Here is a 72,089-nt window from a genome sequence, read left to right on the forward strand (position 1 = left end):
CTCATCTCATCAAATCTCACAATTCTGAGTGTTATTCAACCATCAACATTTTTAAAATAGGCCTTGTAGTTACAGAATTGTAGTCTCTTTTGTATGGGTTACAATTTTCGAGAAGAGGCCTAAAAAAAGGCCTAGGGTCCAAGAGGCTTTAGAGAATCCGACTCCACTTTCACTAAGCTACGTCATTATGATGCGACGGCGGATGTCACTAACGTTGGTCTGCCATGGAGAAACTACAATGAAGGACTATAAAAAGCACAACTAAAACATTACGCCATGAAATCTAGCAGCATGCATGCTTTATAAAGACCTTCTTCTGTGAGAGGCTGCTGCACTCATGGTGTGAAGGAGAGAACCGGATCTCCTATGTGCCGAGGACACATAACGAGGACCAGAGTGAATGACAAAGTTGGTGGTCGGTGTCGATGGCTGTTCAAAATACTTACGTCAATAAATCCTTTAAGAAACGCTCTGTTGTCCGTCTTATATTTGTATCATATATCGTTATTAATCTGATGTGGGGTCGATTTGAGACCGATAGACCTGTCCGTGCATTCATACAGCCTGTGAGTTAAACATATACTGAGCTCAAACACTGCAGATGACTCTCAGCTGTGGGAAACTGTGATCCACCCAGATTAACTTGTGATTCAACTTCTGTAGGCTATCTCACATCGATCATGATTTATATTAAAGTATTCCTTTAAAATATCTCTTTACAAACTATCACACAACTTGTGTAGCATAATCCAAGTCTCACACAACTTGTGTAGCATAATTCAAGTCTCATTTATGCTCAAGACTTCCAAAACGCATGTATCTTCACTAAAATCTTATTATATTTCCCAACAAATATAGACTGAAGGAGAATATTTAGTTAGATAAAAACTTGTTTTGAATTTTGAAAAAGATTGCATCTATCTTTTTACAATAAATTTTGACTTTTCAACTTTACTAGCTCTGGAGTTATTGGAAAGTCTGAAACAATCGTATGCAGCTGATGAGCGCAATTCCCAGATGCTTTTTGGTCTGGCGCTCAGGCATACTTTCTAACTCAACAGCTAAAGCGAATCAAAATTGGGGCAGGATGTGGGAGATGAAGTGGTGGTGCAAGTGAAGCCTCGGCTATGCTTCCCACATGGACGGTTGCACGGACATGAGTTGACGATGAATATTGACTTTGAAACATTTGGATCTGCTATACTCAATGTAGCCCAAAATCAAAAATTTGTCTCAGAGGGCTTTACAATCTGTAGACATACGACCTCCTCTGTCCCAGGACCCTCAGATCAGTAGAAGAAAAACTCCTCCCTTTAACGGGGTGAAAAAAAGGAAGAAACCTCAGGAGAGCAACAGAGGAGGGATTATGGAGCTAAATCCAGGTCAAAAGTTTTGTTCATTTGGAAAAGAAATTTGAACCTGAAAGTTCAAGTTGTGGTCTTGAACATTGAAAAATACAGCAATGTATTCAAAATAGAGCTGTGAAAAATAACGCGTTAACACGTTATGATTAAATTACAGGATTAATTCGTTATTTTTTTTAACGTATTTAACGTATGCGCAGAATGAGCTTCCAATATACCCACAATTGACCGTTCGCCCCCTTAGTTACTGTTGCCACGTCGACAAAACTCCCAGGACTGTCAACCCAAAAGCATGGCGAGGACGGGGACCAGCGCTATATCTGTCAGTGTCAGTGATACCTTTTGGAGTAATATCGCCGTGATATTCTCCGGATCAAGGCAAAGAGACTGCAATATGCAGTGGAAGGATATATCCAAAACATTAAGATCACGAAGGTGACACAACAATAATCGAAGCAAAAGCATACAGGTCTCAATCAAAACATCTCTAATGCAGTCAGACGTTAGCTGCTATCCAAACAAACACATGTAACAGACTGTCTCATGTTTGTCCTTTCTGGTGTTGAAGATATGTCCCATCAGCGTTGCCGTAGAGAGGGGGCAATTCCCGCCTCTAGGAAAAGGGGCGTAAACGTAAACGGGAAGATGTTATCGTTTCACCGTAGCACTACCAGCCTAAAGTACCATCTCAACGCGACGCATGCGTTGGTCGGTGAGGGGAGTTTAAGTGGAATGCGCCAAACCACCCTCACTGAACAACGTAGTTCCCTCACTAAGTCTGCCTGTGACAAGTTGACTAGCACAGTTGCCAAATGGATTGCAAAAAGCTGTAGACCGATTAATATTGTTGAGGACGAGGGGAAGTTTTGCGAGTGGCAACGGGGGACTCGAGCATCAAAGCACCGCAAAGACGCACAATAATGACAAAAATCGGTAATATGTGATTAATCATGATTAATCCACAGAAACCTGTGATTAATTTGATTAAAATTTTTAATCATTTCACAGCCCTAATTCAAAATAAAAATAAGTTCTTGAGTTCTTATATTTTTCAGTTTCAGATTTTAAATTTTCAGTTTCAAATCTTTTTTTCAGTTCAGACTTTTTACCCTGATCTAGCGTGGGGGGCGTGGTATCAACTGAGAGGGGCGTGTCATCATGAGTGACAGCATAACAAAGAAGGCTGAGGACCATCCTCAACCACATTGCCTTTAGGTAACGTGGGCACCGCAAGAATTATGATTCAACACTTTCTATACACAATATTCACGTGATTGCAAGTAAAACAAATTACGCTAGTGACAAAGTTCTGTTTAGCAAGCTGTTTTAGCCTCTACTTGGCACGAATCACAGTGAATGAGCAATAAACTATGCCGTATTGGGCCGTTCAACTACCACACTTTAATATCTGACGTTTCGCACTTTCACACACCACTGTGAACGCAGCGTAGAATCCTTGCGATGGCGTCTGCGAGAAAGGGCTCAAAATGTGGCAGTGGCAGCAAGTGGAGGCACTTCCTGCTGCAAGCTCAGCTACCGCGGCAAGTGCCACTGTGTGGGAGAAGTGCTGCGGCAGTTTAGCCTTATTTGTCGTTATTTGAAAATATGTAACAATATTAAGGTCCTTGAAGATATGACTGTTGGTAGTTGGAATTGGTTTAGTAAAAAAATTGTAATAGTATGGCTACTCGTTTTTATTAAGCTAAGCTAATGTAGGCTAACATCAGTTGGCACTTGTTGCCATGGCAACTACACCACCAGACTAAACTGGGGTGAATGAACAGCTATGCTAACGGCTATGCTAACGAATTTCATTGCACAATGGATTTATAAATTCAGAAAAATATATTTTCAAAAAGAAACAGAGGAAAACATCTCTCTACCTGTGGTGATAAATAAAACATATGTATGTTTCCTGCATTAGTTTACTGCTGACAGAAGCGCTCACTTCTTTGTGGCCAAGTGGGTCAATGAGCTGCTCTTCAATGTGTCTTTCACTGTTTATCTCTGGGTACAGAAAGTGCATAGTTTAAGGATGTTAGCAGTCGTCAATGTTGTACTCCCTGGAAGTATTCTCGTAGTATTACAACTTTTTTTCTCACATTATTACGACTAACCATGACTTCCAACAGATATATTTGGGAAATGTTTTAAATGTAAAGAAGGTTTTGAACATGTGGAGGTGTACAGGTGCCACCTGCACATTTAAAGAAGTTAAAGACACAAAAGAGGAGAAATTATCATCTGGCTCAAGAATGATGTGTTTTCCTTTACATAAATAAAGATGTTTCCAATGTAAATTGATTAAAAAAAGTGTTTGGCGCTCAACATTTTCTGGCTTACTACCAGTGTTGAAACCAAACCTACGCCCTTAAATTGGTCAAATACAGATACGGTTAAACAAATGTAAAAACATTTTATTCAAAAAGCATATTTCAATTTTTGGGAGTGACACCATTGCATATTAAAGCACATTTATACTGCAGATAATCACTTTTTTAAGTTTCACAAAATTGTACCCCACTGAAGCGTCATTCAGTATAACAATGTGTATTAAAGCAAGTACTTTAATGCAATGCAATATCCAAAACTGATATATATATATATATATGCAAAGTTAGACTGGCAAGAATAAAAAACAATGGAGTTGTATGACCTGATAAATACCTGATATTGTTGCTTTTGTTCTCTCTTCTCATATTTGTTAATGTTCATATGCCAGAACTTTCAAAAGGGAAGTGTCTTCAGTGACCACTGTAATGTTTGATTGAATAAATACAAACCACAATTGTCCAACCCCTCATTTAGACTGCAACTGTATCAAATGTTTTTCACTTGCACGTCTTACACAATAAATATGCTGCGATTATTTGGAGGCAAAATAACATGACAAACAAACATAAAACCTGTTTAACAGTAACTGTCAGTCCATTAGCTGTATTAGCTGTATTAGCCCTGTAAGCTGTTATATCTGTTAGCCAAACACAACGTTGGACTCCCACCCACCGCTAACAGCTAGAGGTCGCTTTACAAACTATTGGTATAGATGGGTAATCATCCCTAATTGTAAAAGCCTTAAATAAATTAATAAGCTAGTAATTAGGGGCATCCCTTTTCAAGCAGCACAATGCCTTGTGAAATATTTCAATATATCGAATTCAGTTTTTACTAAAATGTATGATTTTCTAAACACTGACACAGCATAATTCCAGGCAAAACAGGGCACACGTGCAGATTGAATGCTGTGAATCTATTGTGCATCAGCAGGCTTCAATAATGGCCAGTCCTATCATTGAGCTAAAGGCCGTCCTGACTGCAGAGAACATGTTTCTACACAGGAGGCACAAAGCACATATATACAGCACCCAAAATGCCCCAAACAGCAGATGGTGTCCATCTTAAAATGCTGCTGAAATCCCTGCAGCACATCATTTCAAAAGCAAATGAAGACGATGGAGCCATAGCCAGGAGGCACGTACTGTAGCTTAACTTAGCATTAGGAGTGGAAGCAGGGGGAAACATCTGGCTGTGTAAAGTTTCAAACACCTCTAAAGCTCACTAATTACCAGAGTTGTATCTCATTTGTTTGATCCATAAACAAACAGAAACAAAACTGTTATATGTTAATATAACACACGGGAACACTGCATAACTCGCTTATCTTTATGTGTTCATTAGTGTACTTTAGAAGGTTTCGGTATATTTGAACAGCTAGTCTGCAGAGACAGGCTAAGCTAATCACCTCCTGGCCCAGCTCGGTACTTAATGCGGAGGCATGAGACTGATATTGATCTTGTCATCATATTCTCAGCAAGGAAGCAAATAGACACATTTCCCAAAATGTCCAGCTATTCCTCATGACATGGGTTTGCTTTAAAGGCCCTAAATAAGATCTGGTGTTGCCAATAACCTTCAAAAGTCACATAATTAGTTAAATAAAGTCTATCCAGGTGCAATCTGGACATGCAGGATGTCTACCGACCACCCTGGGCCATCCGCTGTACACATTCATCAGACTTACGGAGAGCGAGGGGCCTGGGTCTTTGAGAAGTGGTGCCTGAGGGAGAGCTACTGTCTCCACGTGGTTTGAATGTCTTTATCATTCATCTGCTTTCAACACAGTTCCTTAAACACCTGTGTGCACATGTCATGTGATGTTGACAGGTTTACAGCATTGCAGTGTTAACCCGCAGTGTAAAGCCGTGCACTAATTGGTGCTTTTGAGTTCATTGGAGGGGGTTTTATGCGAAATGATGCTATTTAGGCATTTTATATAATAATACACAACTAATTCAATTATATGTAATTGTTTTAATATAACAAATGCTGCAGCACTTTATTTAAAAATTGCAATGCTACTATGCCTACGATGTCAATGCGTGCATTTCATCATTATCCATCAATGTGCTTTGGGTCTCATGGCTCATGCTGTATTGTTGGTGTATGATGGCGTGGCAGTGGGTTGCGTGCTGAAAAAGCAAAATATGCTTTGCAGTGACACTGACTTCCTGGCCAAGAAAAGCATGGAAATGGTGGCTAGGACCCAGTCACCTCTGAGACGACACAAACAGGAAGACTGAGGGCTCAGAGCAGGGAATGGGACGCAGTGTTGTAACGGTCAACTGGTTTCGACAGTCAGGTCATTTCCTCGACTAGGCTGGTTTGGTATTTTGGTCACTCACCGTGTGTCCCATGTGGATGGGTGTGGCGAGGTTAATCTAGTAGCATACTGCAATCCTGCTGCCAAGAATGAATGTGTCTCATGGCCTGCCACCCGCATGCTCCGAACAGATCGACCGGTCAGAGCACTAGCGCTCCTTAAAAGTTTGGTCACTCTTACATAAACTTCTCTGAAATCAAACAAAACCCTTTTAGATATATTTTTCTTGTTTTCCACTTTTATTCTAGTTTTTTCAGCTAGCTGACATGTGAGAAAAAGGTATTTCTATTACAGCGTGAATGACAGTGAGGCAAAATGAAGATTAGTGAACCAGAGTTAGCAGCCTGTACCTACAGCCTTTCATTTAAGCTGGTGACTCTCTTTACGGCCACTTATTGTCATCTGCAGTCAAAACATTATTCCACACGACACATCCACAAGCTTCAGACTGTTGCAACAAAACCACAGAAACCTTTGTACGTATGTGCATTTGAAACGTGTCATTATAATTAATTATTCTACAGTTTCTACTGCAAATCAAAAGGTGTGTTGGAGGCAAATGCATTGAAAACAGTTCATATAGTTCCATAAACAATATTGTAGATCAATTCAAACTTCTAAGTCCACTGATTGTCCGTTCCACCCAATCCTCACCCAGTGTCGCCAACCACAACCCCAGTTCATCAACCGCTAGTGGTATTGGGTTGTAGATGATTATTGAATTGATTAAGTGTTTGGCTATTTTTTTCTCTTTTGGTATTACATGATTTAGTTAGTTAGGATTGTGGATTGGTGTGCCAGGAAAGCACTGCCAGTACTCATTTTATCAGTTATCAGCCATTTAAATGGGCGTTATCACTGGTTATCACTGGTTATCAAGGATTTAAGTAATTAAATATAGTGGACTCACAGGATCATCTTTATGAGGTCAATAACTAATTGACAATTCATAAAGGCCAGAAGGACTATAACAGGAGTCTATTTTTACTCCCCCGCTGCTCTCCCTCCCACACTGTTAAAACAAATACACATTTAACTACTTGTTTTAAGAGATATACTCGGCTTGCCAGGTTGGCAAATTTCCCCCTAAATTTCCCCATACCCATCTTTGTGAATGTAGACAATCTTGCAGGTGTCCACGTGTATGCTACAATTTGCACTTCATCTTGAGTTTTTCTGTTTTCAGGAATGAAAATTGAAGAATCGATTTGACACCACCACAGAACACACATTACTACACAGATACATTCCATCTTGAGCTAATTTACATTCAGAATATCTGCTCTTATCTAGCAAATATTAACTGAATAAGCTAGCAAAGTGGATGAATTAGTGAACACCATTATTTACTATCAACTTTAAAAGCCAGTAAAAGGAACACAGTCACTGAGACCAATGACTCAAAGTGAAGCATTTTTAGGCCAAATGACTCATCATGTTTAACTAAAGATCAAAATCAAGTTAATCTCAATCACTTATTTCTGAAATTCAACACCAGAGTAGACATCACTAATAAGCCAAAAAAAAAAAAAACTTGCTGTGAAATTAGCTGTTAGCCTAGCAAGCCTAGATGGCAGACCCCTATCAAAACAACATTTACCCCCAAGGAGGGGGGGACCGCTATGGGACTTATGGAGAAGGTGGTGGCCATGATGGATATGGTTACCAGGAAGACTTCCCTCCCCAGGAAGAGGATGCAGCGAGCGACGTAACCGAAGGACATGATGAAGAGGATCAGACGTACGAGGGAGAATATCAAGGTATCCCGCATCCTGACGAGGTGAAGGCTGCACAAAGAGCTGCACGGTGAGCATATTTGTTCTTGTTGTTCTTGTGTAAATGTACCAAAAAATGTGCAACAGTTTAGCTGCAGATGTGCGAATTCTAAGGAGGTTTTGAATATGTAGTGTATTCACTCTGGAAAAGTAAAAAATACATCAAGACACAGAGACAGCGAGAGGAGGTTTACGACGCTGCTATTGTCTGTGGAGTTCTCACTCCGTAACTTTTAAAGTACCTATAGCAGAACCGATAACGGTATTGGGGTATTTTACTAATTTGGAACCAATTCTCGTTTAGGACTGAGTTGATGAAAGAAGATGAAATGTTCTTTGTAAAAGTAAACATGACGGGGACATTCAAACAATTGTAATATCACTACAGGCTGCACCTGAACTCTTGCAGTGTTTTTTCTGCATTTATAGTACCTCACTGCTCTACTGAGACACCTGCTGGATCCGGGCAAGCCAAGGTGCCCCAGATAAAAGTGCATCTAGTTTTTGGCAATGAAAAAATCAGAGAACAGAGAGAGCATCTGGGAAAGCTCACAATGAGGTGTAGACATGCTGCTTGAACTAGAGAACCCGTCCTGGTCCAATGGTTAGAGTCTCAGTATGTGATTCTTCAGAGCAAACACAACACAGTGATCTTCCTGTTTAAGGGCTTGAAATCACTTGATCTGACTAACATCACCAGAAACCATCTTTCTACTAGAGAAATGTAAAAGTTTAAAAGGAATCTGATCTAGTGTTAATAAACACAGACACATTTTCTTGCCATCTGTATGACTTTTTATTTTCCATCTCTTTCTGTGTCGCAGGGCTAAAGCTCGATCAGCCGGCAGTCCAGTCTCTGAACTAGAAGAGTTATCTGAACAATACGAGGACATCATGGAGGACTGTGGCCATGGGAAGTTCCAGTGGACGCTGTTTATGGTGCTGGGCCTGGCTCTGATGGCTGATGGAGTGGAATGTTTTGTGGTAGCATTTGTTCTTCCATCTGCAGAGAAGGATCTGTGTCTCTCCAACGCAGAGAAAGGAATGTTGGGTAAGGGCTGATTACTGATTTACTGTAGATTACAGAGTGTTTTATATCCGGCACAGCCTTTTCTAGCTTTTCTAGTACTCGGTCCAGGAAACACACCGATCAAAAACATGCGTTTTATATCATCTCATGTGATGCTGCACAGCCAATTCTGATAAGCACCGCAACTCCAGTGAGATTTAGACAAACAGGAGAGACGGGGAGAGAGAGCCAACAGTCGAAGAAGTACGTGAGTCAGAGAAGTTATTTCACATGACGTTCTCCAAAAAGAGAAAAGTGGACAGAGAGACCAGAGACCAGAGTCTTTAACCAAGAATGGACAGACTCTTATATGTTCATTCTCACCACGGACAGTTCATAACCAGTATGTCTCATGTGTTTATAGACCGTGAACATTATTAAAATTGGCAATGTGAAGTGTCACTACGAGACAGCACAAATCTTTTGAGCAAACGTACCCACTCACATGAAGTCACTGATAATAAACAATCTAAGAGCTCAATATGATCAGAAACCTAACACATGAATTCACTGTCCAACAAAGATGTTAACAGAGAGAATAGAGCTGAAACAAGTGGTTTTAATAACCACAGAGAAAGTCCCTGCACACACATTTCTCTATATATAATATCGTGGCTTTTTTGGTTGACATCACTTCACACCTGAATGAACCTGAATTTAAAGCTCAAGGTGAATTCAGTTCAGTTCGTTTTTCTAAAATGAAGTGCTTTCAATACAACTGCTAGGCTAATTCAATATATATGTAACTAAATCATAGCGCAAGTTCAAATTTTTTGTGATGTTCTGAACCTTTGCATGAGGAAATTCTTTCTAATGGACTTCATTGGATAAATTACAACTTAGCACAGTTTAAGCTGCCAAATGCAGGAAGGACAGCTGGTAATAAATCAGCGACTGTGTGAATGTGTTTAAATGAACAGATTTATAATATCACTGCTTCATCTAGAGCAGGGGTCCCCAAACCTTTTCCTGTGTGGGCCACATAACTTTCCCCTTCTCTGATGGGGGCCGGGGTCAGTTTGTAACAGAAAAAGTGTGACGATCGCAGGGGTGCCTAAACGTAAACATTTATTGTTTTCCAGAAAGCCACACATAACCAAATATTAATAACCCTTTCCGGGATCTTCACAGAAAGAAAAGTCAGGAAATAAATAACACTATTTATGAAATAAATAATAACCAAATAACCCTCTCTGGGTTCTTCACAGAAAAAAGTCAGGAAATAAATAACACTATTTGTGAAATAAATAATAACCAAATAACCCTCTCTGGGTTCTTCACAGAAAAAAAGTCCATTGAACATTAACTTTCTGTTGTACCGTGTCAAATTCTTTCGTCTTCTGCTGCAGCTGGGCATATACATTACCCCCGATTTCTTCAATGCGTCTGGTGATTGTACTCGCCGACAGACTCACGGCATTAAAGACATCTTTCTTCTCGGGACACACCTCTTCCGCGACAGCATTCAAACATTTCTTGACAAACTCTCCATCAGTGAAAGGTTTACCGCTGCTTGCTATCAGTTGAGCAACCCGAAAGCTGGCCCGAACGGATGACTGGTTCAGCTGAGCTTGGCGTACAAATGTATTCTGCTGAGCTAACAGTCCACTTTTTAGCTTTGAGAGTTTGTCTGCTCGCATTTGGCCTTGCAAGTTATCATACTTGTCTTTGTGACGGGATTCATAGTGTCGGCGCAGATTGTATTCTTTGAATACCGCCACCGCCTCTTGACAGATGAGACAAACAGCCTTTTCTTTGCATTGAACAAAAAAATAATCGTTTGACCACTGCAGGTTAAATACCCTGCATTCTGAATCGATTTTTCTCTTACCTAACCTTTTCGCCATTATTCCGTTCTATTTGGAAGGGGCTAGTCTAGGATTTGCGTGGCCAGACTGAAACAAAATCATAATGCGTCTCTGGTGTTGTTCAGGGGGCCAGGCCAAATGTGGAGGCGGGCCGTATCCGGCCCGCGGGCCTTAGTTTGGGGACCACTGATCTAGAGCATGATTGATCTAACTATAACTAAATGTGTATAGCGTTAAGTCAATGTGTTGCTTTGATGTATTCTTAAAGAGTAGAGGATACTTTATGGCCTATATGACAATATTTTAAAAATATCTTTTATAAATAAAAAAATATGATCAGGTTTCCTTCCATAATCACCACAGCAAACATAAAAGTAAACTACACACATGTAGTTAGCGCTAGAGGAATCAGTGATATTATGAAGCTTTTCATTTACACATTCACACAGTCCACACACAGTCCACACACACACACACACACAGTCCACACACAGTCCACACACACACAGTCCACACACACACACACACACACACACACACACACAGTCCACACACACACACACACAGTCCACACACACACACACACACTGTCTTGGGGAGTGAATGATTTCCTGAAGCTTCTCAGTAAATCCTCATGGCCCTGCAGTCTAATAAGCTAATGGGCTCTGAGGAGGCAGGAATGAGTCAGTCTCTGCCAACCTGTTAAATACTGACGGTTGGTCAGTGCCATCGCAGTCTGGAACTGATGCTCCGCACTTTCAACTGACTTAAATGTTAACTCGCCCGCATCTCTATCACACGTTTAGAGCAGTGCACGCAGTATCAAAGAGGAAGGGGAGGTGCATCGACATTTTGTCACAAGAGTCACTAGTCAGTCATGTTAACATCAACCAGCTCTTTTCTTAAACCTAACTTCCATTTATTTTGAAAAGACACTATGCAAATGTCACCAGTTGGGGATGAGAATGTGTTGGTTTGTGTGTATCATTGATTTTCCCAATTATTAACATTTTACGTTATATACTCCATGTATGTTCCAATACTGAAATCATGTAAAAGGTAATGCACTTTAGAGAGGGGACCTGTATTAACCTTTAGTGACCAGAAGAAACTATGAGATGTCATACATCACACTAAACTGAATTCCCATCTGGAACTGGGCAGTCCTTCTGTGTGTTTAGCTCTTCCTCTCTACGACCACTCAGCAGCAGACAGGTTGATGGCTGTAGCAGAGAGACAACATCAACTCCTGTCTCACACCTAACCTGGGTTTGGTCCAGAACAGTGTTCTGTTTGAGTCAGCAGAGCAGACGTCGGCAGAGTGGTCGATATCCTCTGTCCTGACCTTGGAAAGAGCTGTACAGCATTTTAGTGCTGTTTCATCTCTCCCCTGTTCCATGGCATCTGCAAACTGGGGTGTAATGTTGCCAGGGCACCAGTTAGGTTTGGGGGGGGATGCAGTGCCTTTCTCAGATAGAACTTCTAAATGGGACAACACAAAGCTTTATGTAAACACTGTCAGGTGGACAAACTACCAAAGCCTAAAGATGGCTCCCTGGACCAAATCATTTTTGGAACAACACACCTAAGTAAGCAAAAGCCAGTTTCATTAGCATGATTTTTACACCCTTAACAGAGCATTAATATAGCAGCAAAGTACAGATATCTTCTCTGTAAAGATTTAGAGGAGTAATGTCTACCTGAGCAGAGGATGCAGTGTGTGTTGTTATCAGAGCTTGTAGTGTTCCATGCAGTGTGTCGAAACTCTGATTAAACACCAAGTTAAACCACAGCCAATGAAGACAGAGTCGTAGTAAGTTTCACTCTTCCCCATTAACATGTTGTGAAAACTGAAAATAAAGACAATACAAATATTCAGTCTGCGTAATAAACATTGCACAGTTGCATGGTTGTAAATATAAATATACAACTGCAATCATTTGCATATCAACAAACAAATCAAATAAATGAACTTACGACATTGCTTCTAGGATGCTTCCAGGTGGAAGCGAGCGGATTACTCTTCTGAGCATGCCGTTCTCTATTGTTTGGCTACAGCTAACAAAGTTACCGAACCGGAAGTACAATAGCCGGACGTGATTCAACCAGAAGTGACCGACCCTGAAGTGATGTCATGAGGTGACCAGAAAAACAACATTACAATAACTATATTTTCGTCTTGAAATAAGTACAAACAAATTATCTTAACGAAGTAGAAAAGCCTTTAAAGGCAACACGCTCCCCGTCTGACCTATGTGAGGTCACTACAAATTAGCAGTCCTTCAACAGTCCTTGGATAGAAGTAGAACAATTTATGTAATTGGTCTAAGAAAAGTCTTGACACTGCCTTGGTCAGTCGTCTTCACCTCGACCTTTCGTACATGTCCATCCTTTCCAGGGAACGTTGCAGCGATACTCGCCATAGGCAGGCAGTTGCGGGCAGTCTGCTTGTCCCTGAGGAGAACTAGATCTCCGACTTAAAGGTTTCTACGTGGCACCGACCACTTCTGTCTATGTTGTAAGGAAGGTAAGTATTCACGGCTCCAGCGAGTCCAGAACTGGTTCGCTAGAGCCTGGACTTGTCTCCATTGCTTTGTGTACAGGTCCATGTCCGAGAAATCTCCAGGTGGAGGTGGAACTCCTGTCTTTTGTGTAAGGAGCATTGCTGGCGAGAGTATGAACAGTTTGTCTGGGTTCGTTGACACAGGTAGGAGTAGTCGTGTATTAATTATGGCTGCAAACCACTTCATGGGTTAGGCGAGTGTTTTGCTGAAGAAACATTGAATTGAGGATTCTTCTGGCGATGCCAATCATGCGCTGCCAAGAGCCTCCCATATGAGAGGCATGTGGCGGGTTAAATACCCAGCTACACCCCTACTCGCTGACGTACTTCTGCACCGTTTTGTCCATCCCAAGCTCCTTGCACGCTCCAATAAAGTTGGTACCATAATCCGATTGGAGCTGTTTCGCAGGACCTCTCAGTGCGAAGAACCTCCAAAGAGCGTTTATGCAGCTGGACGTGTCTAAAGACTTGATTATCTCGACATGTACAGCCCTTGAACTCATACAGCAAAACATGATGGTCATTGCTTACTCTCAACATGTCCTCCTCTGGTGCGTCTGGTTGTGACAGACCAAGGTCCAAATACATCGAGCCCCACATATGTAAAAGGAGGACAAGTTTTGAGATGCTCGGGTGGCAGGTCTGCCAAGCGTTGTTCTTCCAGTTTTCCACGCAGCTTGCGGCAGATTATGCATTTGTGGAGTGCTGAATTGATTAACGTCTTGCCTCCCAAGATCCACAGTCCTGCTGCCCTGATCGCTCCTTCTGTCAGGTGATGACCCAGATGCTTCCCAAGTCTCAAAAGAAATAAGGTGAGAGCTTTTATACAGGTTGTGAGTGCAGAGCAGATAGACAAGTATACAGTGAAAACAAAGAAAGAGATGGTTACAGTGCCAAAACACAGCAGTATTCAGATTGAGTGTCGTGTAGCTGTCCAGCCTTTCAAGCAAGACTTGACCATGCTATTTTCGCCAGACCTGAACCCTGGGTGGCCAGATGGTCTTGAGTTCTACGACACACTAGTCAGAGTCAGGAAAGGTCTCTAACCCAACTGATCATGACATTGTTTTGCTAGGGCGCACTGTAATTGGAACAGTACAAACCATTCTCACAGTGATGCCTGCCCAGACCTTTGAAAAACGTACAACACCAGCGACAGTGAATCACACTAGCACCCAAACTCCCTGTAAAGCTAGTGAACAGTAGGGATGGGTATCGTTTGGGTTTTTTCCGATACCAGTGCTAAAACGATCCTTTTAAAACGATACCGGTGCCTAAACGGTGCCTGAACCGATACTTTTTTTATTGCCAAGTCAAATTTAACAATATATTTAACTGTTTAAAGTATACTATACATATTAGTGCTGGGCAACGATTACAATTTTTAATCGCATGGAATTTTTGCGATTAATCTCATTGTTATGGCAAAGTTCAATAATTAATTCAAAGGTAGTGTATTGTGCACTTTTATTTTAAAAGTACTGCTATATGAACAAAAGTGCAATAACATTTGGTTTGCAAACACTTTAAACAAATAAGGTTCTTTTTAACAGCAGTATTCCCTTTACACAGTAGCAGTTATATCTCTTCACTATCTGTGCTCAGTGTGTGACGTCATGTGAAACGTTCCACTGCTGTGCAACAGGAATACAATGTTTCAGCACGTTTCATCTAAATGTGTGTCGTCTTCATGACAGAGCATGTGAATGCAGCTCTACTGTTCATCAATATAATGCTGTAACTCCGAGGTGATGATGGTTACCCAGCGATCAAAGAATAAAGACACACTTACGCACAATGTAGGTGTATTTTCCCTTTAACTCACGAGATGCAGGTAGCATGTTTTATACTTAATGTGAATTTAATTCATACTTTGTTGGCATCTTATTCTGAAAATCGGATGTTCCTCTGAAGAAACCGGATGTTGTCTCACGTAAAATCTTTCCGCTAACATTCAAAGTCCTTCGCTCGCTCCCGATCTGTGCCGTTTGAATGCGTTTACCGTGAATTTCAGCGTATAGGTCACTAACATGTAAGTGTCTGCTGAGTTGACCACGGAGACCTGAGTGTCTGCTAACTTTACCGCAGCGATGTCCAGTAGTCTCCATTCCTCCACCGCTGCCAGTGAGCAATGAACTTTCAAAATAAAAACAGCCACACTTTTGACCGTTTACCTTTCGGCATTTTCTCTGTTAAAAGGTTGATGGCTAGCTAGCTGCTGTAGCTATACAAACGGTAGCTATCGTTACCTGCTGCCAGGACGGAGTCATCAGAGTAGTGTTAAAAGAAGTATTTCAATCGGCTCAGGCACCGAAAAGAAGCACCGAAATCTGCGTTGCGTTTCGGTCCGGTAGGTATCGGTCGTATAAGTACCGGTTCCATATTGGCACCGGGTTTCGGTACCCAACCCTAGTGAACAGTGGGATCCACCCGTAGACTTAGGTCATCTGGATGAAGTTCAGAGACAGGTAGTGAGACAGATGCTTAGAGAAGAGTGTCATTCCTTTTCAAGATCAGACAATGATATCGGCTGCATTGATAGGTTGCAAATGACCATCTCTTTCAAAGACCCTGAACCAGTCAAATGCACGTACATATCAGTGCCAAGACCACTGTACCAGGAGATGAAGGGTTACCTCCATGACCTAATAGCACAGGGTTGGGTGAGAAAGTCTAATTCTTCATATTCCTCACCTGTCATATGCGTTGGAAAAAAGGATGGCACCCTCCAGTTGTGTATAGACTATAGAGATCTGAACAGGAAGACACATCCCGACCGCCAGCCTATCCCTCATGTCCAAGACATCATGGACAGTTTAGGTGGTAATTCCTGGTTCTCCCTCGTAGACCAGGGAAAAGCTTATCACCAGGCATTTATCTCCGAAGAGAGCAGACCAGTGACAGCTTTTGTTACACCGTGGGGACTTTATGAGTGGATACGCATTCCTTTTGGCCTCATGAACGCCCCTGCTGCCTTCCAACATTGTATGGAGGAAAATTTGGAAGTGCTCCGGGATAACATCTGCATCCCTTATCTAGACGACAACTGGTTTTCAGTAAGACCTTTGAAAGTCATGTGGATGATGTGCGAAAAGTGCTGAAACGCCTCAGGGAGTATGGCATCAAACTCAAACCAAGTAAGTGTGATCTCTTTAAACCGGAGGTCTGTTATTTGGGCAGAATAGTGTCTGCAGAGGGCAGCAAAGTTGAAGCAGTCAGGGCATTGAAAGACATCAGACCACAGAATGTGGGTCAGCTCAGAAAAATGCTCGGTCTACTCACCTACTACAGACAATACATCAAAGACTTCTCCAGGAAAGCGAGCTGTCTGTATGACCTCCTGAAAACAGACCCAAACGAGGTCCCTGACAAAACAACAAAATCAAAAACAAAGAAAGAGAGTCATGTCGTGCCCTCTAACAAGCCAATCACATGGACTGATCAGCACCAACTGGCACTTGAACAACTAATTGTCTGTTTGCTCCACCCACCAGTGTTGGGCTTCCCTGATTTCACTCAGCTATTTGTTGTACAGACAGATGTGTCACACCAAGGCTTGGGAGCAGTACTGTATCAAAAGCAAGATGGCAAGCTGAGATTCATTGCCTATGGCTCCCGCTCAGCAGCTGAGAATAACTATAACTACCATGCAGGCAAGTTAGAATTTCTAGCTTTAAAATGGGCAATGGGCAAATTCCGTGATTATTTGTATAATGCTCCAAACGTCACTGTGTATAGTGATAACAACCCGCTCACATACGTCCTGTCAATTGTAAAACTGAACGCGACCACTTCCAGGTGGGTTGCAGTCCTGCTTTGTCTGCACTGACTGGAGTGTTTTTGAGGCTGCTGCTACAGATCTGGATGAGCTCACTGACACTGTGACATCGTACATCAGTTTTTGTAAGGAAATGTGTGTGCCGACTAAAACCTTCTGCACATATAACAACAATAAACCCTGGTTTACTGCAAAACTCAGGCAGGGCTACAGACGTGGGGACAGGATCGTGTAGATCCAGACCAGAAACACACTGACAAAGGAGATCAAGGTAGCAAAGAGGAACTACACTGAAAAGTTGTAAAACAGGGTTTCAGCCAACGACCCTGCGTCAGTGTGGAGAGGCCTGCAGGTACTCACCAACTACAGGAGACCATCCCCCCCACTGAGGAGAATCACCAACTGGCTGACGACCTGAATGTGTTCTACTGCAGGTTTGATAAGCCCACTTCAACACCCCCCAACTCCCCAACTGCTCTGACATCAAACAAGCACCTACACCCCCTGCCACCTCCTCACCTCTCCCAAACGACCCCCCACCGGCACTGAGGATCTGCGAAGAGGATGTGAGTCGGCTCTTTCACTGACAGAAGATCAGGAAGGCACCAGGCCCAGACGGTGTGTCCCACTCCTGCCTGAAAGTCTGTGCTGACCAGCTGGCCCCCATCTTCACGCAGATCTTCAACCGATCACTGAAGCTGTGTGAAGTCCCCTCCTGCTTCAAGCGCTCCACAATCATCCCAGTCCCCAAGAAATCCTCCATCACAGGATTAAATGACTACAGCCCGTCGCCCTGACGTCTGTGGTCAGGAAATCCTTTGAGAGACTGGTGTTGACCCACCTGAAGGACATTACAAACTCTTCCAGCTCACTGTGCCAGCCTGCACCTGTCAGTGGATCACAAACTTCCTGAAAGACAGGATGCAGCAGGTGAGGCTGGTAAAAATCACATCCAGCACCCGGACTATCAGCACTAGCGCCCTCCAGGGATGTGTGCTCTCCCCACTGCTCTTCTCCCTCTACACCAACGACTGCACCTCAAGAGACCGACAGACGGGAGGATGAACAGCTGGTCCTCTGGTGTGGTCAGAACAACCTGGAGCTGAACAAGCTTAAAACTGTGGCGATGACAGTGGACTTCAGGAGGAGCCCCCCAACACTGTCCCCCCTCACCATACTCAACAGCTCTGTGTCTGCGGTGGAGACCTTCAGGTTTCAGGCATCCACAATCTCCCAGGACCTGAAGTGGGCCCCCAACATCGACACCATCAGGAAAAAGGCCCAGCAGAGGTTTTACTTCCTGCGCCAGCTCAGGAGCTGCTGATTCTGGTTTACTCCACCATCATCCAGTCTGTTCTCTGCTCTTCCATCTCTGTGTGGTTTGGATCGGCCACTAAACAGGACAGGATCAGACTACAACGGATTGTCAGATCTGCAGAGAGGATCATTGGTGCCAGCCTGCCCTCCATCCTGGACTTGTACACCTCCATATTCAGGAAACGGGCAGGAAACATAACTGCAGACCCTTCACACTCTGGACACAAGCTGTTCCAACTCCTCCCCTCTGGTAGGCGCTACAGAGCTCTGTACGCCAAAACCACCAAACACAGGAACAGCTTCTTTCCCCTGGCCGTCACTCTGATGAACACGTAATCAGACATACTGCACTATTACCTCCATTTTGCACTAATACTCAATTCTATTGTCATTGTTGTTGTTCTTTATGTTCATATATATACTTTTGGATATATTTTTATATTTTAGATACTAGTTCATTGTTCATGCTTACCTCTGTTCTACTTTGTTGTCCTTGTTTTGTTTATTTGTATATTGTACAAAAAACGGTGTCAAATTCCTTGTATGCGTACGCATACATCGCCAATAAAGCTGATTCTGATTCCTCATACTGAACCGCTCTGTATACTATGTCCTGTTGTTTGTTGCTGCTGTCCATCAGTGTTTAGGGTTTTCTGTGTTTTGTTTCTGACCTGGCTACACACAAATTCACTGTAAAGGACAACAAAGACACTTTGAACTGTGAACTAGTTCTAATAGTTCCAGTTTTTTTGTTGTGATAACTAAGCTCACGAGATGTCGGCTCGGCTGTGCAAGATTAATGTTATTAACAGCTCGTATTTGGCAGTACAACAGCAGAATACATTTTTATGCTGTGGACTGAATGATATTGAAAGAATCCACAGTAGGTTGGTAGCTTTGAATCCAACCAGAAGAGGAACATGCTCCCTTCATTACCATCAAGTCAATAGCATTTAGTAAGCAGCTGAACACTATCTCTTGACCTAGTTTAGTCACAACTTTACATACATTTCTACTGAACTCTAAAAAAAAAATGTTGTCTTAAGAATGTCATGAACATCGTATTACTTTGTTACTTGCGGTGACTGATGTGTCTATTTCTCTCCATCTGCGCAGGTCTGACCGTCTTTCTGAGCATGATGGTGGGAGCGTTCTTGTGGGGCGGTCTGGCAGACAAAGTTGGGCGTCGGCGCTGTCTGATTGTGGCATTAGCAATAAACTGTTTCTTTGGCTTCCTGTCTTCGTTCGCCCAGGGCTACGGTTTCTTCCTCTTCTTCAGGGTGCTGTCTGGCGTTGGGTAACTTTCACAAAAACACACACTCTTCCTTTTAGTTAGGTGATAAAGTTAGGCCCTATAACAGTGAACGTCTGTCCCTGAGTGACTGACTGAGTGAAGAAGTTACACCGTTGGTCAGTCGAGTGTTGGTCGTTGCTCTTTCATAATGAATAGGTGTGACAGTGTTTCTGTTCTGCTCTATATTAACCTGAACTTCAGACTGATATCTCTCATTCACTCTGTTTGATAAGTATATCCTGTTTCTCCAATTTGTTGCCATATTATGCTGTTAAATGGTAAATGGACTGTACTTTTCTAGTTCTTTTCTAGTCTTCTGACCACTCAAAGCGCTTTAACAGTACATGTCATCATTCACACATTCACACCCATTCAAACACTGATGACAGGGGCTACCATGCAAGGTGCCACCGGTCAGTGGTGTATAGTAACGAAGTAGAAATACTTCGTTACTGTACTTAAGTTGTTTTTTTGGATATCTGTACTTTACTTTACTATTTATATTTCTGTTGACTTTTACTTTTACTTCACTACATTTTGCAAAGAAAACTGATACTTTGACAACGATACATTTCCCCTGAAACCTTCGTTACTCGCTACAAAATAAAATCTATCTTTAGAAAAAAAATGAATCATGAGACCAACGTCGGGGACTGTGGTGGAACACAGACTGCAAGCAAGCAGGTTTGGTGAATCAGTGGACCTAGCTTGCAAGTTAAATCATTGGTTAATCACGTTAATGCGCAACTGCAAACAAGTGCTCTCAAAGCCGCGGTCTCTTGATTCCCAGTAATGTCCAGGATGCTAGCTAGCGAGCGACTACATGAGTAGAATTCCACTCTACGATGACTGATTTCATGATGGAAGCAGAAATGGAAGCACCTGCTGCTCCCGCAACAAACGACGGTGGTGACGAAGACCAACACCCGTGGCCATATTTGCGAGAAATGTTTTCTTATGTTGGAGTGAAAGATTCTTCGTACCGGATGAAGTGCCTCTTATGCTTACCCGAAGCTACTGAAATATTGGCATTCAAAAACTCTCCATCCAACCACAGGAAACACATTGGGGTAAATTAAGATGAATCCCATGAGCCGCAACGTGTTTAGTTGCGGCCATGTTTAGTTATCATAATTATCATAAACCTGTTAAGATATCTAGCAGTGTTTCGCACAGAGTATATCTTTGGCGGGGGGGGAGACAGGTGTCAGATCTTCTAATGTAGCTATACATGGTGTATGTTAGGCTAACGTTCGCTATCGTAAATCAAATGAGACAATTAGTGTAGTAGACAGATCGCTAGCGAGTTAGTGAGCTGAGGAAGTGTTGACAGTTGTGATGTTGTTGATTTGAGTCATCATAGCTATATCATTGCAGCACTAGTTGGCTAACGTTAGCTAGCCATCACACCATATGATTGACAGGATCCGCGAGAGCGCCGCATTACGATTTGTAATACTTTAGTATTGATCATGTTTTGATATTTGAGTCATTTTGTGGATGATCAGATCGAGTTATGATGGTAGCAGTCGACCAATTGCAGATTCAGCTTGAGCAAAACCTTTGCCTGTTGTGTTCAAATCAGGCCCATAGTTCATAGTAGATGCAAAAGTATACTTATGTACAATATATGATGTTCAACATTGTTGCTCCTGGATGGATCACAGCCAACCCAATTATTTTCAACACAACTCCTTGTCCTTGGTCATGGTGGCCACAGCACTTAAAAGAATAAACTTCATAATTCTCAAAATTCTGACCCTTTGCTTTTTTATTAACAGCATGTACTTTTACTTTCAATACTTAAGTACATTTAATATCAGAAAACTACTTTTGATACTTAAGTACAGTAAATATCAGATACTTTAAGACTTTTACTCAAGTAGTATTTTAATAGGTGACTTTCACTTTTACTGGAGTCGTTTTCCAGTAAGGTATCTTTACTTTTACTCAAGTATGGCTTTTGGGTACTTTATACACCACTGCCACCGGTCCATCAGGACTTTAACTAACATTCATACAACATTCCCAAACATACACAAAATACAGTTTGGAGAAATGAACACACATCAAACCACAGTCAAACACTTTAGATGAGGGATCCAAGTGTTGACAATAGCAAAGCAATGCAAATGTACATTATGCATATTAATTATGCTAATTTCGGTTTTTTATTTGAGACATTTTGAAAATACAATAATTGATATAATTATTGATGTTCAATTCAATTGTATTCATGTAGCCCACTATCACAATCACAAATTTGACCCAAGGGAGCTTTACGTCTGTAGAGTATAAGCCCCCTTCAAAGGGGAGAAAACGGAAGAAGATAAGTTTTGACCCGGTCTTGTAAACACATGTTATCATGAACTGTGTGTACCATAAGAAAAATAATCCATCTATATAATATAACACAATGTCATTTTACTCACTCAAAACACAATTATACACAAAGTAATATATTAACTACCAAGTTCTAGTACAATACCACGTATTTTTTAGCGAGCTACGCACTCTGAATGTAGATATCACAAAAAAAGAGACCGTCATGGCCGAACGATAGCTTAGCAAGCAAGAGAATTCCACCCTGAATCCGCAGATATCTTTCATATTTCTCTCTTTCAAACCGTTCAAACGTTACACCGTGGAACACACACAAGCACAACCAAACCACAGAGCAAAACATTTGAAACGCATCGTACCTTGAGCTGGTTTGCTGGGCGAAAAACTCTGTAAATCCACTTAAATCCTTTTGCTACATATGCGCCAGTCCCTCTCGTTCGTTTGAGAGTAAAATAGAGATAATCCAGGCATTTATGCATAGATAGTCCTTTTACTTTTCAGCAAATCATTTCGACGCTCGGTCTGTTGCGCAACTCTTTTGGAGTTTAAGTGGCTAAAAAGTCTGTCAATCACCTGACTGACCTGACTTACGTATCACATGTGCAAATCGACCAATCATAGGCTTTGAAAACTGCCAATACACACACAGGGAGCGACAAAAAAATCAGATAAAACACATAAATCAGGCCCCTGAGAGGTCAAAAACTGCTGTATTAGATAGATCGAACCCTATTATTAAATATATAGTTATATAGTATATAAAATTAGAATAGAACAGCTGGAAACCTGGTTCCAAAATTCGGGAAATTCTGAATTTTGGCTTGACCTGACATGAACTCTCTGTACTCCAACCTCTATCAACTTGGCCTGCTTCACTTTCACAAAAGGACTGCTGACATGTTGTGCTATGATTGTGTAGAGTTTTAGGCTTACTGCTGCATTATTTCAAAGACAAAAGTGCTTTTTTTTCCAGGCGAACCTGAACATTTTCAATTTGAGCTGTGAGTTATATTCATTTAGCATTTACCAGTAACATATACACTGATATGTACACATATTACCAAACTATCACAAGTGTTAGTGTTATTATTAGATGGAAATTATTCAAATAGACCTTGTAGTTAGAGAGATAAGCCCCTTTAAGTATGGGTATGACATTTTCGAGAAGAGGCCTCAAAATAGGCTTAGAGGTTAAAAGGTTAAAATAGACTCATCTAATTATCCTAAAGTATCCATCCCATCTTTTCCACCTGAAACATTTGTAGACTGTCTCCTAAACAGAGTGTAGCCTTCTGTCCAGACCCCGCTGAGCCAGCACCATACTGTAGACAGGGTTTTAGAAACACCAACGACACAGGTTCAGACATTCCAAAACAAAACGGTTTGGTATGAACCTGCAGAATGTTGTTGTGTGCTATGGATGTATGGGTCCTGGAGTTCCTTTTCACTGTCATTAGGAGCCACCAATGTGTAACATTCATTCACAGCATTCTTTGTATTCAGCTGCTCTTTCAAAGCCTTTAGAAGTACCGTAGGATGTTTTCAGCCATCAATACAGTTTTTTAATATAGAGAACATACATTAAATCAAGCTTCATACAGTCCATATGCAGAGTCTGGTTTGTGTTTCATTGCAGTAACAGCAGAGTTACTGTCGTCCACAGGGAGCCACACTGGCTCAGAAATGAGGTCACACACTGAGCACAGCACAGTGAATGTGATGCACAACCACTCACAGTTTGCACCGCAACACTCCTTTGCTCATCAGTAGATATCATTTGTCATGCATACCCGCTCTGCTGCATATAACGCATGCTTATTAATGTGTGTGCTTGGCATGTAGTACAACCAAAATTCACACACAAAAAGTACCTTGTACCTCCAAGAGAAGCAAAGCCTTGGTTCATTCACTTATTACATAAATGACCTCACAGGCAGGTTCTGGTCCTGTTTGATAAGCTGACAAGCAGAGACAGATTGGGACAACTAATTCAATTAAATTTATTTGTATAGCCCAAAATCACAAATTTGCCTCAGAGGGTTTTACAATCTGTACAGCATACGACATCCTCTGTGCCAGGACCCTCACATCAGAAGTGTCTTAAGTGTGTTTGTTAGTTTCATTAAATGGATGCCATGGCAAAAGGACTATTCCTTAGTCAAACAATACAAGAAGGGCCAGAAACATAGCAGAGCGGGTATACTTAGAAAATGAAAAAGCATATATTGCATATTGTTTTATGGCTCGGTGGAAAGTGAATTCACCTCACAGGACAGCTTTAGTGCCCCTGAAATATACTTTATCTTAAACTTTCGTGTACTTATTCCTCCATATCATCATAATTATTATTATTATTATTATTATTATTATTATTATTATCATATTCCTTTAAATGAATATTTGTAATGATAACTCTCTTTGTCCTTCATTATCTTCTCATTATCCCTCTCTACTCTCAGTATTGGTGGCACAGTGCCCATCGTGTACTCGTACTTCTCTGAGTTTCTTCAGATGGACAAGAGAGGAGAGCACCTGTCCTGGTTGTGTATGTTCTGGATGATCGGTGGGATCTATGCTTCGTTCACTGCCTGGGGAATCATACCCAGATACGGTAAGAGCCCAAAAGAGGTCAGTTAAGATAGAGTACTGTACAGCATTCCTGCAATGCTGCTTGTGGGGAAAGTGGGTCATTGCAACATCCAATAATAATGCTGGGGTAGAACCCTGTGTGGAGTCACTTTATCTACAGACAGGAATGAAGGAGATTTCTATAATTGAAATATTGACTTTTGATAAAGATGAGAATTTTTAAACTAAGAAAGATTATATATAAATATGTTAAAAATATATAATTATTCACATACAATCACAATCAATGTCACTGTTTACCAAGCCTAAAAGTCTTGGTAAGCTCTCAATATAGCACAGCATGTTTTGTGTTTCCTGCCACTGAGGAATACGTGTCACTCATGTAAGACGCTGTTTTCTCACTATCCAAAGACAAACTCTTCATACAAGGAACCGGATCCCTTGCAAAACGTATTGAAAGTTCACTGTCTTAATATTTTCAGGAAGCAAACATGGTAGCTAGAACAATTTATCCACCTGGAGAATGAATTTGACACAATGCAGTCCACCTGTTACTGGCAAGCGGAAGAGCTGAAGAGCTGAATGCCTCCTCACAAAAACAGACTATGCAGACCAAACTGAAGAAATACAAACAGCTGAATTCACTAAGTGATATCCTATAATAGTGTCCCACACTGTATGCTCAACCTATGGAGTCGTCCAGAGCCTCTGATTTAAAGTGTCAGGTACCATTTAGGTAGGGTTCTCTAAGGCCGGGCTCAGCCTTAGAGATAGGGTAAGGAGCTCGGACATCAGGAGGGAACTTGGAGTCGAGCCGTTACTCCTTCGCGTTGAAAGGAGTCAGCTGAGGTGGTTCGGGCATCTGATTATGATGCCTCCTGGGCGCCTCCCACTGGAGGTTTTCCGGGCACGTCCAACTGGGAGGAGACCCCGGGGAAGACCCAGAACACGCTGGAGGGATTATATCTCCCAGCTGGCCTGGGAACGCCTCGGGATCCCCCAGTATGAGTTGGAAAATGTTGCGGGCGAGAGGGAAGTCTGGGTCAGCCTGCTCGGCCTGCTGCCACCGCGACCCGACCCCGGATAAGCAGAAGACAATGGATGGATGGATGGATATATACCATTTGCTTATTTAGTTTGGTTCTAGTAAATAAAGAAAGAAAAAGGAATAGAGAATAGGGATGTGTTCTCCAATCTCATAAAAAAACATATTGTCCGTATGCTATAACCAATTCAGCTTTGCCTTTAATGGCTTCTGGCGCAACGCAGATGGCAGTGCGTCTTGTTCAAGGCTTTGGAGGCATTCCAAATGCACTTTTGGTATTTTCGTGGCTAGGCTTGCCTGGCACACCTGGGGCGCACTTGGACACAGGGTGGGATCAGAAAGAATATATTACAGAAGATCAGACATTCAACACTTTCATGCCTTTAAATACAGAGCTCTCTCCACCATGACACGCTGACAGTTTGGGAATTTTGTTAGATTTGTGATGTTAATAAAAATTATATTTTTTTGTCTGTGATCACATGTCTGTTGGCTGAAAAAGTAGAATGACTGTGTAAAAAAAGCAAAGCATAGATAAAAGGGTTTGTGTCAGAGAGCTTTATGTATAAAATACTCTGGAAAACAAGTGCACTGACAGAAATATGATAGTTCAAATTAATAAAAGCACCTTATTAGTTACGGTAAACGATCCCTGTGTGTGTTTGTTTGTTGTACAGGTTGGGGGTTCAGCATGGGCACAGAGTTCCAGTTCCACAGCTGGCGGGTGTTTGTCCTGGTTGCGGCTCTTCCTGCTATCGGCTCTCTGGTTGGACTCACCTTCATGCCTGAGAGTCCCCGCTTCCTCCTGGAGGTGAGACTGCACACATGTTTATAGTGGACATCTACTCCAACACTGATGCAAAGAAGGACTAGCAGTTCACTGTTCAAATGTTTCTGAGGGCTTCATTAAACCTGAACCATTGAAACTAAATAATGTAAATGCAAATTAAAGTGCGTGTGATTTAAACCCGGAACACATGACCCCTATGATGGTGAACAAATCAACAAAGTAGCCGATTCAACATTATACTTGATGAGAGTGCTTTAATCTTTGGGGCCTTGCATATACTTGAAATGCATTAACCCCAGGTTCACTGCTCACTGCTTCTAACTGATGTTGGTTTGAGAGTGGAGTCCTGCACAATCTGTACAGGACTCTTCGAGGAAAATCCAAAGTCTTTATGGTGACGACATTGCAATTTAGTTACTAGATTATTTTTACATTGCTGCGTGCATGCTTGTATGCGTGTGTTTGTGTGTGTGTTGACCAGAATGCCAAGCATGATGAGGCGTGGATGATCCTGAAACAGGTCCATGACACTAACTGGAGGGCCAAAGGACAGCCAGAAAAAGTCTTTACTGTGAGTACATGTCACTATCCAATATGCATGTAACAGTTCAAATATATTATTCAGATATGAATGGATGTATATGTGACCCGGTGATACTCAACGCACAAGACCCAGAATAAACTGGAACTACAGACTGCTATACTGAAAATATAGATTGTATTACAATGCATGCCATAAAAGACTTGTCTCCACTCAACAAGGGGGGTTCAATAAAAAAGGCCTAAATGCAGATCATAATAAAGGAGGGTTGGAGTAAATACATAAATCAAAACAAATGAAAAATAAAAAAACAACATGGGCTAAACTGCACCATCAGGGAGGTCAGTGGAGCGTTATGCGTAAATAGTCGAATAATAGAAATGATCACAAAATATGTAGGCAAATTATGAATAAACCACTGCACAAAAACCAAAATCAAATGAAATGTACGTACTCACAGCATGCTAAGGTGACTCAAACCACACATTAAGACATAAGATACTAATGCAAGATGCCAACTGTACCACTCGGTCCCCCCTTCAGCACAGCACAAAGCCCCACAAGACAATATACAGAAAATGGCCCATTCAATGGATTTGTTAAAGGCAAGTCTCATTTGTGGGTCCATGTATCAGAGTCATAGATTTCTTTCTTTCACTGGGATGTGAGTGAAACAGAAGGGTTCGGAATTCAATTGTGAACCAATTCTCATACTGATGTTAAAATAATGTATTAGTGTTTTATTCAGGAGAAGCTGTTTAGACAAAGATCAAATGTTCTTTTAGAAATGTCCCTCTCTTTTCAGGTGACTCACATCAAGACGCCTAAGACAGCAGAGGATGAGTTTATTGAGATCCAGAGTGCTACAGGAACGGCTGTACAACGATGGGCTGTACGCTCACTAACACTCAGTAAACTGGTATGTAGTAACACACCCAATACAAGAAGGGATTGGAGCTGGAAACATGTTGGCTCAGTGAGTGAGACGGAGGCTCAGAGGAGGGTGGATGTGGATTTGTTTTTGTACCTTTTCCCTCCAGAATCACTTTAGTACTGGTCCAGTTTCTGTTCACACTGACGTTTTACAAACCAACCAAGAGAAGTAAACATTAAGTTATACAGACTGACAGCTAACTCATTGACTGAACAGGTTTGGCAATTGTCATTATTAAGACTCACATCGAGAAATCAAATTCTGTGACTGATGGAAGTCTATGTAGCACTTTAATGCTTCTGTGTATATTTAGCATATAGCCAGTAGCACTTATTGTAGTTCTATTTTGTCCCAGGTGATGAAGAACGTGGCATCACTCCTGTCTGCCGAACTGAGGTTTGCTACACTCTTCATGGCCATCATCTGGTTCTGCATGGCTTTCAGGTCAGTTCATGATGTCATGTGTTACATCATCATTCAGGTTGATAAGGAACAGCAGAGTGACATGGATCAAGAGTTAGCCAGCCATGTTGCACTTACAGTCTTACAGTCTTACAGTCTTACAGTTGTCACAGCTCGGCTCAGAGACTGAAACAAACCAGGGACACAAACGAGCTGACTGCTAAGAAAAGCATTTTTATTTTCACACAAACATAAATGAAACAATACAAAGGGTAGGTATCAGTTGTCAGTCCTGAGATGCGGTATGGGTGTGTGTAGCAGTAAATGGCGATAACAGAAAAATCAACCCAAAAGAACAGTGTAAATGCAGTCTTAAGGTCCACAAGGACGCCCCAAAGAGCAAGGCCATATTGAATGATGAAGCAGAGGAGCAGTCTTTCTCATGGGATAGATAGGCTGCAGTCTTTCTGTCTTGGTTGCACTTCTTTTATGCACCTTTCACTGACCCAGTCTTCTCTCTATCACAGTTACTATGGTCTGTCCGTTTGGTTCCCTGACATGATCAAACACCTTCAGTATAAGGAGTACGAGTCCAGAGTCAAGGTAACTAAGCAACACGGATCATTTTGTCCTGCTTTTGTGACAGCAAGACATTTTGAATGTATTCATGGTTTGGTTTTAAATACCTCTGCAGAAAACTAATTCATGTTTTTTTTGTCTCTGTTTAGGTGTTCCATAAAGAGCGAGTGGAGAACTTCCATTTTAACTTTTCTTTAGAGAACCAGATTCATGAAGAAGGAGAATACATCCACGACAAGTAAGTCTTGCTGTATTACCTCCTGGACACAAAGCAAACCGAGATTCACTCCAGGTTTGAGGTTTATACTTTTTTGACTGATCAGTGTGAAGACGTGTTTGGACAGTCATAGCCATATCTTTTGAGACAGCTACTTTCCATTTACTGCTTGCAAACCTCCCCCTAGTCAACATTAGAGTTATTATTATGTCAATCAATCATTTCATTCTCAGTTATGTTGTTATCAGAAACTGTGCTTTGCATGCTGACTTTTGTTGTATGTGTTGTATGTGATGCCCTGGAGCCCATAAAGCAATATGCTAATAGACAGAACAAAAACATTGAATTACATCGTGAAGACAGTATTTTTAGATACTATAAACAAGAGAGTTGTCTTTTGTGTACATCCATATAGGTGAAGTTAGTAAAGATACACCAACCAATTTTGTTACAGCACCCACAAATCCCATAATTTCCTGTAGCTAAATGTTTGCGAACTCAGTAGTGCGTGAAAGTGTATGCAGCAGTGACAGGACAGAATGTTGCTTAAAATATGTTCTTGAATGAACTAAAATACATCAACCCGTGAAAAAGGTCACAATAACTCGAGTACCAAACAGGTAACTTCAGGGTTAACTCTGAGTTTTCAGTCCAATGACGGTACATCGCCATGGTAACTAATGCTGAACACCTAACTTAATCTAGAGCAGGTTATGTTGAAGATAAGACATCGACTTGAATAAAAGCCGCGCCTACTGACCAATCAAAACTCGGTATGAGGATCGTAGATTAATATTACACAAATAATATTAATAAGTCATAATCCAGACTAAAAGTAAGAGTTTAGCTGGCAATAGATCGCAGACTGGGTGAATGTGTAAATTAACAGATTTATAATATCACTGTCTCAACTAGAGCACCACAGATCTGACTATAACTACATGTGTGTGTGTATTGGTCAATTCACTAACAAGGACCACGCACATAACTGTATGAGTTTCGAGAGGTTTATTGCATAACGGAATGATTGTTGGATGAGGAAGCAGAAGAGGTAGAGGGTTGCAGGGATGAAGGGATGCGGGGTAGGGGTAAAGGGATGAAGGGATGTAGGGTAGAGGTAGAGGGATGTAGGGTAGGGGTAGAGGGATGAAGGGATGTAGGGTAGAGGGATGAAGAGATGTCGGGTAGGGATCAAGGTAGAGGGATGAAAAGAAGTAGGTTAGGGATAGAGGTAGAGGGGTGAAGGGACGTGGCGGGGGACCATTGGTGTCCGGCGGCTGGAGGGAACGGAGACTGTTGGATGGGGGGCCGTCTCTTGGGAAGCTCTGGAGGTGCAGAGTCCCCAAAGATACCTTCATGGAGACAGATGCCGGTGAGCATTTCTGATATCGTTCAGGTTGAAGCGGATGTAGGAGAGGTATGCGGAGGAAGACCAGCGACCAATGATCTTAATTATGTGGTCTGGAATTCCTTGACTCGAGGCGGCTGAGGCGGCGCTGGCGCGGAATGAATGACCTGAGTAAAATTAGAGGGTAGAGGGATGAAGGGGAGTAGTGTAGAGGGATGATGGGATGCGGGGTAGGGATGAAGAGATGAAGGGATGTGGGGTAGGGGTTGAGGTAGAGGGATGTAGGGTAGGGGTCGAGGAAGAGGGATGAAGGGGTGTAGGGTAGAGGGATGAAGGGATGTAGGGTAGGGATGCAGAGATGAAGGGATGTAAGGAAGAAGAAATGAGGAGGGTTTGTAGAAAGGAGGTTAGGTGATCGATGGGGGACCGTTGGTGTCCGGTGCCTGGCAAGAACAGGGGGAACGGAGATGTTGGATGGGGGCTATCTCTTCGGAAGCTCTGGCGGTGCAGAGTCCCCAAAGATAGCTCCATAAGACAGATGCCGATGGCGTTTCTGGTGTCGTTCGGTAGGAACAAACTTATGAGCGGTACGCGGGGGAAGACCAACGACCAAGTATCTTGAGGACGTCATCGAAAGTCCATGGCTTGAAGCAGTGGAGGCGGCACCGAGTAAACTCGGGGGGTATTCTGGATCGAGCTAAGATATGGCGAAAGTGGTGGTGAGCCCGAGACCGCAACAGGGGATCTTGCCGGGGAGTTCGGCTGGCTGAACTAGAGCTTAAGTAGTTGCGGATGAGTTCGTACGGACTTGAGTGTGAGTCTGGTCGGGAAAGGTAGATGGTTGAGGTGGACCGCATTGGTTGGACTTGCGGCATTTGAGGTGATACGCTACTGTGTCGGGAGGATGACGTAGTGTCTGACGCGTTGGCGTGTCGGGACGGATGGAGTTCAAGGCGGTGAACTCGGAGCGGCGAAAGAAGCCAGCAAGAATGTGAATTTATGCCTTGTCCATGAAGGGGGACAGATAACCTGAGCTGAGCGTGAGGATGCCACGGGTGAGGAGGTCCGAAGTGAGGGGCAGCCGTTTAGGCGTAATTGGCTTTACGTACCTTCGAGTAGCATGGTTACGTGCAAGTGGGTAGAGGCTGGGCACGGAGACCCCTGAGGACGGTTTTGTGTAGAAGTAATTCTGCTTATGTAAACTTGTACGGTGGGGCTTGACCTTAAGGAGGGAAATGGATAAGTGACTGATGTTCGTGGGGTTTAAGGATGTTGAGTGACGGGAATGAAAGGCTGAAGGAGGCGCGAAAGCTTTGAATCAGTTCCGTCCGGTGAAGTACGATGAGTGCTTGGGGGCAACGACGAGGATGCAATCTGGAAATGGTCTTTATTGGACCATTAATGCCCCAAAATAATGGCTACTATGACTATGGTACACGTTTTGTAGATCGTGGAAGAAGGCGTGTGGGATGAGAATTCAAGCGGCCAGGGACCGATTGTCACTGTAGAGGCCGTCAGAGCTGATGGAGGGTGCTGCGTCTGTGAAAAGCTGGACGTCTTCTGGTTTGGTGATGTGTTCGTCATGGAAGAAGGAGATGCCGTTCCGAGAGGAGAGGAACTGGTGTCAGTTTAGCTCGCCATGGTTGAGCATCTGAGCCTGAAATGGAGTGACTGGCTACGCAATTAAATACTCTTACGTGCCAAAGGGTGGCGGTAGGTAGCACGATAATGGCCGTGGTAATTTAAGACAATAAAATTAAGTGATGCACGGGAGAGGTGCGGTGACAAGACGTTTGTCCGGATTCGGGCAGCGCGTTTTGGGGCTGCTCTTGGACGGACGCATGGCAGAATAATACGCATCTTGCCGAAGGAAAACGAAAAGGTACCGGTCGTCGGATTCGGTGGTAAGGACTTAGGAGGTGCTGGTGATGTCTGCTTTAGACGACCACCTTCTTCGCCTGCTAGGCGGATGGGGGACGTGGTGTGATCGATTATGTACTTATGGAGTAGTCCGGGCTGGGAATTAGGTGAAGCCTGGCGATGTCTGCGCCGGTGGGGAGTGGCTGTTTGAGTGCAGCGGCCGAGCTTGTTTAGCGATTCCCAGAAGAAATGGGGATTGGGTGTGGATGGCTCGATAATTGGGTGAGGTCCGTGTTGATACCGTTGGTTGATGCCTGTGTTGTATTGAACGGGAAGGCAGAAGCGAGGGAAGAGGAAAAGATGCTGGGATGAATGGATGCATGTGTGGGTTGGAAGTGCAGATGGGGAAAAGAGACTGCAGGGTGAGATATCCCTGATGCAGAGAGAGTAAGGAGGGGGTGCGATATGAACTGGCCCCCTGGTGGGGCTGGGCTTGTCTGGCCGTGTTGTGCGTTGTGACGTCATTGACGTAGCGCCTGATGCTGGTGGCTCAGCGATCGAGGGAGGTGTAGTGCTGAGCGTCCGTGAGTAGTTTGAAGAGATTGCTTTTCGTCGGACTGGTGGAAATGGATTTTGAGCTGGGTGGGTGCGTTGGAGCGGTCTGTGCAGCTGGGGTAGCCGGTAGAGGTGGGAGGAGTTAGCCGAAGTTGGCCGAGGTGAGTGGAACATGGAAGGTAGAAGTAACAGAACATGAAAGGATGCCGGGATGGGTATGCCTGGGTTAATCATGAAGTTAGGGAGGAAACACGTAACGAGATGTCTCTGGCAGCTTGACGGCCCGAGTCAGTATAGCATGGGACAACTTAACCTCTGCACCTGAGAGCCGCCCAACTGGGGGCTAGAGGGGGGGCGAAGAGTACACGCATGTAGTACGAATCACTTCTGAGAACGAATGAAATGATATTTTAAAATATTTAAAAAACGTACGTGACCAAAGGAGATGCACTTATGACTTCTGGTGACTACTAGTTCTCTTGAATACCTATGTTGAATACGCTTATTGTACGTCGCTTTGGATAAAAGCATCTGCTGAATGACTGCAATGTAAATGTAATGTTTAAGTTGAGGCCAACAGCCGACTGACTGGAAGCGGCAGCCTAACGATGCTACTACGTCATCTCCTACTGAAAGCTGTATCTCTGATTCCCGCATGCAGTTTGACAGATATTGAATTGTGGCTCGTCTTGAAGAGGATTGGTTCATAGCCTTAGTACCGGTCTCGTTACCCTAAGCGGGAACTTATTGGCCGAATTAAGTTCAGGTTAAAGATTCACGATTAGCGTATACAACCTGGCCCTCTGGAGGGACTGATGTGGGATGGATGGGCTCCTTCTGCCTTGTGATGCGTCATGACGTCATCGGCGCGCGCCTGACGTGACGCCGGGAACCTGGAAGTGCTCTGGAGGCTCGGAGAGCGAGAGTTGTTATGCCACGGGTGCTTGAATAGCTTGCAAAGTTGCGCTTTCTAGCGGACTGATGTAAGGAAAGTTGCGATGGATAATTCTTCGTTCAAGAGACTGTCCGCTCGGAGAAGTGGGATATATGGAGACTGTCGTAGCCTCGAAATGGTGAATGAGGGTCGCGATGGTTTCACCGATCGTTCGAGCGCCTGGAACTCCGGCGATCGAGGGAGCAGCGTGGGTGAAGGATTGAGAGGATTAGGGTGAATAATGGGATTCCGAAATCGGGACCCCCCCCACCGGGCTGTTGGGAGGCGGGGGGAGACAGCTTCGGAGTTGACGGAGGAAGGTTTTCGAGGGCTGCGGGGAATGTGGATGGCTAAACGTAGCCGAAGTTGCTAGCGACGAAGCGTGGTGAGAAAAGGAAGGAGCTTCGGGATATTGCTGGTCGTCCGGAAGGTTTGAGGAGAGCCTTTGTGAAAGGTAAGCGGTTTTAAGATGTTGCTCGTCTGTCGTACATCGTGTTGGAGTTGAGTCGAAGTTTGTGGTTTGTTTGTCTGTCGTGCCTCGTGTTGAAGCGTATGAAAGCTGAGTCGGAGAGCGTAACGCGTCTGTTTTGCGTCGTATGAAAGCTTGAAGCTGAGTCGGAGAGCGTAGCTCGTCTGTTTAGCGTCGTATGAAAGCTTGAAGCTGAGTCAGAGAGCGTTGCTCGTCTGTTTAGCGTAGTATGAAAGCTTGAATCTGAGTCAGAGAGCGTTGCTCGAAGGGGTCGAGGTAGAGGGGATGTGGGGTAGGGATGGAGCGTTGCTCGTCTGCTGAGTCAGAGAGCGTCTGTCGTACGTCATGAGAGCACAGATCCAAAGAAGAAGTGAAGGGGTTAGTAGAGCTTAAATACTTGTCCGGGGGGAATGAGCCGTGTTCTGGGCGTGGTCCCGTTCCTGAACATAGTTTATAAAACTACATTTAAAATGCTGCAGATGTATTCTCATGTTTTTGTATGACAATATTTGAGCCTTTTTCTTTCAGCTGAAACCCAGCGGTGTGAAACAAAAAAAAAAACACTTTTTGAAAAAAATTTGTGTGTATTCTTTAATCCAATATGAATATAATTTATTATCTTGTGTGTTAGCTTCTTGAGCCGTGTGTTACAGTGTGACATGTCGGAGACCTTCCTTACAGTCACAGACGGGATGTATTGTCTTGTGTTACTTTGCTCCGGTTACTTTGATGTTTGCTGTGGTGATTAAAAGTCATGGAAGGAAAGCTTATTACCGCTTTCAATTATGTTTTTATATGTATTTCATACAACTGGTGTTGCACCTTGAAGATAAAGGCTAAAATAATGTGATACATGTGTTGCATAATCATGTGGATGCATCTAAATCGTGTGTCCTCCGGGACAAAGGATACTAATTGACTTACTATTGCCATTGTTTCTGTTTTTCGACACATTTTGTGCCACCACCATGTAGTGCACTGTTAAGAGGTCATGGTCATGTCACGTATTTCTGTGAGATCAGGTTGTAAATCTTCAATAAGTTTCAGCTTTGACCTTTTTTTTCTGATATTTCCATGCGCAACCAAAGAGATCACACATGACATAACCTGTAATACAAGATGGATGAAAAAGAAGAAAGGATTTAATGTAGCAGATCTTCTTGATCTTGTTTTTTAAATTCTCCAGTTCTGAAGAGTGAAGCCAATGCTTCATGTCTTAAAGCTGCATTCTCTCTAATGTCCACCAGGGGGCGACTCCTCTGGTTGTATAGAAGTGTGTCTTATTCAGTGTTCTATTGCACTTAGCTCCACCCTCCCGTGTCACTTCTGGTTGCAATATCCAAAGATAGCAATGGTCAAAATACTGAGCTAGAGGCTTCAAAACGGCAGTCCGCAACCCAATAGGTGACGTCACGACGTTTACGCCCACTTCTTATATACAGTCGATGGTTTTAACCCATCTTTTTGTCGATTCAGTGCCTGACTGATATACATGCAGTAATACACATCCTGTCTTGATAGAGTGTTGTATTTTGTTCTGATATACTTTGGTGACATATGTTTAGATGACCTCAGGGTTCATTCAGACTGAATGGGAAGTTTATATGTTTTAGTCTTTCGTATATTTGTCCATAATCAGTCAATGGAGTTCCTCTATTGACGGTACAGACATTGTGCTGTGTATAAGGGGTGTGTCATATACTTTAGATTTGAAATATAGCCTAAGTTAATGGTATCTAAGGTTTATCCTTGTTGTTTCTATTCTGTTCTTTAAATTGACTTTGCATACATTTTTACCTCTATAGCTCTATAGCTGTGCACACAGATTGCACCACCTCCACAGTTGTGCTCAGTTGAATCTCAAAGTGATGGGCTGGGAGGAAACTTTTGAACCTGGGGTTGCTATTGGGTTCTTTAACAAAATGAGAGAGTGTACCTTTCCCAGTACAGATATACAGTATGTTACACTACTGTATATTATTGAACTTCTATGCTTTTTGCAGAATTGAAACAGAATGGGCTTTAACTGTCAATCAAGCATGAATAGTATAAATATACAGGCTGCCATTGAATATATCATATTGCCATGGAGATCATCATTCCACTACTTTGCCTCTAACACACTGTCCACAGCAGTGTTTATTTCCATGGCAGTATTAACAGTGGTAGCCATCTAGGATTTCCACAGTTGAACCCATTCTTACCATCCTAATTCTGTGCTGCCACAGCAATAGAAGTGAGTCCATGCTTTTTTGTCTGTTGGTGTTTGTGTCCCATCCCATTCCCATAGGTTCATCAGTATAGAGATGAAGTCAGTGAAGTTTGAGAACTCACTGTTTGAAGACTGTCACTTTGAAGACATCAAGTCCACAGACACTGTGTTTGAGAACTGCACCATCCGTTCCACTGTCTTCTATAACACAGGTAGGTCCAGCTGGAGCAGGGCTGGGAGGAATTACAGCTCCGCTCCAGAGAATAAGAGTGAATTCCGGTTACAGGTTAAATATTAGGTGGGTTGAACCAAAAGCTTTACTCTCAGGACCAAATGGCAGCCCATAACTGTCCAGTGTGGGGTAACATGGACCACACTTAAACCAAAACGTTGTGAGCTGGCTCAATCTAGACCTTGTTTGTCTGTAAGTGGGTTGTCTACAGGGCCAAGTGGGAAACAAGTGTGCCCCATATGAGCCATCATTGTCAGGCAAAGAGTCGGTAGTTAGAACAGTAAGGTACTTGTAATGGAAATGATACTGAGTAGCATTATACTGTAGGAATTAGGAATGCAGATAGATAGCAGATTGTCTTACAAATCTATATAACTATAATATACAGTAATCTATCCAAGCTTGTTTCATCTTTCACCACAACAAACATCTACATTGGATTATGAAGATCTTGTATTACAGGATACAAGCATCCTGTGCTCCTTTATGGCCTTTATAGAAGGATTCCTCCTAGAGTCCATGTTTCTTTGCTGAAATGTGTTGCTGTGCGTGCCATTAGGCCGTTCCATATTTTAATCAAACCATAAATCCATAAAGTACAAATACATGAATATAGTGGGGGGCCGTGTATTTTATACCTGGGCCTTCAGTGCTGTCCTACTACAGTTGAGCCACCTCCTAATAACCTCATTATGACGCCACAGCTACGGGTTATTATTTGTTTCTAGGGGTGTAACAATACACGTATTCATATTAAACCGTTCGGTACGAGGCTTACGAACCAAACAATAGGTTGAATAATACTAGTGCGTTTGGAAAATGCAGAAGCTTAAATTGTGTGAAATATAATGTTTTCGGTGGACTTTGCTCAACCTGGCAACATGCTGTCTGACAGCCCGGAAACAAAACATTGTACCCTGGTGAGGCACGTGTGTTCTGGGAGGCACACTATGCTAAACTAGCTTAGCAGGAAAACAACAGCAGCACACAAGCTACAAACTCTCCCCGCAGCGTTTAGCTGTTCCCTACTGATTCAAACAAGGCTAAAGCAATCGCCACACAATCCCCATTTCTCCAGACCATAATTCTTGCTTTGTTAAAGAAAACAAAACCCCAAACAGAGAATCAAATGTCCGACCCTAACCCCACGCATGACAGGATGCTTCATCATTAACGGGCAATACATATAGTCAAAATCAATGTCAAAATCAATTAACACAATGACAAGAACAAACTCACAAGAACCAGTCACATATATTTATATGACAACAAAGCAACAAATCAATCCAGCAACACTGCAGTGCTACAACGCGTATTCCACCACACACTGAAGAGCACGAGCCATTCATATTAACCATATCATAAAAACGACACCATAGACAAATGAACACAGTGGTAACTCTACTGCAGATGTAAAAACACAAAAGCACTTCACTTACCAAAGCTGCTGTTCACTATTTAAAGACAAAGTCCATCCTCCTTTCTTTGTTAACAAAGAGTTTAATGATGCGGTTGTACAGAACATCGGTGCGGTTCAGTTCCAGCCAGAGGTCCTCCTGCCAACGTGTCTGTTGAGTTGTAGATCCACTCGGGTCTCAGCAAAAAGTTTTCAAAAGCACCGTAGCCTGTAAGTGTCCTGCTGTGCTATGGTGTCGTGTTGCTGCCTTGGTTAGCCACCTCCGGTTAGCGTAGCATAGCTCCAAACACCAAGACGCTCAGTTGCAAATAAAACGCATTCTTAGCCATAAAATGTGCAACGCTTCTCTGACACTGCAGCCTGGAATACTGTTCATACAAAAAACGATTTCCATTTTTTCTGGAAATGTCCTGGAAATCCGTTTCTCCTCCTTCTGCCATTGAGTGTTAAAAAAAAAAGAGTAAAAAGAGAAAAAGAATCTACATCAAGCAAAACGCTAAAAATATCATGTCAATGTCATAACTTCTTACATATCTTTCAACTTGAACTGTTACTACTACTACTAAGTTCTGCTAGCTAGCATCAGCTTCACAACAGTCACGCTAGCCCACTGACCAATCATGGCGCACGTTAATGCTGACGTACTTGTAGACTACCTCGGTAGCTCTGGCACTTCAAAGAATACGCCCAACATGTCAAACTAAAAATCTGATTGGTTGAACACTATGACAATCAACAATATCGTCCCCATTCACTTAAACTGCAAAGTCTTCCAAGCAGACCTCGGGCCTCTCTTCTACCTAGAGACACAGAGGTGAAATCTGATTGGATAAAAGCTCTACTTAAAACAAGCTGCACTGGAAGCAGAGCAACTGAGGAACACAGTAGCTGTGCAATGAGAAAATAAGATAATGGGAAAAAATTATTTGAATGTAGTGTATTTAAGAAAAATTATTAAATTATAAAATAGCTATAACTTTGTGATTCTGTTTAGGCCAGCAGTGAAGGCTTTGCTGGCCCTGACGGGGCTCTGATTGTAGAGCACACCAACAACATACACAAAATTATCTATTTTTTTATTTTTCTAAATTGTATTAGTAAAGGGACAAGTATAAAGCCTGAACCAATGCCACAAGCCACAGCATTTACAGTAGGAGTATGATAGATACGGATTAAACAGTGCAGACATTTCTTTCCGTAAGTAAGAAGAGATTGTTGTCAGCAGGAATTCCATGATGCCAACTTGCCCAAATGTAAAATGTCTAAATGTCCATAACTTTTCATCAGTTTCACCACATTAGTGCATCAAGGCAGGATAAAGCATGACTGGTGTTCCACAGGTGTTGATCCAATAAATGCACCTTTCATGACATTTAAGCTTAATGTATTTTCTCCTGGGTCTCCTCTCATTGCATACACAATCTTTTTTTATGCAATAGGGCCTCATTAGTTATTGTGGCCCCAGGTTTTTGTCAATAGCAGCTCATTTTTCATCATAGACTCATCATCCCAACCTAACATTCATCTGAGCCTCCTCCCATTCTCAACACAATCTCCAGTTAGTAAGGAAAATCATGCAATATGGCCCAATACAATTCTGACTTTCTACTAACTTTACATTACATTTTCACTATTCCTTTCCACCCACACCAAAAAAGTTAAAAACTTTGTATTTAGACTCCTTTTCTTTCTTAATGTTTTTAAACTGGGGTTGAAATACCAATTACGTTTTATTATTTCATCAATTCAGGTACATCTTTAAACTATGTTGATATATTTGGTTGGCAACTAAACTCATTGATCAAATACGGTCACTTTGCATCTGACAGAGCGGAAGGGGACCATGGATGTAATAATGCTGGTGCCTCGGTATCAGACGTCCAGGACATGACAGAGCGGCGTTTTTAACGACCTTAACGGGATGCACACACTGAACAGGAGAGCAGCAGAGGAGGATCCCTCCCTTAGGATGGACAACATAATAGAATTCCAACATAGTCGATCCATGTGATAGAAATCATACATATATGACAGAAGTAATAGCAGAAGTAGCAGAAAAATAATAGAAAAATTAGTGGCAGTAATAGTAAAATAAATGTGACTGTAAGTAACTGTAGTAATAGTGAGTGTCAGGCCTGACCGTGGTCCAGGTAAATCCATGATCCAGGTCCAGGTATAACAATGATCCAGGTCCAGGTAAAACAATGATCCAGGTCCAGGTAAAACAATGATCCAGGTCCAGGTATGCTACGATCCAGGTTCAGGTAGAACCATGGTTCATGGAAACCTGTGAGGAGAGAAAGCACAGAGACTCCGGGGACGAGGAAAAGTCACAAAGCAGAAAAGAGAAGATCCAGGCAGAGAGCAGTCTCTGCAGATACAGACATCACACACACTTCATCTGGCTCACAAGTGATGAGAGAGGGATCATTTTTCAGAAAATTTCTACATATTATACCTTTAATTAATAAAATGTAAGATAAATAATAAAATTCCAATTGAATAAAACCTTGCCAGGTGGTTGGCTGAACCAGGTTCAAGGCAAAGGCAAACCGTTGACCCGCTTCTATAAGTTTCATCTCATGTTTCCTGGTCTCCCTGTTCTCTGTAGACCTGTGGGAGGAGAAGTTCATTGACTGTAAGATGGAGAACACCACCTTTGAGCACAACAAAAAGGGCTGCCACCTGGACACTGTCGAGGAGAACGACGTTCTCATTTACCTGGTCAGCTTCCTGGGCAGTCTGGCTGTGTTGCCAGGCAACATCATCTCAGCCCTCTTCATGGACAAGATTGGCAGAGCCAAGATGATAGGTGATTCTTGGAAGTTGGTTATCATTTACTGATGATTGTTGATACGTACATTCTGAAAAGGTTCACTATTAATGAACAATGCATTTTCAAAACATGATGAACAGCCTGAGAAGTCTGGCTTTAAGACTAAAAACAGACTGTTTCTCAAGCCTGTCAACAATGAATTCATCTGTTAGTCCAGAGCATGTTGGACCAGCAGTAAAACATGGCTCTCAATTAAAATGCAGGGGATTGACTCAGTAGGCTGAGTGTGCTGTGATAGCCATGTTGTTAACATATCCAATTCAACCTCCATGACACTGCCTTCACGTATCAAAGGATTCGTTTCCAAGGACAAGATGAAGCCAGGAAGCATCAATTAACATGAGAACCTGGTTCTCAGCAGGTTTACTCTTTTGACTGTTGTTGTCAATGTCAAATAAGGAGAAATACCAGGAGGATGTTTTTTGTTCAAAGGGCCAGTTTCAGTTGGTTGTGATCTGCATCCTCACCGCTAGACGCTGGTTTAAAGAGTGTAGCTTAAATAAGCTTTTTTATAAGTGACTGATGTTTTTGTGTGATTACAGAATGATAAATGTTCAAGTACAACTAGCATGACTACGTTGGTAGCTACCTCACCCTCACTGAGTATTAATGGATGAACATTTCACCATGAAATGAAAAAAACTAAAACAATAGATTAAATGTTCATATCAAAAGTCCAAATAAGCCAAAAGTATGAGAAGGGTGACTTAACAACTGGTAATTATCATTAATAATCGTCCCTCTGATCTCTCCCTGCTGGAGATGAGTTTCCATAGTTCATCTCAGTGCTAACGGTTCAGCACGCTGCTGTGTTTCTGTATCGCTTCTCCCACTGATCAGCTGTTAGTCTTCATAGAGACTTAATCTGTTAGAGTTGTTCACTTTCTTTGTCTGGTCTGTCATGGTGTTTGGTGCTGCTTCACTTTAGCTAGCAGGCTTATGTTTTTGCTTTTCTTTTGCATTAGTCCAGAGTACATCCATTGACACTCTACATGATTTAATAATACTGGGATTGTGTGATCTCCTCAGGTGGCTCCATGCTCATTTCAGCAGGCTGTACCTTCTTCCTGTTTCTGAGCTTCAGCCAATCAGCGATCATCGCCTTGCAGTGTCTGTTCTGTGGCGTCAGTGTGGCTGCATGGAATGGCATGGAGGTGGTGACCGTGGAGCTGTACCCTGCTTCTAAAAGGTACCACACTTCATTGTTACAGCTGTGTTGATATTCCATATTTTCATAATGAAGATGCAGGAAAACAATTATACCGACCAATTCTGTTGATTGTTCACATGTATTGATCAAACTTGACCTGACAGTTTGAAGATCTGCAGAATCCCAGTAGTGGTGATGTCATGTCTCTGTCTCTCAGGGCCACCGCGTTCGGCCTGCTGAACGCTCTGTGTAAGCTGGCGGCGGTGCTCGGCAGCTCCATCTTCACCAGCTTTGTGGGCGTCACCAAAGCTGTCCCCATCCTGTTGTCCTTCGCTGCCCTCGTGTGCGGTGGCCTGGCGGCCCTCAAACTACCCGACACCAGAGGGAAGATCCTCCAGTGAGGTCATGTGAGGGGGGGGGGGGGGGGGGGCTCTTTCAATTGATTTGACTTCTCTCTGCATTGAAAGAAAGTAAGAATGCAAAAAGCTTATACCTAATAATGTAAATTATCTGAAGATGTAACTGGCTTTCATGTCCTCTGCATGTGGTCTTCCTATCAGTACTTCCATGCATGATGGGACTCACTCAAATGTTTTCTGTGGCTTTTTTTTTTAGCAAATAAGCGCCATGTGTGTTAAAATGATGAAGGAGTCCTCTGGAGTTAAAGTTCCCTTCTACCTGCACTTCTTGATAACAATGTTATTGCAATGTTGTTATTTACAGATGTGATTGTCAGTGTTTCTTTGTGTTGAACTTCTAGTTCTGGCTTGATGATGATTCTGTGGTCAGTTAAAGAATCGTATGGGATTTTAAGAAAGGACGTTTTTTCAAACGATTTGGTCATTTTGGGAAAGTCATATTCAAAGTGGAACTAAAATTGTAATTCTCTTTTTTTGTTTGGACATACCTAATTACACTGCAAATATTGTGCACACTTTTCCATTTTTCAAAAGAGGATGACATCTTTTTTGTACATATTTGCAGCAACAGTGTCCCCGCTTCAAGCCTCTGGGGGGAGTAGAATGTTTTCTCCCTTTTCAAGTCCATAAGACGTTGTTTATGTACCGTTAGAAATTTAAGACAATCAACATTTGGGACCAGCCGTCGTGCTGTTCGGGTGCCTGCACATTCCTCTTGCTAAGTGGGACTTAGTTAGTATGTTAGTACTTGTTGTGTTTGAGGGTCTAACTCTAGTCAGCTGTTGACTAAAGGTCAGACTCACAACTCACAGCCACTAGTGCTCCTGTAACCTCAGCTCAGTGCCTGTGTGGCCGTCGGATCTGAAGTGATATTAAAAACTACTTTTAGTGCCCACTCACATAGATATTGTACCAATTAAATGACATTACAAACATCACCAGTCACCATCACAAAACTTACATCCATGGATTTATTTTTCACTTGTGAAATAAATGACTTCAGTTTCTCCTGCTTGGTAATTTTTACCAAATAAGTGCATCACTAAAAATACACACCAAGGCGATATATATAAGGAGATATACATATATATACACTATATATATACAATCTTAAGTTGCTTCCTGCCCATCTTAACAGCAACGAATGCTGAAACAACTACTTATTTGTGAAGTTCTGATATTATTGCACCATCTTGTGGAGGAAACTGAACATCACAGTTTATTTGGACTTTCTGTTTACAAGAACAGTAGAAATAAATAATGAAAATGATGGTCCATTTAATATGAAGGTGGAGGACATCAAATTAACTGACAGAAGAAAAATGAAGGGGAATTACAACCAGGTGATGAAGTCAAAAGGAGATTCTTTAATAACTAACTAAAGTACTAGAGCACTAAAAAAAAGAGTTCATCTGTTTGTTTGTTTGTCACTACTTTAGCCTCTTTTAGTTATAGAGAGACATCAATGTCATGTGAGTGTCTCTGGTACAGACAGGTGAGGGACATGTGTCAGGTTGTGGGTTGGCCTTTAGGAATGACAGCAATAGTAAAAGGACTGAGGTCGTATTGAATGCAATACACAGGCAGTCAGAGCACTTCAGGATAGTTTTGATAATTGATGATTGAAGTCAACTGTTTTGCTTGTTGTGTTATTTATCATTGTAAATTGATACTTTTTGAATGTTTGGTCTGATAAAACAAGCAGGTTGAAGTCATCAACCTGTGATGGGAATTACTTTTGCCAAGTAGCCTAAAAATGAATGATAGATGATATTAAATAATAGAATATGCGTTGACGTTAATAATGTATTATGGAACCGAGTCACACCAACATTTATCCTTTCAAACACACACAGCTATATTATCTATTCATGATCATTTTCACCCGAGTTTTGATGAGTTAATGCAAACCTCTTGTTGACAATTCGTGGCGCTGCTTTTCTTGTCCTCGTGACCTCCACCTCCGAGGCTTTACCCTCTTATCAACAGCAACAGTACCAGTGTGTGGATGAAGGACGTGTTCATTTCTTTTCTTGTCCAGATGTTGAATATGTATTTATTACAGAGGGTTGTGTAAATGACTGCATGTTTGTGTAATGTTTCAATGTTTCTTCAACATAATGTGTACGTTTAAAATGGTTTTTATTTTATTGCAAAACAAAAGAAACAGCAGCACGTTGACACAGACAGAAGTGACCACTGGTTGGATTCACAACAGTCTGATGAAACTGGTGTCGGTCGGAGTTCGTCCAAAGAGACTGTCTCAGTTTAAACTGAGTATATTCTGTTACTGGCCAGATGAGGCAGATCTCTGCTGCTCTTTGCTTTGATGTGATCTTGAAGCTGAACATATATCACTACTGACACTTACATTCATTAGCTGTTTCACTGACATTTCTTGCATCAGAGAAAAAACATGTGGGTTTAGTGGCGTTTCATAGAAATCAAAAGAAAACTATTCAGTCCAGGTGAGCTCCCGTGCTGTAGATGTCCATCCATGGTTTGCATGTGGCTATTCAAACTAAAGGTTCTGTAAAGATTGAATGAGACAGCTTGGGAGGGAAATTCTACCTTCTCAAATGTCTCACCTCACCCAAATTGATACATGGAGGAGGTGGAGGGAGGGAGATTCACCTGCTGTTGGACCATCTGACAGCCCTCAGTTTGAAGCACACTGGCACCTCTCATCGTGTTGTAATTACAAGGTGTAATTACACAGTGACCTGCAGTTCTCTGAAAATATCAACAAGTCCCTTTAATAGAAGTTGATGGCAAGGTTTCCTTTAATTGACATACAACGTCACTGCTTGCTGTATTGCACTATTTTGTTACATAAAAATGTCTCATTTGACTGAAAGTGTCAAGGACCCAGCTGACCGTAAGAGGTGTTGTGGAAAGAAGGGCCTGGCACCATGTGAGTTTATTCTCTTCCATTTGAAGACAGATTCTGTCCTCTTGTGCTCTAACAACCTTCCCAGAGTTTCAACAGTGGACACTCTTTGGGTTTTGACATGAGCCTTTTTTCAGAATGAGGATGTAAGTACAGCACCTTTCTAATAACAACAGTAAAATGGCTTATACATATATTTGATTGATTCATACTTGTATGTATTTAGACCTGTTGTATGTGTATCACTGCTGTAAAGCAGAGATAAAAAAGCCAACATTTTCTCTCTGCATAATTTAAATCATTGTCGTCCTTTTCATCGCTGGAGGAGAATTCCGTCAATGTTTTATTGTCTGATTTCATTTCTCTTTGTTACTGTGTGTTTTTGTGGCTTTGACAAATCAGACCAATAAAATGAGTTCAACAATTCACCAACCATTTGTCAGAATTTCTTCAAAGCGCATAAAAATCAAAAACTACATATCTAACCAAAAAGCCCAAGTGGAACACAATCCCACATTCCAGTAGGATGAACCGACATCTGGATTGATGGTTGAGATGTGCTTTGAGAGAAACAAAACAAACCTTTAAAGTTATGTCTGACTTCAGCCTCCACATGATTGGTGGAGGTTGGACAAAGTGTCACAACAACCACAACATTGGTGTTAAATTTGTTACAACTGCGTTTTATTTGTGGGGCCATGGCCTTTGTAAGATCTGGGACATGGCTAACAATAGGTCCACCTGAGCAGGAAACACCAGCAGTCAGATCATTGTAAGCAATCTTTCTCATTAGCCATGTCTTTATTTGGAGGTAAAAAACATAGCTTACAATCATGTACAAATAAACATTGAAATCAGTGATTTGTTGCATAACAATCAAAGGAAATACACAATTGAATGCAAATCTGAAACATTCAAAATGTTACAACTTTCTTGGTGAGAAACATACAGTATGCAGAGAGTTTGGTTTCATTTAATGGAAGTGTATTAAAACATTTTGTTGCAACAGCTTATGTTTGTATGCAGATCAAAACATGTCTAGGAGTTCAAACTAGCTACATTTGATTGAAGGTCTTAAGTCACATTTGAACCATTGTTATGATGGTATTTCAATGACTACATTCTACATAGCAGGTTCCAAGTGGTTGTAAAGTTAAATCTATGCACCACATTGCAGTATGTTACTGTATGAACTTCTTCTGGAAGTACTTGGACTTGGCTATCTTGTCCACAAAGCGCATGGTATGTTTGGTAATAACAGCTTTTTTACTGCCTCATGCAAACCAGGTTCATTTATAGGAGTGACATCTGACTGTTACTATAGAAATGTAGCTGCTCAACTGTACTCTTGATTTTTTTTTATGACATTCCTTCTTTATGTCTTTCTGACCTAATTCCTCTAAACTCCGGCTGCTTTTAATCAACAATATAGAGAATCTTTTCATATGGGGGATGAGTCCCTGCTAACAGCTCTCTCTCTTTGCCTGTGTTAGTGAATCTAATGTCCAGTCTGACTTTTGAACCAGTCCAAGATCTCCCGTTTGTTCTGTTGCAGCCAGTTGATGTTAGCTCTGGTCCTCTCCAAGGCCTGCTCCACAGCCAGGGTGGCGGATCCAAACCCTGCTGCTCTGTGCTTCTCCTCAAACTCCACCAGCTTCCACAAGAAACAAGAGAAAGAGTTCTGACAACAGTTTGATGTTAATAAGGTTACTTCCTTAATGAGGGCGTACCTGTTGTAGTTCAGCAGGTGTAGAGAACCTAGCAGTGACTCCGCTGATCAAAGAGGCAAAGGAGAAAGAGCCCACGCCATATCTGGAAAAAACAAATGTATTCAACTCAAACAAGAACTGATATGATCCTGAATGAAAGCACAGTTGCTTTAGCTTGAACAAGCCACTTTCGTGGTGTAGCAAAATTCTTCAGCTAATCTAAAGAGATGATGATAAACTTTGGGAGAAAACAACATTTAAAACTTAAAGAGTTCAAATTGAATCTCTGCTAAACTTAACTGAGATTATAATGTTCATAAAATCACAAAACTGGCTGAGCAGAAATGCTACTTTTAAGGCTGTTCATCAGTTGTGGAAAATGTGTGAACTTTCTCTGTCACCGTTTGGTTTAGGAGTCTGACTAATGATGCCGTACAGATAATAGTTTATAGTGCATCTAAACATATTGGTCACATCCTCCCATCTCAACCGGGATCTCCCTTTTGGAGAAAGTGCCCTCTGTGAAATGCCATAATGTCCAAACGTTTGTTGTAACAGCAATAACGGTAAAAGAGTACACCAACAATTATTTCTTTTTTAGTTGACTAATATTTTGGCAGATAAAACCAAAGTAAAATGTTGAGTAAAATTGCTGAATCATAAAACAAATACATACAGTACAGAGTAAAAACTAAAGTCCACGCATAAGAGGTTAAAGATACACAGACAGTGAACAATACATACAGACAAAAATATTTGACAAAATTGTTAATCCATCCATCCATCCATTTTCCTCCGCTTATCCGGGGTCGGGTCGCGGTGGCAGCAGGCCAAGCAGGCTGACCCAGACTTCCCTCTCGCCCGCAACATTTTCCAGCTCATACTGGGGGATCCCGAGGCGTTCCCAGGCCAGCTGGGAGATATAATCCCTCCAGCGTGTTCTGGGTCTTCCCCGGGGTCTCCTCCCAGTTGGACGTGCCCAGAAAACCTCCAGTGGGAGGCGTCCAGGAGGCATCCTAATCAGATGCCCGAACCACCTCAGCTGACTCCTTTCGACGCGAAGGAGTAACGGCTCGACTCCAAGTTCCCTCCTGATGTCCGAGCTCCTTACCCTATCTCTAAGGCTGAGCCCGGCCATCCTACGGAGGAAACTCATTTTGGCTGCTTGTACCCGCGACCTTGTCCTTTCGGTCATGACCCAGAGTTCGTGACCATAGGTGAGGGAAGGAACGTAGACCGACCAGTAAATTGAGAGCTTTGCCTTCCGGCTCAGCTCTCTCTTCACCAAGACGGTCCGGTGCAGTGCCGACGGGTGGGCCGTCGGAGTGAAAGACAAACTCCATCCTCCTTTCTTTGTTGACAAAGAGTTTAATCCCACGGTTAAATCCCAACTCACAAATCCGTTTCTCCTCCTTCAGCCATTGAGTGTGAAAAAAACAAAGCTAGGTAAAAAAAATAAAAATCTACACCAAGCAAAATGCAAAGAAATTAATAATTTCTTCCATACCTTTCAATTTGAACTCTACTACTTCAATTAAACTCTGCTGGCTACCTTAAATTCTGTTTCAAAATAGTCAGTGCTCTCCCACTGACCAATCACAGCTCACACTGCACCTTACCACGTTAATGCTGACGTACTTGTAGGCCAGCTAGCAGCTCTGACACGTCAAAGAATCCCAACATGTCAAACTAAAGATCTGATTGGTTGAACACTATGACAATCAACAATATCGTCCCCATTCACTTAAACTGCACATGGATTCACTGGTGAGCCTGCAGGCCTGGGGCCTCTCTTCTACCTAGAGACACAGAGGTGAAATCTGATTGGATAAAAGCTCTACTTAAAACAAGCTGCACACAAATGTTATACAAACAACCAGTTTGACTCGCTTGAGAAGAATTAAAGCTTTTTAAAAAATGAGCCTTAAGGATGCTGGACCTACTGGTGTAATAAGGGGAGGAGTTAGGATAATGAGACAAGAATATAATATGATGTTCCAAAATCCCATTTGGAAACTATTATCTCAATGGAACATAATTAAGGTGGAAATGCATGATCTTCCAGGAGCCTATTACCTTATTGGAATAGAATTAAAGGAAAGTTCATGATTGGCCTAGAACCAATTAAAGGTGAAAGAGGACATTACACCATTAGTAGCAGCATTATTTAAGGACAGAGTCTAAAAACAGAGCATCACTATAAATTACACAATTATTTCCAAGACAACAGAAAGGTGGAGCACTGGCTCCAAACAGAGGAACTAAACAAGACTATGTTCAGAGCAGAATATTCAGCTGGTCTCCAGGAACTGTTTAGAGCAGGGCTGTCAAACTCATCTTCACTCTGGGCCACATCAGCATCATGGTTGTAAATGTCAGACTGTGTAAATGTAACTACTCCTAACATATTGGTAAATAACTGTCTCTGCATTTGATTATTGTTTATTCAAGTGTTAAAATATTGTACATGCAGTTATATAAATGTAAAAATATATTTAAGCACATTTCTGTTATTATAACTTAAATCCTTTTAATTTAGGGTTAAGAAACCCACATTACTCTATCTAACTATTAAAGAAAATAGCAAAGACAAATATCAGACACAAGTTATTACAATAACTTTGTTCAAAGCTAAAATTCTTTCAAGGGTGCGTTTGCACAATCCCACGTGAAGTATTTCATGTGTTGTAAAGCCACGTTTAAAGTCGTCTTCAGTGTACTCACAATACATTTATGTGTTAAATGTAGAGTAACCAGCCAAACAGCTGCTTATGACTGTTGTGTTTAAGTATCTCATAATTCTGACTTTCTATCTCATAATTTCGACTATGGGGATATTTTTCAATATTATATATTATTATCAAGTCTAACTTTACATTTTTTTGTTTAAATGACGTGGCGGGCCGGTTTCGGCCTTGAGTGTGACACCCCTGGTTTAGAGTCTATACTTTGTTCAAATAATAAACTCTATTGCATCAAACTCGTTTCCAGTGATTTATTCAAACATCTTTGAGACACTGATAGCTACAAATAGCAGAATAGTGTTGGAGCAGTATTTTAGACTTCTTCAACTAGCCCATCCTGAGCTTATACATACACATACATACATGCACACACACACACACACACACACACACACATACATACACACACACATACATGCCATACACACACGCACACCTACTCTTCGCAGGCTCCTCCTGTCACCAATATCACTGATGCTCAGTAGATGAGCACCAATGATGTTCTGGGCGATTATAATCATCACTTTAGAGTCCTTCTGTCCTGGGCTGTGCACATTCCATGACAGTTTGTAATAATTCCAGTCAAGATGCTTTCTATTGCTCCTCTGGAAAAGTTGACGAGAACTTGGCACAGGAATTCAGTCTTCTTATGTTTCCTTAAGAATTACAGCCGTTTATGAGCTTTATTCAGCAGGATGGAGATGTGTGAGGACCATGTCAGGTTGTATGCGATGAAGATTCCCAGGAACTTAAAGCTGGTAACTTGCTCCCCCTCAGCTCCATTGATGTAGAGAGGGGTGTGTGTTCCCCCCCTGCTTTTTTCTAGTAATCAACAATCAGCAGCTTGTTCTCTGAGCACCACTCTGAAGATTGTTGTTTTCCTCTCGATAAGAAGTCTCATTAATGTTTTTAATACGGCCGATGATGGTAGTGTCATCTGCAAACTTCACAACAGAGTTCTCTTCATGTTTGGGGTAGCAGCCGTGGGTGTACAGAACAGGAGGGGGCTGAGCACAGAGCCCTGGGGGGCTCCAGTGTTCAACACTAGAGTGGAAGAGGTGCGGAGGCCAATCCAAACTTCCTGGGGTCTGTTTGTGTTGTGGGTTCTAATAACCAGTTGCAGAGTGAGATACTCAAGTACAGAGTGCTTAGTTTACCAATCAGTTTCATGGATACATTATTATATTCATTACCATATTAAGATGGAATCTAATATCATGTTTAAAGCCCATTTGAGGCTAAAACTAAGATTTGATCTTTCTATCTCTTCTCACAGATACACATACATTAACCGATTCATCTTTATGAGTGTAATACTCACTCTGTGAACATATATTCCCACTGTTCCCTGACAAAGTCCCATGCCAGACTCTGTCCCACTCTGTTGCTGGCGACAGATGTGATGACAGAGGTAGCGTCCTGTTTACGGATCATAGCTGAGTTCAGGGTATAAGACAGATACCTGTGAACAGAAGAGACAGACATGACAATTATTTCCAGCATTAACTGTTCTCTTTACACTGTTGCATGCTTAGTTTTAATGCAACAGTCCAGATGAAAAAGCCCACTCTCATTCTATTGGTTTTATATAACTTTGGGCTTAGGATTTCCTAAAAAACAATATTTATAATAAATTAATATCTTTTATGAAAAACAATAGTATTTTTGAAAAAAATCAAATTTGGCTTTCATACCACTGAAACGGGAATCATTGAAGTGACATAGGATACTGTTCTGTTTTAACCCTATTTGATTTAAATTCAGCGTTTGACACGGTTGGGTCATTCAGAATAGTGGAGTGGCATTGTGCACACAAAGTGTCATGACAAAGTGTGAAAAAACAAAACTCTCCATTTACATGCTGCCACACTGTAAACAAAACTGTATTGATTTTCAAGCATTCGCTGATGACAGAGATGGGAAGTTGAACTTGGCACTTGGACTCAAGTCGAACTTACGTTGCACACACACGTGACTTGAGGCTTTGTGAGCATCTCTGTGTTTGAGAGGCTAAAGGGATGTGTTCATTGGGAGGACATCATTAGACAGACCCAGTGTAATCACACAATACGGTTGTATTTATTATTGCATGCCTAACAATATTTTCCTGTTACTGGGAGTACCTTTAAATACAAAATACAGTTATTTACTAGGAACGTTTTTCAATGTGTGTTTAAAGAGATCATGTACCAAACAACTGATCAATGCTGACACTGTATGCCAATATATATATATACCCCTTAAACCTGGTGACACTGTAAACGTACTACAACTCCTCAGTTAATCACTCAACAGATGCAGATCTCAAGAAAGTAGCCAATACTTTTACATCCTCTCAATGGACCCCTGAAAGATCATGGGGGGAGTTCTTTTGCATTACCTCGCAATAAGTTTAGCATGATCCATAGAGCACGGCGTAGCTGTATTTTAACATTGTTTTATGCATTATGTAGTAGACATAACTAGGTTGTGGCTACAGTGTGAGTGGGTGCACAAACATCTATAGCTGGCTGAGGCCAAAGCCTGTATCATCACAGCTAGATAATTAACCTGGCTCTCACACTGACTCCTGCTGAAGCTGACTGAGACACGCTGTAGGTGTGATTAGGACTAAAGCCCTGTCTGTGCCTTGGGACTCATGATTATAACTGCAATGTCTTCTTCATCTTGAAAAGGATGGGAGGATACACACCTTTGCAACAGTTTTGTGTTGTTGCTACAGGCCAGTGCAGACATGAGTTTGCTGGCCTCACTGGCTACAGTAGCATTCTTGAACTGTGACCAGCCAAACTCCCACTCTGCCTTATCACCAGCTGCCATGGCACTGCAGTACACTGCTGAACGCAGGTTGGGATCGATCCTGACAAGAGACTTGGAGTTAACCAAATGTTTGACTTTAAAAAAAAAGGGGCATGATCAAATGACCTATAAAATAGACCAACAAATTGTGTTGAGGGGTCTCCATCCATTGTTTGAACCATGTGGTGGTCAGGTTCTGGCATTCTGTTACTCCAGTCCTGCAGGCCATACGGATGGCATTCACCTGGTTATACCTGCAGGGAAAGACAAACATGTTAAAACATGATGAGGTGCGACATTTAGTTACTTAAACAGAAAAAACAAGTTGTCAAGTATGACCAAAGTGTTAAATGTATGTCCCCCTGCTGATTAAGACGATGAAGAAGACCCAGTCTGCTTTAAATGTTAATATATTTTAAGTGGTTCGGGGCATGACGGTTGTTAAGACCCTGATTGAGTCTGACTGACCTTTGCTGCACGGCATCTCTCTCTCTCTCTCTCTCTCTCTCTCTCTCTCTCTCTCTCTCTGTCTACATTTCCTGCCTCTGGATTAAAAAATATATTAAAGGCTAAAATGCCTATATAATTCTTGTATGGACCTAATTTGTAAGAGGTCAGAACAGTTTCAATATCAATGAATGGACAAAGAAGGATTCACAAATACATTATGTGATTTATATATAAATGACTCTCTACAATAGAATTGAGTGAATCCACAACTTTACTGCATTTGTTTGTGGGTATTTTGAGACTCTCCAGACGTCAATTCACAAATGCATTTTTTCAACAGGCAGTTATCTGTTGCCAATCAGATGTCTCCTCTATTTTCAACCACATGAGTGTTCCCCCACGACAGGTAGAGCGGGAAGAAGGAGGGTAACGTTGTCCGCCTGCCGGTAGCTTTCTTGTTGGGGAAGTTTGATATTTTGGCTTTCACTACGATTTTTCTAGAATTTGATGATGATTGGCATGAACTGGGTTTTTGACTGGATTGAAATGTTAACTCAGAAAATTGATAAGGATGATGATATGGATTAGATGGACTTGACCCCAGGCTCTTGGGGGTCAAAGAAGAAACTTGGAAGAAAACAGTTTGGATGAAGGTAATAGAGCTGTTCGCAGGAGAATTGTGAGGGAGGAATTTAAAACAATTACATTTAAAAGGAAGGCGATACCGTTGTCTACAGAATTGAAAAAAAAGCTGGGAGGGATGAAAATGGCTAAGGTCTTGAGTGATGGAAGCTTGTTGATAATAAGTAAAACGGCAGAACAGAAAAACAAAGCTCTGCATATGGAATGCATCTGCAAGAAAATGATAAGTGAGAGAAGAAGTTTGAGTGACAATCGAGTGACACAGGGAGTAATAACAGGTTCCAGATGACAAGTACCTGACAAACGTAGTATAGATAGGGGTAAAGTAAGTAGAATGAAGAGATTGCTAAGAACAGGTAATGTAGAAAAGGTTGGTAGCTTGTCTGTTCTGTTTCTGGAGTCCGCACCTCCTGAAAGAGTCAAAATCAAATATATGACTTTTCTGTTGAGGGCCTATATCCCTCCCCTATATCCCAGTATATGTACAGTTTTTTGTTCATGCATATACTTTTGTATCCAGGTGAGTATACTCACTGGTCAGTGTGTCTGTCAGGAACAAGGGTCCAGTCTGATGTAATGCTTTTGAAGTAGAGGAAGAGAGGCGTCACCAGCTTCTTTATGTAGTCCTAGAAGTATCGCAGACATGAGTAACGGATACTGGTTCCTGCCTCCATAAAGACTCACCATGGTTGTGTAAATGAACATGTTGTAAGTGAGCTAAACATTGAAGAATCTTTGCCACTGGTATACACAGATAGTGTAGTGCACCTGCATAGGCTGATAGACTTCAGTCCGGTCCAGCATGAGGTAGTAATAGCCCAGATTATCCAGAGCAGACTGCCAGGGCATGTATTCTGTCTCCACAGACAGGTAGAGGGTTGTGTACAGAGCGAGAGTAGTGGAGACCATCTGAGCCCTGCAGAGAGATGAGATGTGTGTGGTTTAGGCAGTGGTGGGCCGTCAGGGCCAGCAAGGCCTTCTCTGCTGGCCTAGACAGAATCACAAAGTTATAGCTATTTTATAATTCAATAATTCCTCATAAATACACTACATGTATTGTAATTTGTTTCTCCCATTATCTTATTTTCTCATTGCACAGCTACTGTGTTCTTCAGTTGCTCTGCTTCAGTGCAGCTTGTTTTAAGTAGAGCTTTTATCCAATCAGATTTCACCTCTGTGTCTCTAGGTAAGAAGAGAGGCCCGAGGCCTTCAGACTCACCAGTGCCTCCATGTTCAGTTTAAGTGAATGGGGACGATATTGTTGATTGTCATAGTCTTCAACCAATCAGATCTTTAGTTTGACATGTTGGGCGTATTCTTTAATGTGTCAGAGCCTTCTAGCTGGCCTAGCCATACGTGATTGGTCAGTGAGCTAGCGTGACATGTTGGGCGGTGACAATCCCAATATCTGCTGCCTCTGTGGAGCGGACATTTTCAGCCCTCAAATGCATTAAAACATATTCAAGAAAGACAACTGGGGAGGCTCGACTGTCTTCACTGGCGTCCATGAATCGAGAAGGACTTCTTACTGGAACTAAAGCGCACGGATGTACTGAACAACTGTGAGATTAAACTCTTTGTTAACAAAGAAAGGAGGATGGACTTTGTCTTTAAATAGTGAACAGCAGCTTTGGTAAGTTAAATGCGTTTGCTTTTACATCTGCAGTAGCTTTAATATGCTTGTTTATATATTATTATTTGTATGAAGATAGATTTTTGTTTGGTTTAATATGTGATAGGAACTATTGTTTTGTCCAATGTTGCTCTGGGGACACATTTAGTGTGCCAGTGTTGCCAACTTGGCGACTTTCTCGCTAAATCTAGCGACTTTCCAAACCCTCAAATGCTCCTAGCGATCTAGCAACTTGTTTTGGTGTTGTTGGAGACTTTTCTGGTGTTTTGACTCTGACGTGAAAGTACGTATATTCTGCACTGTTGTGAACGAGCAGCGAATGCTGCCGTGAGCCGCCCCAAAGCACTCACAGCCGGCTACTCTCACAGTAGCCTCGTGCAGCAGTCCCAGCTGCAGTCAGAGCAGAGAGGAGACACTCTCGGCGTATTCATGTCATAATGAGATTATTCAGCTGCAAGACAGCAGTGAAGGCCCAGGTATAAAATGCACGGCCCGCCACTAGTGAATAGAAGACCCGCCCAAACTCCTGAGCCACAGCGTGCTACGTGTGATGCCACTTCACACAAGTCTGATATTTTACATTTGGAAAATAATGCCAAACAACAAGTTAGATGAATTGCAATGGAGCACTAAGACCTGCAATGTTATGGACTACCTTGCCTGTCCTTTGTTAGATTAGTTTGCCTGTGCTGCTTGATCTCGTGGCATTAACCCCTGCTTGTTGTTTTGACTCATAAACAGAACTTATTTTGACATTGATTACTCTCTGGTTTATGCTTTTGGGTTGTAGTTGCCACAGAAACATCACCAGAAGACAGATCTATATGTAATTTGTTAACTGTTTTCAGGTTGTTTTAAGGGGATCAACCCTTTTGATTGTACTGGCCCAATCACCTTTCATCTAGCACTCTTACATAAAGAAATCACTTTAGCCCCACTGGTTACACACTGAATAGCTAGATTGTTATTGTGGGATTTCATATTTAAGTGCTTAGCCCATATTCATAACAGTTTCCTTTTCTAGGCAGATACACTGATGGTAGGCCTTTCTGTTCTTCACCATGGCAACAAGTAGTAAGAAATATGTTTCTTGATCTTATTTGGGTTTTAACTCTTAGGCTCTAATGAGACCAAGCATGGAAATGGGCTGGACAAACTGCAGAGAAAACTCCAAGACGCTAAACTGACATACCTGGCCAAATTGAAAGCATCATCCACAAGCTGGGCTCTGTTTATCACTGGTATCACCTGCACAACAGATTGTATGTGTCAAACAGGATATGAAATTCAAACCATGATTTTACATTATGAAAACAAAGACAAGATAAATAATGGACAGAATGTGAAATGTGTCAGAGCCAGCCTGACTGTACCTGGTGCTCTGAATTAAGCTGAGCTAAGAGCCTTTCCCAGTTTCCCAGGTCATAGTTCACCCGGTAATACCCAGTTACATTGATGTTGGCCAGAACCCACAAACCACCTCTCTTCATCTCCAAGTTTACCGCTGAGAAAAGAACGGAACAAGTAAAACATGAAATAACTTCATTGAAAAAAGGCATTATGTATTAATACATATCACTGTCACATCATTTGCAAACTGTGTAAAGGGCTAGTGCTTATCAGTCAATATAGGTTTTATGGATTGCTATCATATTATTACACACCTTCTTTTTCCAGCAGCCACCAGATATCTGTCTGTACCTCGCCACTCTTCATCCACCTAACGGGAATCAGCCACTCAAAGCTAGGGAAGGTAATACATTCTAATTATCTATTCTGATTCATTCTCAATTACTGCCACATACAGTATATTATCAAAATGCATTTAGGTTTGAAGAATAATGCGACTTTGAGTCACTTGAAGTGAAGCAACTCGTGAGGGAGGCTGAATAGTTTAGAGGAAAATATAATCCCTGCAAATATGTTGCAGTGAGTGTGATGTTGCCGAGTGTTGCGTACTTGTAAGGTGATTCAACTGTGATGTTCGACTCTGGATCCAGCAGAAAGTGCTTCTGTGATACCTGTCCTGTGGTGGTATCTAGGGTAACCACTGGGAAGCCCATCTGGAGCACCCAGCGGTCCATGATCTTACAAACTGGACGAGGTAGTGAAACAGCATTTGTTTCCACTGCCTGTTGACAAAGAGGACAGAAAACATTTTAAACACTTTTAAACACGTATTTCTATTACATCAACAAATATGTCAAATACAACACACTTAAATTATTCAAAGGCCCAAATGCACATAGGTGTGATCAGAACATCTTTTGTTAATAAAATATAAAATGACTTAAACAATTAAACAGTATAGACAGACATTATGACACGGACCTATGTAGATATACATGTATGTGTCTATATAATAGTAAATAAATGGATTAAACTCAATATTTCAGCACAAATCAGTGAGAGACAAGATAGGGGGGGACACATTCTTCCCCCCCTGTGGTGGTCTGAGCTGTGGTTGAGAGAAAAGTTGCAGGCAGGACAATCAACAACCAGTTTATATGGCAGGAAACTAAAATGATTATAAACAGACTTACTTATCATGAATTGATCTATAATCATTTTTATAAACTTAGATGTTTCAAATGTAGAGATTTTGTAAATGTCAAGCTTGCATAATTAATGATAAAAAACACACTATAGTGAGTCAGTAATGTGAGATGAGGTTTGTAAGACTACAGAACAAGATTAGAACAAATGCACACAAAACATTTTAAAGAGTCAATTTGTGAAAGGTTTGCATATGAAGTGAATTATTTCTCTGGCTTTTGGCATCAGAAAGCCCCATTCAATCATTCAATCTGCATAATAGACCCTGAGGGATTTGAAAATCATATGGCAATACTCGCAGACAATACAGTTTTGTCTTTCGACATGTTTTCTTGATAAAAGGTTATTAACACAAGTTGAATATTGCACACAAGACTAGAACAAAGCACCACATGTTGCGATTGCAGCTAATTGTAATAACAAATATGTAAACTTCATATAATATTTTGCTAAATAATCAAAATACTTCCATCTTACCATTTGTAGATGATGCCACAAGTCATTCCCTACTGTGTTACTGTAGGCAAAGTGTTTGAGGTATGTCTGAAGACAAAGGAAAAACTCAATTTGTGGTTGTGGTTAAAGACAACCCGCTCACCCACTGAGACACAGCCGCCCCATTTTATGATGTTAAGCCAACAAAAATACAGACAAACGTACGCTGAGTCCCTGGACAAAGACCGGCTCTGAGAGAAAATCAGACAGCATCCTCAACACTGCTGCACCCTGAGGAGCCACAGACGATAAATCAGTTTACAAGAGCAATAAGTATTTTCTCTTGTATAGCACAATATATACAATACTATGTACAGCAGCCTGTGCTGCAACCTGTGACAGGCACGGTGGACGTGTTTATGCTGTAATACATCAAAAGGTTTTTCTGATGTCTGTGTACCTTGCTATATGAGATGGCATCAAACTGCTCACTGATTTGGCCTGGCAAGATAATACTGTCTTCTTTGGAAGACAGGGGATGAGAGGAGGTCAAGGCATCGACTGCAAACACCTTGTGGATGTCATCTAGTATTATCAAGTCTTTCTGGAGCAAACAGACAAACAGAAATGTATTAAGATTTCATATGATGTGCAAAGGTGATGACAGAAATGTACGTATGTAGGCTAGCTAGTGTCAAGTCCAAATGCACGGAACATTGTGTTCTCACCACATTCCATGCAGGCTCAGCATGGTCTGCTCCCAGGTAAGACACATATGACGCAAAGCCCTCGTTCAGCCAGACCTCATTCCACCAGCGCAGAGTAACCAGGTTACCAAACCACTGCACCAGAGATGACATCAGTGTTGGCTATTTAATGAGTAAATCAATCAATAGATACAATTCAAAAGGAAATCTATTCACCATGTGTGCTAGTTCATGAGCAATAATGGTGGCAGTGGTCTCTTTATTTCTGCTGGAGGAGGTCACTGGGTCATAGAGAAGGTTGGTTTCTCTGTATGTCACCAAACCCCAATTCTCCATCGCACCAAAATAGAAGTCTGGCAGAGCAATTTGATCTGTAGAGACCAGGTTTAATGTAGATTAAAGGAACGGAATGTAAAGTCACGCCAATATACCCCACAACCCTAAAAATGTGGTTCATCCATTCATTATTACAAAAAGCATTTCCTAACTTCCCTCTAGTGTTACCAAGCTATCTAGGGAGAGCCGAGCAACAGTATTCCATCAACCCCTTTGTACTGGGATGGCAGCAGAGATCTCAGTGAAATACATTAGTTTTTTGTAATTTGAGTTGAGGAACATCCTGCAATGTGATATACCTCAGCATATCCTATCATATCTCCTTTTTTGAGCAGCAGAATATTTAAAATATAAAATGGATGAGATCTCAGCAAAAGAAAGCCTGGCCTATTCTTACATTTTAGGCCTTATTGTTGAACAAGGATGTAGTACAGTTTCTACCCAACAGTGATCAGCTTCCTCAACCAACGGATCACAAGTCAAGTTTCCATCCAAATGAAGTGCACATTGTAAAATAGTTTCCAGAAAATCAGCAAAAGAACATGCAAAATAATCTTTGTTCCAGCCCACTACTATTTTGTGAATGTTAAGAGTTGCACGCATCAAGATAAACAGGCAGTAATTCTCCAGTCAGATGCCAATTAAAAGAGCACAGCACCAAAAGTCAAACGATGGAAAACATGGTGGACTTTTGTTTGTTTCATGCGTGTGAGGGCCGTTGCAGCTTCAACATAGATCTCACGTTTTTGTCTGCTCCTATCTTTTTTTCTTGTCTCGGCTCTGTGAGGCTGTACTTGATAGGTGGTCCCGAGAGTTAAAGCCCAACGTCAGCATGCTAACATGCTCACGATGGCGGTATTGATGTGCTGATGTTAGGCAGAAATGTCTACCATGTTCACTATCTTAGTTTAGGTAAGCAACCCTTGCTAATTAGTACAGAAGATAAAAGTAATTTGCAGTTATTTTAAAATAACCCCCTCATATTAAGCAAGATAAAATCGATAATTCAAAATGCCCATTTTGGTCCTGGAAAGTAGATGATAAAAGCAGACTCACCTGATTTGCTCAGAGGGTAGGACACGTTATAGTACAACTGGAAGAAGTCCAGTATGGGTCCAGTCACATTAAGAGCATAGTCTCCCTGTCCCTGCTCAATGGCCGTCCTGCGAGCCCAGATACGGATCTGAACACAAAACCAGACAACACCTTTGTTGCTCTGTGAAGTTTGTGGTGGGCGTTTTTTTACCATTTTCAAACATTTTATAGAAATAAAAATTTTTGTTTGTTGTTCAAAAAATAATCATCACAATATTGATGGTAAAAATAGTCATTGCTACAACTCTAATAATGAAATACATTTTTGCCTCGCAATATGAAGCTTCACCGCAAATTCAATAAGAAAGATATCTTCCCTCTTCTCTTTCTAATGGGAATTCCTGTTGTTCTGCTGCTAATTTTACAGTTGAAATCTCACTTCCTCTTTCCCACGTCCTCAAATCCCTTTCACACTTCTGACGTCACCATCTTGCCATTTGGAATGGCTTACAGCTCAATGACTACTGGAACACAGTTAATGGCAGTCAAGCAACAAGTAATACTAATAATAGACATACCAAGCAGTGGGACCAGCAATGTAAAAGAGGAGCATCTCTCTCTTATCCTGTGCAGTGCTCCCAGTTTAACTCTCAAATTATTTGTGAGTTCAAGCACATTTGTTATAATTGCCAAAGTCCCTCTCAAGAACCGTTGTTATACAGCTCCAATTGATTGAGTCGTAAGGCTGGCAGTCTGATATGTCCATCACTTTGAGCAAAATATATATCAACTACTGGCAGGCCAGATTGCTGCATGTTAAATTGAAATTTGGTATCATCATGGTCCCCAGAGGAGAATTCCTGATTACTCTCGTGGCTCGTTTTACCACTTCTCAAGCTTTATATTGACAAATATATCATCATTTTACACACACAAACACAAGCACATTCATGCTTCAGAGAAGATAATTCCTTTTGATTTGAACAAATGCATTTCCACTGGAACACCATCCCGTCTGAGGTTGCTGTATGCCAGTTAGTTTGTTATGTGTACATGTTTAAGTTCACCAATGTTTCTGATTATTTTCTGGTGGAAATGCAGGTTAAACTTTGCCTGAACCACCAACTTACAAACGTTTGGACTTGACCGGCATGTTCTCTCAGTGAGCATCATCGGTTTGTCTTTCAGTCCCTGTCAGACATCTGTCCGTCTTGTACTTAGAATAGAATCTTTCTTGATACCAAATCAGATAGGTGGGCCTTTTTTTACAGCAAAACTTTTGACTAGTCATAGCAAAGAAACAGAGGTGGGATTGATAACAAAAATGACGGCTCTGCTCCAGCAGATCATACAGTGCAATGCAGAAACTATATCAGTGTTAGGCACATGCTTGACTGGTCATGTCTGCTTTGAAAAGGCTTTATTACATTGTGATTTAAGTTATAGAGCCACTGCATTACAGTTACCAGAGTGTCTCCTTGTGTAGCATTGAGCTGTGTGTAGTCAGAGATGACAATGGCCAGTAGATAGGTGGACATTTTCTCTGTACGCTCAAACTTGGTCTGTGTCACAGCTACTCCATCAATAGTTGTGTTGACAATATCTGAAAAGACACAAACACACAGCTAAACAATAATACATTTATTTAAATAGCAATGGCATGTAAATTAAAGTAACACTGTTACATTTCGGAAAAGGGATTTTAGGAGAATTAGTTTATGAACATTGGTTTATGTCTGTGATTCTCAGACAGACCCTCTGTGTCTCTGTTAGCACCAGTGGTGTATAAAGTACCCAAAAGCCATACTTGAGTAAAAGTAAAGATACCTTACTGGAAACCGACTCCAGTAAAAGTGAAAGTCACCTATTAAAATACTACTTGAGTAAAAGTCTTTAAGTATCTGATATTTACTGTACTTAAGTATCAAAAGTAGTTTTCTGATATTAAATGTACTTAAGTATTGAAAGTAAAAGTACAAGTAAATGCTGTTAATAAAAAAGCAAAGGGTCAGAATTTTGAGAATTAGGAAGTTTATTCTTTTAAGTGCTGTGGCCACCATGACCAAGGACAAGGAGTTGTGTTGAAAATAATTGGGTTGGCTGTGATCCATCCAGGAGCAACAATGTTGAACATCGTATATTGTACATAAGTATACTTTTGCATCTACTATGAACTATGGGCCTGATTTGAACACAACAGGCAAAGGTTTTGCTCAAGCTGAATCTGCAATTGGTCGACTGCTACCATCATAACTCGATCTGATCATCCACAAAATGACTCAAATATCAAAACATGATCAATACTAAAGTATTACAAAACGTAATGCTGCGCTCTCGTTAGCTAACTAGTGCTGCAGTGATTATAGCTATGATGACTCAAATCAACAACATCTCACAACTGTCAACACTTCCTCAGCTCACTATCGCTAGCGATCTGTCTACTACACTAATTCTCTCATTTGATTTACGATAGCTAGCGAACGTTAGCCTAACATACACCATGTATAGCTACATTAGAAGATCAGACACCTGTCCCCCCCCCCCCCCCCCCCAAGATATACTCTGTGCGAAACACTGCTAGATATCTGAACAGGTTTATGATCATTATGATAACTAAACATTAACGTTGCGGCTCATGGGATTCATCTTAATTTACCCCAATGTGTTTCCTGTGGTTGGATGGAGAATTTTTGAATGCCAATATTTCAGTAGCTTCGGGTAAGCATAAGAGGCACTTCATCCGGTACGAAGAATCTTTCACTCCAACATAAGAAAACATTTCTCGCAAATATGGCCACGGTGTTGGTCTTCGTCACCACCGTCGTTTGTTGCGGGAGCAGCAGGTGCTTCCATTTCTGCTTCCATCATGAAATCAGTCATCGTAGAGTGGAATTCTACTCATGTAGTCGCTCGCTAGCGAGCATCCTGGGCATCACTGGGAATCAAAAAACCGCGGCTTTGAGAGCACTTGTTTGCAGTTGCGCATTAACGTGATTAACCAATGATTTAACTTGCAAGCTAGGTCCACTGATTCACCAAACCTGCTTGCTTGCAGTCTGTGTTCCACCACAGTCCCCGACGTTGGTCTCATGATTCATTTTTTTTCTAAAGATAGATTTTATTTTGTAGCGAGTAACGAAGGTTTCAGGGGAAATGTATCGGAGTCAAAGTATCAGTTTTCTTTGCAAAATGTAGTGAAGTAAAAGTAAAAGTCAACAGAAATATAAATAGTAAAGTAAAGTACAGATATCCAAAAAAACGACTTAAGTACAGTAACGAAGTATTTCTACTTTGTTACTATACACCACTGGTTAGCACATAGAGCAGAGCTTACTCACGTGGCTCTTTGCCTGCTCCTTCCTCTACCCATGTGTTCTCTTTTTACAAGTAAGGTGATGCACGTAGCTTACTAGTAGCCTAAATTTAAAACATAAATTACATTACAGTCATTTAGCAGACGCTTTTATCCAAAGCGACTTACAATTCAGATTCTATCACAATTCTACACCGTAGGCACAGCTTCAGGAGAAACTTTGGGGTTAAATGTCTTGTTCAAGGACACATCAACATGCAACTAGTGGAGCCTGAGCCGGGGATCGAACCACAGCAGGGCCGTCTGATTGAAGGACGGCCCTGGTATCCACTTCGCCACAGTCGCCCCCGCATACTTACACTCTTGCAGATATTCACTTGAAAAATCTACCGGGCAGGCTACTGACTGAATTGCCATAGCAAGGTCAGGAACCCATAAAGCTGAGCACAAATATGAAGATGAGCACAATACATTTTTATCTGATTGTGAGAATTAGTGTTTTTTTGGAAACCCTCATGCTCGATATGCCAGACCAAAAAGACATGCAGTAAAGTGGAATTGTGAAGACATGTCTCAGAGATGTTGTTGCTATATTATTCAGTATCAGACCTGCACCTGTCTTCGCACACTGTTGAACAGAGAACAACTCGTTTGAAACACAGTTATGTACAGATCTTGAGATACGATATAGATACATATATAGCATATAGATAATATGCTGGTATCTGTGCATTGCTAGCGATGAGTCGTTCTGGATAAGCCACAGTTGGCAATATTTATATGGTCTGTGTCAGAAGACTGCACAATTAAGGAACATCTGTTAAAGTTATTTAAGCTATTAAAACATCTTCCTTAATTAACCTGTTTCTCTGACCCCAGGGTAATAATGGTGCTAACAGACAAAACCTCCATTTTACCTTATGACCTTATCCTATGGGATAAAGTCACAGAGGAGATACACCACATCCGAGTGTCAATCTTGTATCAATCTACGACCATCTACATTCCTGAGAAGCAGATAAGACAAAGAGACACATCCAATTGTGTCTAAAAGGGTTAGGAGGGGCTTGAAGGCATAAAACATCTCAACATGCTTAGAGGACATCCAGCCAACCTGAGAAGTACCTGAAGAAGCCTGTTCTTTCACTTTGGTTCTAATAAGCTACGACATAGACTGAACGACAGTGAATCCAGCACACAAGATCTCTCGCTGTTCTGCCGGTACTGCCTCGTTGTCCAGTAAATACCACAGAAACCCCAACCAACTGTCACCAGAGCGAGAGATGGAAGAATTGTCCAAACAATCTTTTAGGCGTTAACCAACAACATCCAACATGCAGAAATACCCCAAAAGAAACTGTGGCCACTCCTTCCAGCTAAACCCCATCAGCACCGTCGGCTGAAACTAAACTTGACCTGTTACTTGACCTAAATAAATTTGATGTCAGATGATTAATAAAGTAATGTTAGTTAATAAGTTAACTCCAGATACTAGGTGCTACAATATTTTGAGAAATTAATGAATGTTAATCAATAAACCTTATGCGGCGCGAATTAATCGCGCAAGTAGATTACATACAAAGTCTATGCACAGACGCGATGAGACTGGAGTGAGCAAATTTGCGAATTCGGGCGAAGTCGCGCAAATTCGCGTCACATGCCAAAACACCTCAAACACCCAAAAAATGGCATGACGTTTGCAGTTGTTGAATCAGGAAACAAATACTGTAGCCGTCTGTGTTCACCCCAGAGCTCTACGATACCTCATAACAGTAGAGACCGGACCAAACTATGTGTATACATGTGTGTGTATGTAAACCATATGGTACAAACAATGAACAGACGCTGCCGTATTTATGTCTAGATGACGTTATGTTGAGTGTTGATGGAGCTGCTACAATGTTAGCATAGCTTAGCACCGATCGATCTGAGTATTTTAAACGTTATTTATCTTGCGGAGAGAACTAACAAAACATTAATTCAGACTTTTTACAAATCGGCGTCATTACATAGTTATTTCGGCATCCATTTTTGTGCCTTTATTGCCGTTAAATCACAGCCAAATCAGTTTATTTTGTGTTCATGCAGCTGCAGTAAACAGCCAACGTGTGGCTCGCTAGACACAGTGAATACAGTTCGATGAAATCCACGGAGCTCCTCTGGACTATGTTATGAACCAGACATGACGGCGTTTAGTTTCCCGTGATATCTGTGACTTCCACAACACGTACTAAGCTAAAATAGAGGTTATTTTTTCCATGTTGATGGTGGACAGTTGAATGGTTTCCAGGGCGATAAGCCACGCCCCCTCTCCGGCGCGTCCAGCACGATTCACGCGAATGAACACAAATGGTTCCCGGCGAGACCGGCGGCGCGTTTGGTGTGAACACAGCATTAGTCCTAAAGTAGGATCTCTCTTTAATTAGAATATGAAATTGCTTCACAATCTTCCCTGATGGTTCTTAAACTCGAACCTGCTGAACAATGCAATTATCGTCAACCAACTAATTTAATCGTTGACATTAGTAAATGATAGCAGTCACTAATGCTACCTGGTCACATGTAATCCTCTCGTACATAAATGTTTCACTGTACACATTAATATATACCAAATTTATTGATTTGTTCTTTATTCATTTTAATCACCATGTCTTCATGTATTTATCTGTTCAGTAGTTTAGTATGTAGTTAATAGTTTAATCAACATTTCATTAATGAAGAATTTGATCATTTGATTTTCCTGTGTATGACATAAGTAGTTCACTGTACACCATGTCAATAACTCTGTCGCAACCCTGAGATCATGACACTTATTGATTAATATTAAATTGTAAAGTAAATTTAATGTGAAATTCTGTTATTTCAACTTATTGTGTCTGATAGCTGAAGCTGAGTGCCATCGCCCCCCTTCAATTGTTTACACCAATTCATGGGTTTAGTATCCATAATGTCATTATTGATTATTGTTTGATATATTGTTATTAATTAACTTGTCATTATTGAATCTGCTTCACGCAATATTGTTACATATATTGAGGCCCAAACGCTGGGAATTGAAATGTACAAATTGTTTTATTCTATGCTTATCGAGGCGAAGGACCGGCACTAAAAATATAAGCATGAGGTTTGATTCAGGCCCAAGTTTATCCCATTCTAGAATAAGAAATATACATGAACTAAAAATTGAAATAAGAAATAAGCACATTATGTAAATTGTACTACAAATATAGCATTAAATATGAAAAATAAGAAATTGTGTACATACAATATGTACACTACAATAGGCCTAAACAACCTTGTAATAATGCTAAAAAGGTGGATCTATGTGTAAAAATGCAAGAATAGTATAAATAAACCTGAATACTATTCCAATGTACATCATAAGGAGATGGGATTTTAACATGATAGTAAACAGAGTAGAATTATTATTAAACTGGAGTATTACTTGCTTAGATTCTCAGCTGGTGGCACATATGACTTAATGTGGTGCACTGTGATGCAGCTCGGCTTGTTGCATGTCTGTTGTTACTTATTTTGTGTTATTAAGTCCTTATTTTGAGGTGTGAAATTAAATTTGCCACCGGGACACCGATTTATCCAATGGTGGTGGTGGTTCTCAATCAGGTTTGCCGACCACCAGATAATAGTAAAAGAAGACGGCTGTGGCCTAATTTGCTCCATGCTACTTGTGAGAATCTGCATACTATACACTTATAGAGATGGTCTTGGCAAGTGTGATGGCTGCTGAGTGTCCCAGTCCACTGGTTGTGAACCCACTCTGAGAGCTGCTGAATACGTCCGAGTGTCTATTTTAGCAGCCTCAGACCCTCTGTGGTAGCCTTGTTCGATTAGCTGACCCGTTAGCACTTCTGCCCCCAACCAGCAGAAAAATGATATAGAAAAAGTAGTGTGAGCTACTCAAGTTGTTGTCAAATAGAAAAAATAAATAAAAGTGCTTATGTCCTGTTGAGGACATCTCCCTGTAACCTGCTCTTGCAACATTAACTCTCATAGCTGCTCCCAGTACCTGCACTGTTTCAGCTTCTCCTCTCCATCTCTGCACTGAGGAACTTATGTCCTTATTTAACACCTCAATGGAATTGTCTCAGTACTTGTCTTGCTAGATCTTACTTCTGCATTCAACACCATTGACCATGAAATCCTGGAACATTTAATGGGCATCAAAGGAACTGCATTAAGCTGGTTTAAGACCTATAAATCACATCGATTCCCAGTTTGTACTGGTATATGTGGCCAAAATTAGTCGCAGAGTTCCAAGTGATGTGCTTGTACCAATTCTATTCAGCATAGAATGCTTCCTTTAGGCAACATTATCCTTGCCTTCAGGATATAAAAACCTGGTTGACCGACAACTTCCTGATGCTGAACTTGAAGTTATCCTACTAGGCCCTGAACACCGAAATCAGTTATCTAATGATGTAGTTTCTCTAGATGGCATTGCGCTGGCATCCAGCACCACCGTAGAGAATCTCAGCGTTATCTTTGATCAGGATTTGTCCTTTAACTCCCAGATAAAACTAATTTCAAGGACTGCTTTTTTCACCTACATAACATTTAAAAAATCAGGCACATCCTGTCTCAAAGCGATGCAGAAAAATGAGTTCATGCATGTTGGGGAAAATCTAAATGACTAATAATAAGTGTGCTTACAAAGTCTGGTGTCCTTATGTGTCCTCGGTGTGTGAACTTCCTCTGACATTAAGCGCCACAGCTGTTTAGTCTATCCAAAAGAATGCTCAGCACTGCTTGTAATGGTAAATAAAGTTGTAGACGGCGTCAATGATGATGTATTCTGATTATAAAAGTGACCTTTGTACTAGAACAAATGGTTAAAGTGTCCAGTTACTTAGAATATGCTGTATGAAGGCAATTCGTGTGTGTTATGCTTTTGTGACGTATTGCCTGAGACACTGATGTTTACTTAGTATAAATATCCGAGGCTCGGGAACAGATCTCCGAGCAGCCTTGATCCATGTATACTGTATGTGAATCAACTCTGTCTCCTTCTTGCAAGAATAAATGTCCTGTTTAATGATTGTTACCACGGCTCGAGTGAATTTTTCCTAACAATGCATTTTACTTCTAGACTAGATTACTGCAACTCCTTATTATCAGGCTGCTCTAATAAGTCTTTTAAATCTCTCTAGTTGATCCAGAATGCTGCAGCTCGTGTACTAACAAAAACTAAGAAAAGAGATAATATTACTGCTGGATTAGCTTCTCTGCACTGGCTCCCTGTAAAATCCAGAAATCGTGATTGTTCTGGCACCGTCATATCTTCAGGAGCTTATAGTACCCTATTACTCCTCTAGAGAGCTGTGCTCCCAGGATGCAGGGTTACTTGTGGTTCCTAGAGTCTCAAAAAGTAGGATGGGAGTCAAAGCCTTCAGCTAGTATGCTCCTCTCCTGTGGAACCAACTTACACTTTCAGTAGCTGCGCTTTCCCAGAGTTGTTGTGCTTTCTCGCTTTGCAGGTTTTAATGGATCATGGTTATACCTGCACCGTGGTTGTGTCTTCTGTTGTGGCACTGCTGACACCCACTGCTACCATGATTCTAATTATTATTCGTCATGTGTGTCTTACCAGTACTGCTACCTCTTCCTGAGGTTTCTTCCTTTATTTCCTGTTAAGGTGTTTTTTGGGAGTTTTTCCTGTTCCGATGTGAGGGTTTACAGTTCAGTTTTATACCTAGACGACTGAACCACTCCTGTGCACAGAGCTATCTTTTTCCCATTTTAAAGGAACCATCTTTGCTAAAATGCTAAATACTCAGTGAACTTATGAACAAAGCCAATAGTAGACATTTAAATAATAGCTTCCTGGGTAATGCTTCTTCATGCTGAACTGGTTGGCCAGCTAGGACATAGAAGATGCCTTGTAATTCATTTTATTCTTCTGTGTTCCCACTTGAGTTTATTGCAAAATGAACCATCAGTATTTTTAAATTGCATTTAAAGGAGCTGTATCTAATATGTTGAACAGTAACATAGCAGCAAACAACTATTGTCTATGTAAATATATGGAGGAGTAATGTCTACCTGAGCTGAGAATGAAGTCTCTCCCTCTGTGTGTTGTTATCAGAGCTTCTCGCTTCTTCGCTTTGTTGACGAAGGTTACAGCTGATAGTCATGCAAGCTTAGCACCACCATCCGGTTCCCCCTCAGGTAAACACTGTTAGCTCTGTCAGCACTTTTTTTGTAGTTTGCACTGTTTGTGCTGTTAGCACCATTAGCTGTGAGCTGCTGGCTCGCCTACACCATTTTGAGAGCTGTTGAGAGGCAACCACAATGCTTCAAATTGTGTGCAGTGCACCATCTTGATAAAGTCAACTTTGTGTAATTTTGCCCCATAGCTCTTCATGTATGTTTTTTCATTAATTTGAATTTTTTATTTTCATTCACTTAGCTTTATGTCTTTTCTGTTTTATAAACTTTTAATTCACTTTTTTTGTTAGTACAAAACAATATGTATTATATTTTTGGAGGGCATGGACCAACAACTGTGTATATCAGTGGCGGGCTGTGCATTTTATACCCGGGCCTTCTGTGCTGTCCTACTACAGTTATTTGTTTCTAGGGGTGTAACAATACTCGCTTACGAACTGAACAATACGTTTGAATAATACTAGTGCATTTGGAAAATGCAGAAGCTTACGTTGTGGGAAATATAATGTTTTCAGTGGACTAACAGACAATGGGCTGTGTGACCTTTTGAACCCAGAACAATAACAAAAAACAGCTGAAGCCCCGCGTGTGTTCAGGGAGGCTAAACTAAACTAGCTTAGCGGGGAAACAACAGCGGCACACAATCTACGAACTCTCCCCGCAGCGTTTAGCTGTTCCCTACTGATTCAAACAGGCTAAAGCAATCGCTACATAATCCCCATTTCTCTAGACCATCATGCTTGCTTTATAAAAAGAAAAGAACAGCCCGAACAGATTCAATTGTCCGGACAATATCCCTGCGCATGACGGGATGCTTCGTAATTAACGGACAATGCATATAGTCCAAATCAATGTAATTAACACAATGACAAGACCAAACTCACAAGAACCAGTCACATATATTTATATGACAACAAAGCAACAACTGCAGCGCTAGAGCACGAGCCATTCATATTATTCATAAAAACGACACCATAGACATATTAACACAGTAGTACTGCAGATGTAAAAAACAAAAGCAGTTGACTTACCACAGCTGCTGTTCACTTAAAGTCAGTAACTCCCAAATTAATTTCTCCTCCATCTAAAGCCTTGAGTGTTAAAAAAACAAAGCTAGGTTAAAAAGAAAATCTACACCAAGCAAAACGCTAAAAATGTCATAACTTCTCTTACATATGTTTCAACCTGAACTCTTACTAAACACTAAGATCTGCTAGCTAGCTCTCTGTTTGACAAAAGTCACGCTGGCCCACTGACCAATCACGGCGCACGTTAATGCAGACGTACTTAGCAGGCTACCTCGATACCACTGTCACGTCAAAGAATACGCCCAACATGTCAAACTAAAGATCTGATTGGTTGAAGACTATGACAATCAACAACCGTCCCCATTTAGTTAATCTGCAAAGGCTCTCTAGCGGGCATTGGGCCTCTCTCCTTACATAGAGACATAGGGGCTGAATCTGATTGGATAAAAGCTCTCCTTAAAACAAGCTGTGCTGGAAGCAGAGCCACAGAGGAAGACAGGAGCTGTGCAATGAGAAAAATATAAAAAATAATTCTAATACATGTAGTGTATTTATGAAAAATTATTAAATTATAAAATAGCTATAACTTTGTGATTCTGTTTAGGCCAACAGAGAAGGCTTAGCTGGTCCTGACGGCCCACCACTGGTCTATATATACTCTATATACATACATATGCATATGTGTATATTTAATGTTATCTAATTTGGAGGAAAATAAAACAAAACTTAAAAAAATTTGATTATGCAGCTCAATTTACACAGTTGTCGTCTACAAGGTAGGACTGATAAGATTTGGTAGTAATCCAGGATCTAGTTGATTATATTTTAGTGGTGCAAATTCACCCCAGAATTTGCATGTTATTAAATTACCAAGAACTGACCAACATAACCTTAACCTCGGCCTTAGAGGGCCTTAGACCCAAGATGTAGTAGCCTGCCGCTCCATATCTGTTTGCATGCAAAATAGTGATTGAAATTTTTGACCGTAGATTTATGCAAATACAGCTCTGTTTTGATATATGTGGACTCCACTAACCTATTTCCATCCCATTGGACAGGGCTACAGTTCCAGGGGGATGGATGAGAGTTATATAGAAAACAGCTTTCATTGCTGGCTCATCAAAAC

General features: G+C 41.4%; 2 protein-coding genes across 2 annotated transcripts in view; one reads left to right on the forward strand and one right to left on the reverse strand.

The window, feature by feature from the left end:
• Positions 1-7,594: 7,594 nt before the first annotated feature.
• Positions 7,595-42,482, forward strand: LOC306698772 (synaptic vesicle glycoprotein 2B-like; the record flags this gene model as incomplete). Its single annotated transcript, XM_079163246.1, has 14 exons — positions 7,595-7,830; positions 8,624-8,850; positions 19,451-19,631; positions 24,431-24,582; positions 26,283-26,416; positions 26,877-26,966; positions 27,742-27,855; positions 28,226-28,314; positions 28,800-28,875; positions 29,001-29,089; positions 36,525-36,658; positions 40,707-40,907; positions 41,961-42,120; positions 42,299-42,482. 14 exons carry the CDS (start codon positions 7,595-7,597, stop codon positions 42,480-42,482), a joined length of 2,067 nt encoding a protein of 688 aa, XP_079019372.1.
• Positions 42,483-46,181: 3,699 nt separating this feature from the next.
• The window catches only part of LOC306698650 (aminopeptidase N-like), a 32,575-nt gene continuing 6,667 nt past the window's right edge, over positions 46,182-72,089 (reverse strand). Inside the window, exons 5-23 of the mRNA XM_079163066.1 lie at positions 72,000-72,089; positions 61,903-62,039; positions 60,458-60,584; positions 59,282-59,436; positions 59,087-59,200; positions 58,819-58,962; positions 58,584-58,649; positions 58,401-58,466; positions 57,327-57,499; positions 57,032-57,111; positions 56,741-56,871; positions 56,560-56,615; positions 54,503-54,650; positions 54,269-54,360; positions 52,786-52,896; positions 52,536-52,703; positions 51,165-51,305; positions 47,121-47,202; positions 46,182-47,044 (exon numbers count right to left, since the gene is read on the reverse strand). The exon at positions 72,000-72,089 is cut by the window's right edge and continues 53 nt beyond it. Coding sequence (XP_079019192.1) covers positions 46,889-47,044; positions 47,121-47,202; positions 51,165-51,305; positions 52,536-52,703; positions 52,786-52,896; positions 54,269-54,360; positions 54,503-54,650; positions 56,560-56,615; positions 56,741-56,871; positions 57,032-57,111; positions 57,327-57,499; positions 58,401-58,466; positions 58,584-58,649; positions 58,819-58,962; positions 59,087-59,200; positions 59,282-59,436; positions 60,458-60,584; positions 61,903-62,039; positions 72,000-72,089 — 2,237 coding nt within the window. The 3' untranslated portion in view covers positions 46,182-46,888. The remainder of the gene's footprint in view (positions 47,045-47,120; positions 47,203-51,164; positions 51,306-52,535; positions 52,704-52,785; positions 52,897-54,268; positions 54,361-54,502; positions 54,651-56,559; positions 56,616-56,740; positions 56,872-57,031; positions 57,112-57,326; positions 57,500-58,400; positions 58,467-58,583; positions 58,650-58,818; positions 58,963-59,086; positions 59,201-59,281; positions 59,437-60,457; positions 60,585-61,902; positions 62,040-71,999) is intronic.

Source organism: Pholis gunnellus, assembly GCF_910591455.1.
Source record: "Pholis gunnellus genome assembly, chromosome: 7".
Classification (NCBI taxonomy): domain Eukaryota; kingdom Metazoa; phylum Chordata; class Actinopteri; order Perciformes; family Pholidae; genus Pholis; species Pholis gunnellus.